Below are 71,018 nucleotides of genomic sequence, written 5' to 3'. Positions count from 1 at the left end.
AATCGAAATCATTTAAGTGCACAGCGGATCATCACTGAGTTATCAATACAACTCAGAAAACCAATTATTACAACCCAAATTTATAATTTACATTACGTAAGTTGGAATGTAATAATCCTCACAATCTCTCACAGAATAGTCACACAAAATCCTCACACAAGCTGGAGGTAAATCACTTCAAGTCCTCTGAGCGGTCCGTCAATTCCCGCTAATCTACACCTGCGGAATCATCCACTACACCATCGAATTGGTGCACCGGGATTGTAAACACAAACCCGGTAAGCTTTACAGCTCGTATGAGTAAAATCAAAATATAATTCGCATATCAAAATATACGAAAGATCACAAAAAAAACAAATATAAATGCCCTCATGAGTCAATAGTCAGCCCATCTGGTTGACCCAAAGAAATGTGAAATAAAACGTTCATGAGGAAATTAAGTAACCCTTCTGGTTACCCAATGCATTTATAATACGGGTACCAAGAACGCTGGTACACATCTGTTACCCCTCTCGTAATACACCGTTGATATTGGATAGCCACCCGCTACCCAACATCCAAAATAAAATGAGTACCCATGAGCAGATAACCACCCGTTACCTCACATGCAGTACTAAGGCAGACAGACTAGAGCTCTAACTGTATCGTAACTTTCGCCCGGCCAAAGGCTAGGTTCCGACTTGCCAAACACGTACAATAATCTCACATCATATTGTACCAATCACGTCCGAAGACAAATCAACATTTTAACAATCTCAATGTTAAAAATCACGTACAATAATCTCACATCATATTGTACCAAAAATCATGTCCGAAGACAAATCAACATTTTAACAATCTCAATGTTAAAATCACGTACAATAATCTCACATCATATTGTACAAATCAAAATCACATACTCGATATTTAAATCTCGTCATCGAAATGACATAAATCACGATAAAATCATAACAGTATATTATATAGCAAACTATATATATATATGTACATATTTACCATTTATACAATATATATATATAATCCATTATATCGTATACATGTCATATTTCATAAACACGTCCGAAGACAAAAACTCGTCCGAAGACAAAACATTTTAACAAACTCATGTTAAAACCACGTACAATAATCACACCTCATATTGTACAAAAATCACATCACATGCTCAACATTTAATTCTCGTCATTCGAAATGACCAATTCCAACGAATTCATAACAGTATATAATATAGCAAACTATATATATATGTACTTATTACCATTTATACGATATATACGTAATCCACTATATTGTATACGTGTCGTAATTCAATATTAAAAACTCTTGCAAAAATCTTGGAATCACCGCAAGGGTAGATTCGTAAATAAGTGAGATTTTACTCACCTTATCGACTCGAGCGTAAATCCTCAATTTCCGATGATAATTCCTTTCCTTGATTAATGATCACCTTAAAAGAATAAGAAAAGAATTTAGAATCATTTCGTAAACCTTTAAATGCCGTAACAGTATTAATTGGTTACTGTTCAGCAATTTTCGGTTTTACGAAATTACTGTTCACGGTTCACTATTCACGGTTACTGTGCAATACTCAATTAATACGTATTTCTGTACGTATAAGTACTATATACGTATTTCTGTACGTATAAATAATATATACGTATTTCTGTACGTATAATTATTATGTATGTATTTCTGTACGTATAAATATTAAATACGTATTTCTGTACGTATAAATAATAATACGTATTTCTGTACGTATAAATATTAATACGTATTTCTGCACGTATAAATATTAATACGTATTTCTGTACGTATACGTACGATTTAAATGTAAATACAAACTCAGTAAATAAAATTTACTAAATTACCCTTTTACAAATTACTTTTTACATTTACTGAAAGTAATTTATAATTACATTTACCGAAGGTAAAATTTAATTACATTTACCGTAGTAAATAAAAATTACATTTACATTTACCGTACATATTAAATTACCAAAATACCCTTCTGTCAAAACTGTTCCCACCGCCGCACGTGGCGGCGCGTGTGGCACACGCGCCATCTCCGGCGGGCCGCGCGTGGGGCCCACGCGCCGAGGCTAACCACGGCGCGTATCACGCCACCGCCGCGTCCAATCCCTTCTCCTCCTTCTCCTCTTCCTTCCTACAACTTCAGATCCCCCCTACGCCACCCTATTCACTCCCACGCGCCGCCTCTAGGCGGCGGCAACTCCTCCTCCTCCCACACCTCCAAACTCCTCAATTCGATCCCAAAACTGTCTAACAATCACAATCAACCATCAATTACTACAAACCATACCTTAAATCGAAGCTATAACCTCCGATTGACGTTGGAAAGCTCGGATTTGTCGGCGGTGCTTCGATTCCTCGGGAAGGATTTGAATCGTGATATTTGGCCCCAAATCCGATTGAAGGGGCGTGAAGGGCGAGAATCGACGTCAAGCTACCCTCCTCCTAGTCCTTGCGTTGCCGGAGCCGAGCGGCGACGAGTTGCAGGGTCTTGGTGACGTCGTGTAGGCCTCACGGTGGCAAGGGAGGCGATGTCGTGCTCGGGGTTTGGAGAGGAGAGCCGTGCGGTGCTCCTAGGCTAGGCGGTGTGACCCACGGTGGCCTGGTCGACGAGATCGCCGGCGTTGAAATGAGGGGGAGAGAGAGCTCGGGGAGAGAGAATGTCGAGAGAGAGAGAGTTCGAGGGGGAGAGCGGCGGGAGTGAAAGGGTTTCCTGTTATGGAAACCCTAGTTAACAAAATTCCTTTTTATACTAGTTTCCAAATCGGAAACTAACTTCCGACGCGAATAACTTTCACGTACGATGTCCGTTTCGAACGCGTCACATATCCACGAACTCGTATCAACGAGCTCTACAACTTCCGTGAAGAAAGTTTTCGAAACCGAGCAACGGATTAAAAGTCGATATAAACGTTCGGAAACGTAACGTTTTTCGAATTAAACGTTCCGATAACGTATCCGTTACTCGTTTCATAACGTCGTAACCAATCACATCCATTCTAATTAAATTTCACAATTTTTAAAGAATTCAAATCCACTCAAATGTTGTTTGAAATTTAGGGTTATTACATGTACGTACGTGAGAATATAGATGTAGGGCGGCTTATGATCAGTTATTCTAGATTGTATTAAGTTCGATACACACACATATGTACGTGAGGATTGTGGGCTAATTAATGAGTTTGCAATTTACAATGACAAGTTAAAATATATATACATGTTTTAAGTCTCTGGCTGTTTACCCACTCGATTCTTACGTCGGGAGTGAGATAGAGAGATTATAATTTATAATCTGTTGTGAAACACTACTAGGTAGGTAGCCAGCTGAAGAAATTAAATATCCCGTAAGATACGATGCCCGGATCAACGACAAGCACATTCATTACCTGATCGACAGAATTGCAGTATTCTCTGATATGAGATTGATGATCCTACAAACGTTTCTTCAAATGTATAGTACCGTACTAATGCTGTGAACCTAATATTTGGCCAACGTACGGCTTCATGGTTTTGATAACTTATTGCCTAGCCTCTTCAAGGCCATATATGGACGTATCCCTCTTTAATTCTAACACCAGAATGAACCTAATTAACGGTGAAGGAACTAGGAAGACGTGGTCTTTTCTTCGACAAGTAAAACTGTATATGACAAATAGGGGAACGCCTGGAATGACCCGTGCCTCAGCTGCCCTCCTATTTTGTCATATTACGTGGTAGTGTCTCATTGGCGGAGGGAGCATCTGGAGGGCTGGCCCAGCTTTCTTCCGCTTATTTGGGTTTTGGCGCGTGTAGCCCATCAGAATCAGTCTCTCGGTTCACTTAAGCTGTACTGAGCCGAATGGAGCCGGTAACAAATGGAGTAAAATTTCCATACAGAAATTTCCGATCTTCGCACGCTTTTTGAAACACAGGAGAAACAATTATGAGATCTTGAATTCGGCAAGGGGGACAGCAAAAGAAGCTGAAGTCGTGGTCATATCCATCGTCGGATTCCCAACAAGGGCCCAGTGTAATCACCATCTTCCTCGCCGCCTTCAGTACCTTCACCTGGGGCATGTACCAGGTCGGCAAGGGCAACAAGATCCGAAGATGAGCTCACTCCATCATTTTTTTTCGTGGTTTGTATCTTCTGGTCTGTTGGTCTGTGGTCAAATCGTTAGTGTTTGTTCGAAATGAGCTGTAGAAATGTCGATTGTCGTCGTGTGTGTTTTCGATTTGATTGAAATTCTTGCAATTGATTCTGCTTTTGATGAATTTTTGTTAGTTCATGGAGTGTTTGGCGAAATGTGATTGGCATGATGATAATGATAATGGTGTGAGTTCTGGTTTCGGTGAGTGAGGAGCAAGTGAACTGAGCACATTGTGTAAAGGGAGGAAGATAGGAAGACAAAGTAATTTTGGGGAATTTGAATGAGTATTGGAGAGTTCTCGGGATACTATTTAGGTAATTTGTTTAGAAGGGAGACTATCAGAATTTTGAGGATCATAGGAGAGCCATGCAATTTTGATTATCGTTGAAAGCCGATGTTTATTGGTTTCTTTTCAGGCTTCTGTTATTGTATCCTACTCTTGCAAGTCTTTCTCTCAATTTGTGGATTTTGAAAGCAGCCGTTAGTTATTCATCTTTCAAATTGCCTGCTCTGCAGTCTTTTTCTTCATGTAAACTTGTGTGGTTCACAGCTTGTTCAATGAAGTATCAGAAAAGAAAAATAATAATCAGTATTATAAATCTTTCTTTCTCTAAGGTAGACCTCTTCAAATCATTTACATTTTCATGAATCACCAACTCCCATGAGCTTGCAATAGGACCATCTGGAAAGCGAGACTATCTGTATCGTATGGAGAAGTTCATAGTGCTGATATGATAGTTTTGATTGTGTGATACAGATGCCAAAACCTTGTCTTCATTGTCGAGTTCGGTTTCGTATGCTGGTGTGAGTATTGGTAAGCTGGAGAGACTATTAACTATCTTCAGGCTCAATCCCAAGATTCAAGTTACTCAACTAGGGAGGTGGATATCATGTGAACTCTGGAGCAAATCTCAGAACAAGAGCATTTCATTCGTTAACTTCTTGCTGAGGTAATGATCTGCATTGTTTTTTGGGACTATCATCCTCTTTTCACGATTTTTTCACAGTTATGGGTGTGATAGGCTCTCCATCTGAAGTTTTGATCCATCTTAATTAAGATGTAGGAGAATATATTGGTCATTGGCTGTTAAAAGGCTGGACATTTGCAATAGAAAGTTGTGGTTGTAAGTATTTCAATAATCAATTGTAATCGAAGCAAGATTGGTTATCCCATCACCTGTATGATTTACCAAATAGTGTTATAGAATGATACATTTACACCCTAAATATTTTGATGAGATGATTTTCGGTAAGCTTTTAACCATGAGAATGAGAAAATGAGATGATTTTAGGTAAGCTTTTAACCATGAGAATGAGAAAATAATACAGTGAACATATTATGCTTGACAGTTGCCTACGACTTGGTACTTAATTAAGGTTTTTGATCGATTACTGAGCACTGTCCCCTATGAAACATAGTATTCAGCTCACAGTTAATTTTGTCAGGAGATAGAAAGATCAGATCTACATTTACTTTGTGGTCCATGTGAATAATTTGCATTATAATACTGGTATGTTTTGAAGAGATCGGGAAATAAGTTCTTATTGCCTCACTTACCTATTATTGCACACATTAAAGAATTATTGGCATTTCAATTCGCATCTTGATACATCTCTTCATCATCTTATTTTACTTTTCTATTTATGCAGGTTCACCGTCAAATTTTTCTAGAAATTTTTTGTGTAACGTGAAGTATATGGTGTAGTTAGGGATGGCGGTGGGTACATTTAGCATGACTCTTATGTAAATATGCTGTGATAGAATGTTTTATTTTGTATTTCTTCTGAAGCAAAATACTATATGGCAAAAACAATACAAGCAAATATTCTTCTTTTTTGCTCTTAAAAGTTAGCCATACCGTAAATACCATATAGCAGCAAAACTCGAAAATATAAGGGATAACAAAAGACTACCACAATGGCTTCCAATGTAAGGTGTTAACTTGAGTTACCATACTTGCATATCAATCCTGGAACTATATATGTACGGTAATGTACACATCAGTCTCTGAGGTACTTTAATCTTCCCAAATTCCCTAGTTTACAGTTACAAGGAAAGAATAAAATAGTCATCAATTTACAAGGACATATGAACATGCAATTTTTAATATTTACATATGTCCCCTTATCTCACACTTCCCTTGGCAAATTCCTCCTGTTTCTGGCACTCTATATCAGCTCTTGAAGATTTACTTGTAATTTTCTATAACGAATGTCTTCTTAAGTGGAGCCAATCCCTTTATCCTTTGAAAATCCTTCAATGCAATCAAACTATTGAGCATGTCATTGGTGATTCTACATGCAGCAATAAAGTCACCAAATGCATGATTTGGACCTACAAAAAATTGTATAAGTATCAAAGTAAGGATGTGTTTTACTCAATTTATTCCAGGAAACTTGGCACACAAGTAAAACGGCATATTCACAATCCAAATTTAGCTAATAGACAACATACAACCTCATGCACGAGGTTGCAGTGATACTGCACACAACCCAAGAAAGTAAAAACCTACTGGTATACCAAAAGTCAAATATTACAACACTAGCTTCTGATCCTAACTCATTTCCCATTGCCCAAGAACTCGTTGTTCTTGAAATTGAAAACACAACTTAAAAGGAACCTATACAATAAAAATTGATTTATGATTTGTAAGTAGCATCAATCAAGTCTCCTCAACAAGAGCTCACAACCTAAAAACACAACTTTCTCAATGCATCCCATATAAATCTAATACTACGGGTAAACTAGTTTGTCTATAAATCTATACACTTCATAACCCACTGTATATATGTTATCATACTTATGCATTTTACCTCTGGCTACATCCCATTTGACATCTAGTAAGCTCAGAAGTAACACCCTCCAACAACATGCCATATCATTGAACCCAATAACTTTATATACAGTCAGAAGGATGTTTTCATTTTGAAAACTACTAACTAATTAAAGACCACTACTACTAATGAAAGAACAAAACTAGTAGATGCAGAAGCTTGTGAATTACCTTTGTTTTAGTGCAACATATGATATTGGCACTGAATGACTAGAACCCAAATTTGTCAAGTAGCAACTGTTAATGTATGCTAGATCAGTTCGGTAATGTTTTAAATCAAGATACCGATGAACCAAGGAAATGCAGCTTTAGTCTATAGGCATCCATACACAAACCCTCATCATGAAGATATATATTACAGATTCTAGAACTTATCTATTATATATGTATACAAGCATAGCCGATCATGGTCAGTTCTTTTGCCTTTGAGCAGACTACTACATAAATGATTTTGGTTCAAACATAAATCCAATAGCAAATAAATGGTTCCATTTTGTGTAGCTACATATTTCCATTTTGTGGACTTTTAATCTCATATATTATCAAGCACAGACCCAATATCCCAATAGTTTTGTAATATTGAAGTTTTTATAAATGGCTGGGAAGGTTCTAGTGTTTTATGAGCAAGACTTAATGTTATTAGGAAGCTGAACTTCTAATCACATGGTTGAGAGGTAAGTTCTAACCACACTCTGATCATTATTTCAGGGATGTTGGACTTCCATATGTGATTTTCATAATACCAGTATCTAAAGTACTATTCAATATTATGTTTTGAACATTCATTTACCACAATATCGATGTAAAAAGAAAATCATATGATGCGTATCAACAATTTGACATTTACATATATTTGCCTTTCCTACCTACCTTCCTCCTCAACCTTCGATTCAAATCTAGTCAATATACACAGACAGTTACAGTAAGCCTCCAAAGCCTATTTAGTGTAAAAAGGTTTAGTAACAAAAAAAATGTCACAGTACACTGTCACTTTATAGCTTTGGCAATCAGGTAGATGTCCATCACTACATTATCTATTACGAACAATCTTCATCACTAATCTATTCAACTTCTCATAATCAATTGTAAGAAACTAACCCAGAAAACAAAAACAAAAAACTAAATAGTTTACAGAAGGAACAATCTTGTAATCTTTTGGAAACAATGTTCAATGGTGTACAGACTTCAATCACATCTACAGACTTAGTATTGGACAATAACACATACATGCATAAGCTTCAAAATTTAAAACCTTTCAACCATTAATCACTTAAGAAAAAGTTAAGAGTGATCAGTTAATTAATTCCAATGTTCCTTGTTCCTTGAGGAAATTGCAATTGTATGAGCAAAACAGAAGCATGCGGAGTGCAACAGAAGCATGGAAATTATATGGAGAAATCATCAGTTCAAAACTAAAGCATTCAAACAGAAAAGGAATAAAGTCAGATCGAGTAGAGGAATTAATCATATCAAATACCAACAACATGCTATACAGATAAAATGATTTCCAACACCACTTAGCACCTGAACCCGGTCAAGCAATTTATCTTAGAGATTCAGTATCAAGCTTATGGACAAGCTAAACAAAAATCCATACCACAAGTCCTATTCCCTCAGCAGTTTTATGCTCCCCGCTCTGATATGACCAAGTTGGGTAATCGGTTTCATTGAGACGGAGACCGGACACGGAGTGGCCATTGAGAATTTCAAACCTGGATCTTGAAAATGATAGATAAATTGCTAGAGTTTGAATCGACAAGGAGATCTACAACAAAGAGAACGAAAGTGGTACCTGGTAAGCTGTAGATGAAGGTTTTGCTCGATAAACTGAAGAGAGATTGGGGATTTAGTTGGTAATTACAAATCTGAGTAAATTAGGGTTTAGATGTAGGAACAAATGCAAATGCAAATTCATCTTCAAACCCAAACCCCGGACCCCATTTCATCCCTCTTTACCGTAAAATCAATTTGTTACCGGCTCGAATGGATCAATACAACTCCACTGAGTCGAGAGAGAATGAGACGCGGCTGCCCACCGCGCGTTGGTGACAAGTAATAAATAATGAAGAAAGTGGTGGGACCAGGGTTCTGGACCAATCACGGACTGCCACGTAATAAGTTAGAATAGAAGGGCAACTGGGTAACGGTGCATTATAGACAACGCCGACAAATAGGGCTATGGCCTTAAGTACGTTCTGACTTCTGACGGTGGATGAGCTAAGATCATATGGTACAAATATCATTTCTCTTTCTTAGTCCACTAAGATGCAAATGGAAACTACGTCATCGATCGATTACAATCACTACAACATTATACATTTGGACCGAAGGACAGCATCTTCAGGTTCCATTGGGAATCAAATGACTCCACAACTCCAGTTTCCCCTGATCTCTCAGGATTAACATCGCAACAGTAAGAATTGCCGGAGGAAATTAAAGCTCTACCAACACTAGAAATGACAAGACAAGCAGCTGAGGTGCGATCATGTCTGCTCCGATCCTACTCGTAACTACGTACACTGCATTGCCCTGTGAATCTACTAATTAGATATCTGCTTAATTATTAGCCTCTTTTTAACGCAATTTGATGGCAGCTTGACTAGATTCACTTCCAGCTTGAGGGTAAAAACATGGGGTATTTTAATGTATACCCAATTTTTAGAAGCTCTTTTTAAAAGAAACCCACTTATATTTTTCTTCATTATGCACTGAATTATAACCATTCGTTTAAATCTAAATTACAAAATGCTACTATTAAAATCTGATAAAAATTAGTGATTAGTCAATCAATAAATTGTGCTTTTATTAACTGCCTTAATTATAGATTTTCTTTTACTCATCACAAATTTAGAAATAATGAAGCATTTCCTTTTTAACATATCTAGAATTCCTACATTTTTTAAATTTAAATCAATTCAAAATCGAAATCACTTTATGGTGATTTGAACTTTCATTTTTTCTTTTTGTTGAATAATTTAAAATTTAAAATTTCATAGGTAATTTAGTTAATTTCAACTATTTATTTACAACCTTAGTTTGAGGTAGAGATAAGTTTTTTTAATTCCTATTTAGTAGGTTTTTATTTTTAATTACAACCTAAAAATTAGGTATTTATCTTTAAAGCTAACATCTCTTATATGAATTTTTACATCAACCTGTTTGTTAGGTATTTTATCATTCCAAATATCTCTTTCGTAGGTTGAATTTGAAATTTATACTAATATGCATATATCTATCTATTAGGTAATTTTTACATCAACCTGTTTGTTAGAAATTCTCTAATTTTAAAGATTTCTTCGATGGATATTTATATTAATGTGCATGTTTCTATCTATTAGGTAACAACATAGAGTGAAAAACTATGAAGGTTGAAACCTAGAACAAAAGATTTACCACACGAAAAATATTCATGGTACAATGATACGAAAAGAAAAGATTTGAGAAAACATATATATATATATATATAATGGATAACATACGTACCTTATTGATAGATTCAAAAGATTGAAAAAAATGACGAATGATACAAGTACAAAACAACCTTTGTGTTCTCTCGTACGATCTATAAAAGCTGGAGTAGTGTTTGTATTCTGAAACTCTCATATGAGCTATATAAAGATTTTTTCTCAACAAAAAAATTGAAATCAAATCTTTCAGCAATTTAAAGTAGTGAAAAATCAATGGTAGGATTGAATTAAACATGTACAATAAATAGATGCTACGATTAAAGAAACTAAAATGATGAAAAGGGCAAAATAGGGTTGTAGAAAAAGAATTTGGGTTTAGATTGAAAAAATATTTGAGTGTAGGTTTGATTTTAAAAAAGGGCTCCAATATTGGGTATATCTTTAATTTTCTCTAAAAACATAGCCAGTTAATTTGTCCTTAACTAAAGAGCATTATTGCCACGACAAAATAAGTTTTTTTTTGTCTTTATTATTTACGTGTTGCTAATAGTCTAATACAATCACTGATTCTAATTTGCTGATTACCAACAGAATCTCCAAAAAAAAAAACCCTAGCCGCTCTCTCCTCTCTCCCTTCGACAGAGAGCCTCTTTCATGTCTCCACCTATGTTGTGTTGCTACCAGATGAGATCTATTGCGTTGGCTCTTGGCGAGTGTTTTTGAGATTAACTATAGTTGGTTGGTTGGAGATTGAGCTTGTTGTTTATGCTCAGTCCATGAATTCCCAGCAGCAAAGTTAGTTTTTGGAGGTGTTGGTGGCTTGTGTGCATCGGTGGCATACTCTCTTTGGGTTTTCGGCTGATGTCCAGGTTTTTGCTAGTGGCTCTTCGGGTGGCTTTGCAGTGGTGATGTTGTGGTCCTTGCAACGGGGGCAATTTCTTCTTCGAGATGGAGAGGACGAGTTCTAGGCTAGTTGGATTACATCTGGTCTTGGGCTCTTGCTCTTTAGGTGTGCAGTCGGGTTTGTCTTGATAGTAAGTTGGGTTTATCCTAACCGTATGTCAGGCTGGTCATGACTTCTATTTTTTCAAGTTTTTTTTGTATGGACTTTAATTTGTTTTTTGTTTTTGGTTACTTTGCTTTGTTACTGAAACCATGCTTGTCATTGTATATGTCTTCTTTTTCTTGCATTGTGTGGAAGTGTTTAGATAGTTGGTATATCTTATGTATCAATGTAGTATCTGTACTAAAAAGCTCTGTTTATCTTGAAATATGTGATAGTGGATGAATATGTAATGACCTTCTTAGCTTGTGTTTTGACTTATTGAATGAATTCTCAATTCAAAAAAAAAAAATACAATCACCTATTCATATTAAGGCCTTTCAATCCCTACAAAAGGAGGCGAAACCTTGTCATTTCTTTTACAAGTAATTAGACTATTATCCCATTCCATAAGGAGTTTGCCGAATATTCAGTTTAACTTTAAGCTTATATTGATTTAAATATGCAAGACATTATCTTCTGGATGTATGCACGCACTAATGACATTTTCAAACAACGTAAAACTTAACTTATGTCGAATTTTATAATTATATGCTAATAGTTCGTAAACCGTTAGGAGGGTATATAATTGTATAAATTCGTTCTCATTCCTTTGTATCCGAGCCACCCGACGATCTATAAATATATATAGAAGAATATACATTTCAATAATTAAGATTTAAACCTTCAATGTTTGGTTCTTGTCTATCTCTGATTAAACACTTCCAATGCCATACTTTGTTTTTTGTTTACAATATTCTTGACAATTAATGAAAACACAAGTTGGCCCATTACCTCTGAAACATTGGGCTAAGCAAATGGAAATTTTTGCTTATCAACTACTTTGGCTTAACACTCTTAATACCGGAATTGAATTAATTAACGACGAAATTAAGACCTAATTAGAGTTTAGGGAATCGAAATACGACTTGTCCTTGTGTATGGGCATCTGTCTCTTCACAAACATAGGAGGAGATTGCTGGCAGACGCCAACAGCATAGCAGCCTTTCGGAGATCTCAAGGGGCCTCACACAACTCCACAACTACAACTTCTTCGACCCCCCGATGTTTCCAAAGCCCCTCCTTATTTACATCTCCTCTTCTTCTTCTTCTTCTTCTTCTCCGAACTCAACTTAACCAAGTTTGGTCTCTGAATTTCTCAATCAACATACACATAGAAACCCAGAAATGGCGACCCTTCCATCCACTCGTTGCTGCCGCACTTACTCATCATCGTCGTCGTCCGTGTCGTATTCGTCCCTACACAGAAGTGTGCAGAGGGTGGCGGTTTCTCCGAGCCCCAAACGCTTCATCTCCACCAAGGTCTCTCAATCCGTTCCGCAGCAAAATGGTGTCAGCATGCAAGATGGTTAGCTCGATCACTCTTTTCAATGCACTAGTTTTTCTGGGTTTGTGTTGTTTATATATTCTGTGTTGAGTTGAATGCAAAGTTTGAGTCTTTAATATGTTGATCTTTTAGTCTTTGGTCAGTTTGATATGAAAGCATTTGGGAATTTAGTGAAACTAGATGTTGTTCCATTTTGGACTTGGAAAGTTTGAGGCTTTGGAGTTTAGTGTGTCTAAATTTTGGATTTTGTATTGGTTGTGTGGGCAGTGGCGCCAGTAGTCAAGCCTGTTGAGAATGATAGTGCTTTCAAGAAATTGAAAGAGGGGTTGCTTTCAGCTGCGTCTGGTTCTGTGGAGGAGAGTAAAGACGGGAGTGGGTTTACTTTCGAAGAAACTGAGTCCACTGTGAGTATTACTGTGGTTGGAGCATCTGGGGACCTTGCAAAAAAGAAGATATTTCCGGCTCTTTTTGCGCTTTATTATGAGGGTTGCCTCCCTAAGGTGTGTACATTGTTACACCCTCTGCTGTTTGTCATTGATTTCGAGGTTTAGATCAATTGGTTTGATAATGAATGTGTGATCTTTCTTGCAGCACTTCACTATTTTTGGTTATGCTCGGAGTAAGATGACTGATGCGGAGCTCAGAACCATGGTTAGCAAGACACTTACTTGTAGAATTGACCAGAGGTGAGTTCTGCTTCATTCTTGCTTTTGTGGAATGGGGTTGCTTGCTTGTTATGTAGGGTGCAATATATCTAACAATTCGGTTACTTTTTTCTTTGTCTTGTTGGTTATGGAATGCATTGAGGTTAGTTGGTATATGACTTTGTTTTGGGGAATTTCAGGGAGAACTGTGGCGAAAAGATGGACCAATTTCTTGAAAGATGTTTCTACCACTCTGGTCAGTATGATTCACAGGATCACTTTGCACAGCTGGACAAGAAACTTAAAGAACATGAGGTAATGTTGGTGTGTCTGAGCTTAAAGGTTGACCGTTATGATGTGCTTAGTGATAGAATGTTGGCTAGAATATAATACTTTGCAAGCACATTCATTAATTGGGATCAGAGTGTCATAATTACATTTTGTTATTTTTTCATTTCAACGGCATTCAAGTAATGATTTCTACACCTCAACTCTACTCCTGTTTAGACTGACAGTGAACTGCATGTCTGCATGTGTAGGGTGGACGAATTCCTAACCGCCTGTTCTATCTATCTATTCCTCCGAACATATTCATAGATGCTGTTCGCTGTGCAAGCTTGTCTGCTTCATCTGGCAATGGCTGGACTAGAGTTATTGTTGAGAAACCCTTTGGCCGAGATTCAGAATCATCTGCCTCTTTGACCAAAGCCCTCAAGCAGTACCTTCAAGAAGATCAAATATTCAGGTAACCTTCTTACCAAACTTGGTTGGTTTTGATCATGTAATTAGTGTCGGGTCATATTTTAATGATTGTCTCTTGTTTCGATCAACAGGATAGACCACTATCTTGGGAAGGAGCTAGTGGAAAACCTTTCAGTACTTCGCTTTTCCAATCTTATTTTTGAACCCTTGTGGTCAAGGCAGTACATCAGGAATGTGCAGTTAATATTCTCTGAAGATTTTGGCACTGAAGGGCGTGGAGGGTACTTTGATAATTACGGTATAATAAGAGACATAATGCAGAACCACTTGCTTCAGATACTGGCCCTCTTTGCAATGGAAACCCCTGTCAGTTTGGATGCAGAAGATATCAGAAATGAGAAGGTAATGAGGTTGATTTAATGCCACTTATGATATGATTTTCCTGGTTTTTTTTTTGAAATTGCTTGCTTTATGCCAGGTCAAAGTTTTGCGCTCTATGAGGCCATTGCAACTTGAAAATGTGGTAACAGGGCAATACAAAAGCCATGTCAGAGGAGGTGTTACTTACCCAGCTTACACTGATGACAAAACTGTACCCAAAGGCAGCTTGACTCCAACATTTGCAGCAGCTGCACTCTTCATAGACAACGCAAGATGGGATGGGGTGCCTTTCCTGATGAAAGCTGGAAAAGCATTACATAATAAGAGGTTTGTTCAATTAGATTGCCTGGTTTGTTGTTTTTTTTTTTGGGTGGTTTGATCTGCATAGAGAAATTTATATACTTTCTCCTTTTTTTTTCAGGGCTGAGATAAGGGTACAGTTTCGGCATGTGCCTGGAAATTTGTATAATCGAAACATTGGAACAGATCTTGATCGTGCTACAAATGAACTTGTAATCCGAGTACAGCCTGATGAAGCTATTTTTTTGAAAATCAACAACAAAGTCCCTGGTTTGGGGATGCGGTTGGACAGGAGTAATTTGAATCTTCACTATGCAGCCAGGTAATTGAAACTTAAAAGATATCCTTTAAAAGATCTGAGTCAAAATCATAAACTGAATGTATGCTGATAAGTGCTTTTGTCATTCTTAATGATTTTTCTACAATAGAATGCTTACACGTATTAACCATTATATATACTTTCTAGATATTCAATGGAGATTCCAGATGCTTACGAGAGGCTTCTGCTGGATGCTATAGAAGGTGAACGGAGACTTTTTATCCGGAGCGATGAATTAGACGCAGCTTGGTCACTCTTCACACCTTTGTTGAAAGAAATAGAAGAGAAGAAGATTATTCCAGAGTACTATCCTTACGGAAGTAGGGGTCCTGTCGGGGCACACTATCTTGCAGCAAGATACAAAGTCCGGTGGGGGGATGTTGGTGTGGATCAGTAACTTGGAATCAAATTATTTAAAATTTTCGGCTGGTTGTCCATGGAACATAAGAGTTTGGTGCTACTTAATCGCAACTGTTAGTCACAGGTAGGATTTTTCCAGTTTTCCTTGATTCTGCTCTTTGTCAACAACTTAACATCTATTAATACACAAAGTTCAATCATGGTGCACATGTTTTTGTTGTTGTTTGCTGAAATAGGTATTGTTTACTTTCTTTTTGCCTTGTATGTGAAGTTGTGAACGAATATGGTTTTCAATGTTTTAACTAGCTGCAAGTACAGTCAGTGTAATATACTGGCCTAATGAAAATGTTTAAAACAAATTATTATTCCACTGGCACACATAACAGAAGGGATTACTGGGTCTGGTAGCTAAACTTCATAGCAAGATTGCTTTGGTTTTCAGCTTTTTGACAATTGTGAGCAGAAACATTCACCAAGTGTTAGAATTTCTGAACGTGCTTCATATTTCTGAGCAAGGTTGAATTAGATGGTCGCTTGTGTTTCTTTCACACTGTTAGCAACAAATGTCTTGCTCTTGTAAGACACTCATTAGAACATGTATACAAGTTACCAAAAGAATTGATTGAAAGCCATGATTTACGGATTGCGATTCTGGTAGAACAATCATTGTACTTGAGCCCTCTCTGTATCACAAACTCAAATTAAGAAGCCTATAGTTCCAGTTGTTATGTAGTCTGCTGATAATGTTTCCTCAAGTTTGATCTCCTCTGCCTCACAACTCCTTCAAGATTGAACTGTGATGCCTCTTGGCACAAAGGCCTTGTTTGCGGTTGGCAGCATTGGTCGCAGGTGATTCTCGGGGTTTCCAATAACCAAAGTTTATTCTTTCTCGGAGTGGATACTAAAGCTAGCTTAACAGATTCATCACAAAAAGTACATAAACAAACCAGTGGAATTTCTCAAGCTATACAGTTATTGAACTCATCTGGCCGAGTGCTTGGTCGAGCAGTTGTGCTAGAGATTAGTCATTTCATGATTTCAAGAAGTCTTTGCTGAGCTGCTTTTCCAACTTTGGAGTTGTGGAACGAGAGAAATAACAAGGTTTGGGATCAGGTCATTACCATGTAGGTGCCTCTACAAACATGTAACTTGTTAGAGCCATGTTTTTGATTGACGGTAAATGCAATATGGTGGTATAGGTAAACATATTCAGTCACAACTTATTCATAGTTACAAACTCACTCATTCATTATTAAACACTTGCACTACTAATATGATGTGGGGCACCAACATTGTAAGGGTTTCTTTTCCAATTGAGTACGTGAACACATGACCTGCAGAGAACACCCTTTGTCAACCTGCGCGCTTAAGAAAAGGAAGCGGGTTGAATCTTTACATTTCGCACAAAGCAAGTAAACATAGACACATCGAAAAGAATGAGCTGCTTCTTTTGCCACTAATTATGAGAAAAGACTTGCTGCCCGCTTGCGTATCCCACCAAGAAAAAAACCGGTCATTTCTCTCTTTATACACACTCCAAACTAGCTTGTGATGTTTTTCCGGGCAGTACATGAAGCTCATGGAGTTCTGGTACCATAATACCAAGCTGCTAGAGAACCTTGTGCCACGATCTAGCTAGAGCTGTTGTCAAATGGTGAGCACCAAATATGGAATTACTTAAGAATCACAAAAGTGAGTTCTAGTAAATTCTAGAGTCCATTAAAAGCTATTACACATAGTCATTGAATATGTAAAGAATAATGAAGTTCACAAAATAACCACGAAGTTTCATATTATAACTCATGAAGAAAGTACATATTGGCTCAAAAACTCATAGGTTGTTATAGATTTTAAACTAACCAAACATGTATGTCATGTTGTGTACGAGAGTCTTCCGATGACGCCCCAAACCAGTCTACAAGCTCGGGGCACATCCAAAGTCCTGATCCCCTCTACCATTTGCATTGCTTGTTTTTCCGCCATGATTATCAGCTAATGTTCTACTAGTTCTGTCTGCCTCATGATCTTGCTTCTCCTCATAAAAATCCAACAAATCAGTCTTACAAAGCAGTAAGTCTGCTTAACCTCTTCCTTCATCGTGCTAAACTGCTAATAGACAACTCGGAACCCACACTTATCCACACGGCCACACCATATGCTCCAAGATCACTCCCAATTGAGGGCAACCAACTTATTCAACTTAGATCAGATGGGAAGAAGGTGTATCTAGAGCTGCATGTTTTCAAAGTTATCGAAAAATAAAAAACTAAACCAGGTTTGCTAACCTGGGATTACGAACCTAACTTATATGTAAAAGATTTTCACACCGTGACCATTACTTAAGCATGTATAATAGCACAATTCTATCCCATCAATTTTTCTACAAATTTCTTATTGAGATTAATAATTCCCCAAATTCTACAGTCTTCCCCTTGGACTACCAATACTTGGACCAACAAGAAAAAAGATAATTGTTTTACGTTATACAGTTGAACCAACTATAAGTCTATAACTATGGTTACATCAAATTGTGGCCAATAATTCTAATACAATTTGAGCACCATATTTGTCCATATATATGATATTAAAGAGCAGATGTCGAATTAATGGTTTGAAAGTACGGTACAGGCCTACATTTATACAGTAGCAATATGATATCTAAAGTAAGTACTAATGTGTGATTTATAGAATCAAATACCATATCAATCTAATTGCTAACAATCTTGAAGATTAATTGGAGATGACTTGCTAACATTGTGGAATCACTTGATTCTTGGAGAAAGTGATGGTTTGATGAAGCTGGACTCTCTCCTGTTGTTATCATATCTATGGTCATAAGCACGAAATTCTTACATGAATTATCAAATAACTCTGTAGTATACACATCACTTTCTAATTATCGATCCCACCCATTCTAAAGTTTGATTTGATGAGAACTAGTACATTTGAGTTTGCAACTATTATTTTGATTTCCAATGTTTTCATAATTAGGTATATCACTTTCTAATTACCGATCTCACCCATTCTAAAGTTTGATTTGATGAGAACTAATAAATTTGACTTTGCAACTATTATTTTGATTTCCAATGTTTTCATAATTAGGTATGGTATATGAGATAGTGAGATGCCAAGCTAGACACAAAGCATCGGCATTCTTTTTCTACGATTACACTCGCTATAAAATTGATGTCTTCAAACTCCTAAGGAAGTACTTTCTCCCTCGTCATAATTTGCAATGAAGTTTCTATGAATCATATGATGGCAGCGTACGCATCCACAGCCTTGAAACAAATTTGAGTTGAAAATGAAAGGCACGTGAGAACACTGAACACACCTACATAGCACGGAAGCTTGGTTGGACGACCGATTCCCGCTTCAGAAGCGGAAGCGGGAGCGGAAGCGCTCGGAAGCGCGGGGAAGCGCGACGGAAGCGTTAGCTTCCAAATTGGAAGCGCGGCAGAAGCGTTGACTTCCAAATTGGAAGCGTGATTCCTTCTCTACTTCTATTTCATCAATCAATGTCTTGAGACTCTTCTTGTCGTCTCATCTTCTTATTTATTTCGTTAAGTGGTTAAAGATAATCATCATCAATCAATCTAATATGTGTCAGAAATAAGGGGGAGAAATATTAGGAAAATCTAGATGAGAGAGATATAGAGAGAAGACAGAGAGTTGTGGAGAGATATGAAAAAAATTCATATGAGAGAGAGACAGAGAGAAGACGAATCTTTTTTTTATCAATTTAATCTAGTGATGTTTCTTTGATTTTCACGTGCCCAACACTTTCACACTATGTTGTACATTCTTTTGTTTGAATTTTGAAATGAAACTTTAATAATGCTATAATTAAAGATAATCATGGGTTAAAAAATAAGTTATTAATAGTTATCCAGTTATTTTAATACTAGATAAAATAATTAAAAATAAAATATAAAAATATAATATATATATATATTATGACGCTTCCAAAACGCACCCGCTTCCTTAATTTTTGAAAAAAAAACGCTTCCGCGTTTCTAAACGTTTCGCTTCCACGTACCCACACCCGATTCCATGCAACTTAAGAACACACACACCAATAATGCAGCACCACCCACAAGTGTCATGCTCTAGCTGAATCAACCACCCACCAAAAGCTAGGGTAAAGTGGTAAACGGCGTAAACCAACAACCCCATTTCCATTTTCAAACCCCCACAGAAAGAAAGAAAAATATCAAAATCCCACACACCATAGCAGGCAGCATAGATAGGTCTTATTATAGCTCTTCATCATGTGTTGGAAAATTAAAGCCCCCTGCAGGCACATGGAGCTGTTTGCCTTGCTTGCTCAGTCTTACCCATCTTTTCACTTCCAGGTACAGTCCTGTTGCTCCCTCTTCTGATTTGATTTTCTGGTGCTTGGATTTCAATTATAACTGATAACTAACAAAAATTTATATTCAAAGGCCACCTAGAACAAGATCAGAGATACTTGGCCTCAATAATTATTGATGTTTTTGCAGAGAGGGGAGACCCACTGGAACTGGGTATATTAAAAGCCACTGTTCTTGTGCTGGGTGCAGCTAGGTGTTGTGATTGCTCTTTTATTTCTGTGAGGTTACATGTGTGTATCATGTGCTGGATAAGTTAGTTATGGCAAGTGGAGATGTTTCAGTATGGCCCTGACTACTCTCTCATTTATTATGCGGTTCCTCATAATTGTATATATTCAAATCCCCATCTCCTGTCTCTCTTGATATGGAGATCTTTGAGACTTTGACTCCCATACCAAACACTTCTGCATTTCCATATCAACAACATGATTCTGTTTTTTCTTTTTCTTTTTTCTTCCTTAGACATATGTTTAGCTCCTCACTCTCTTGTAAAGAGTCAGGTTTGATCGTATTTATAAACTTAATAATAATTTACCATAGTAGTGAGTGACTTAATGTTCTTGATCAATATTGTGTATCATTGAAACACAAGTCAATTAATTTGTCTTGTCTATGTAAAGCGCGAGTTAATGTGCTTCTTGATGACCAATACAATAAGAAAGAACGAAAGAAATTGGCTTGATTCATATCATAAACTTAAAGTGGGAGTAAATTAAAACCGATGCCATAAATTAAACGGTGAGTGATGAGAGGAAACTATGGCATGGTATTCCCTCTTATCCCATAGACTGTTAATGATTTCCGAGCATGAGTTATCTTCTACAAAGCTATAGGCAATAGACCTCGCTCCTTATCAGATACATTATACAATAGATATACAATAATATAGGGGTGGGTATAAATTACTTGAATCCTGATCCCGTTCTGAAATTTGCCGGGATGGGACATGACGGAAGTTTAAAAACATTAGTTCCGTCCCGATCTAGTCTCATTTTACTACGGTGGGATGAAATGTGAGACGAATTCTATCACACTCAATCCTGTCATGTCCCGTTTAAATTTCATTTGAATTTTAACCATCAAATATTTCATCATCACCATACATTTATAATTTATGAGAACACCTTAAATGCATTTGATAAGGAAATGACTAGCTTCAAAGAATAAATCTTGGATCTTGATTCATTTCCTAAAGATAAACAAGTCTCGGTTAATTTTCTGATTAATATATGGTTCGAGTTATGTGATATAAATAAAGAAGATTCGTATATTGCAAATTTCTATGAAATTAGCAATCGGAACATATATAATCTTATATATAATATATAATTATATATGTTTCTCTTGTATGATAACAATATAATTTTCATGTACAATATCTATAACGCTATAATTCGAATGATTAATTTAATTTTATAATAATTAAACTCATGGTATCAAAGCAGATGGTGAATGATATTTAGAAGTTTGGAACAATCCATATGTTTCTTTTTTTATAATAATTCATACTAAAAATTTATTTGTGGTAAATTAAGTATTTATTATTTAAAGTCCGGGAAGGTGAGATAAACTCAATCTCATCCTGATCCCGTCCCGATCTCGATAGGATTGATCCCAAGTGGGACGAACTTTTAAGAACACAAATCTCATCCCAATCCTGTTCCGAATTTAATGAGTGAGATGAAACGTGAGATTAACCTCATCTCGTTTCGTGCCCACCCTTAAAATAATAGGCTTAATAGCCCACACTTTTAATTAGTTTACTTCATATGTCAAAGGTAAGCACTCAACTAGAAATAAATTAGATCAATGGAAACAAGTTTCATAAAAAAAGAAATTTTATTGTTCTTGAATGCATAATGCGTTTTCCAAACCGTTCACGCATCCGGTTTAAAACTTTGTAATCTAAAGTAACATTTATGAAATTATGAGCATACACTGAATCTACCATTCTATTGTTCTCCGTTTGAATAATGTGAAAGAAAAACTATATGTATTATTTCCAAAGCAATAGACCTCAAAAATGTGATCTTATGGTTTCCCATTGCTTTCACCCTGCCTAGTCGAAAATGGAAAGCACAAAAAACTAAAGGTCATTATGAGCAGCAGATTGGGTGGTGACACTGCATTTGGAAGTAGCCAAGCAAATCATATCCAGAGATTTGAAAACGGAATGGAGGGCAGATTCTTGGTAACAAAATAAAAGAGACAAAAGGGTTTCCCTCCCAGCTTAAGGATACCACCCTACATTTGGAAACCTCTTTATTTCTCTTCCAAATGACCAGGATTCATTTCTCTTCTTTTGTCAATCAAAATACAAAGAAAAATGACAGAGAGAGAGAGAGAGAGATCAGTCGAGTTGAAGCTTTCTTAAATCAAAAGGGTGCACCAAGAATCCTCCTACATTTAAAATGAGAATCCTAGAGGAAGGTACCCTCAAAGTCCACCATAATCCTCCTAGATTTCTATTGCATTATTGAGATAAGAGAAGCTCAAGTAGTAGGAGAATCCCCCCTTATTATAAAGCACAGCATCTACAAAATCCTCACTAGATTTTCACACGCATGTGTTGTGTGCTGTGACTGTGTTAGCCCTTTATTTCTAGGGTACCTTAATATGTGTTGTGAGAAAGACCAGGTGTTCTTTTCTTCTTTTTTGAAACGAAGACCAGTGTTCTAAGGGAGGGAAGTTTGGGGGCCCAGATGATAGTAGCATGCCTCTCCTCTTTTTTTGTTTAATGAATTTGTTGTTGGTGTTGTTGTTATGTCCCTCCAAAAACTCTTCGTCCAGCTCAAGAGGCACCACCACCCAACCAAACACAAGAGCCACGACAATTAGGAGGCCACCACCCTCTTCCTCTCTTTCTCTCACTTTCTCCATTTCCAAACCTTAAAAAGAAGCTACCAGAGACTACTGGGGAGAACAAGAACAACACCCTTCTTGTGATTTTACCACAAAGCTCAAATTTTGACTCCTTTTTTGTTTTGTTTTTGTTCTGTTTCTGAACCCCCACGAATGGATTGTTGGTCTCCTTCTCTTGCTGTTGACGACGAGTTTCAGAAGCTGGCTTTGAGAGTGAACCCTCCAAGGTGATTGAGTTCACTCTTGTGCTTGATTCTTGTTTTGTTTCTGTGGGGTTGTGCAGTTCTTGGTTTTTGTCCAGCACAATTGGGTTTTGTTGGTTTTCTTGAAAGTTTGATCCTTTTGGAGATGAAATTGTGACTCTTTTGAGTGTTCTGGTCTAATTTGGTTTCTTGTGGATGTTGGATTTGTAGGGTTACAGTTGATAACAGCACAAGCAGGAAAGCCACTCTGATTAAGGTGAATTGAGTTTCTTGAATTGTATTTGCAAGCATTTCAAAAAGGGTCTCTCTCTGAACATTTGGTTCTTTGTCTTTTGCTCTTTGGGAAATTCTTGCAGGTAGACAGTGCAAATAAGCGTGGGAGTTTGCTGGAGGTGGTTCAGGTTCTGAATGATTTGAATCTAATTATAAGGAGGGCTTACATTTCATCAGATGGAGAGTGGTTTATGGATGGTAAGTTTTTTTTGTATCAATTGCTGTATTTGTGCTCTTAAATTTTGTTTCTTTGAGGCTGATGTTCTTGTTTTATATCTTGTTTGCAGTGTTTCATGTCACTGATCAACAGGGGAATAAGCTCTGTGATGATGGAATAGCTGAGCGCATTCAGCAGGTGCTCGAAATTAATCCCCTCTTTCATTTAGTTTATGAAATATTAAATCTGATTAACATTAAAGAGACATATTTTCTTAGAATCTCACTACAGTAGCAAAATGAATGAGTGGCTTAGATGACTTCAGGTGAACTTATTCATTCATTATCTTTTCCTTGCTGTATTGTGGATACACTTGCTTTAGTATATCTGCATTTAGGACGCTTGCTTGATTCAGTTTTGTATTGATGGTTTAGTCTTCCAAACTTGCTAATCCATTTGTATATGTTCATCTTTAAAATGAGGTCTAAATTGATAAATAGAGTGCCTTGCATGGTACTCTAGGCCTGGTGTTGAATCTTATCAAAGTACATAAATGAAAGCAAAGAGCTTTCTGCTGCTACTACACTTGTGTCTTCTTGAAATGTCCCACTGAAAAATGGTAGGAGTTTACTCTGGAACCTTGCGAATTCTAACTGATTTTGATGATTTGAAATCAAATTTTGCAGTCTCTGGGACCAAGAGTGCGGAGCTTCCGTGCCTTGAGAAGTTCTGTGGGTGTCCAAGCTGCCTCAGAACACACTACGATCGAATTGACTGGAAGGGACAGAGCAGGCTTGCTTTCTGAGGTTTTTGCTGTTCTTGCTGAACTCAAATGTAACGTAGTTGCGGGAGAAGTATGGACCCATAATTCAAGAATGGCATCAGTTGTTTACATCACAGATGAGGAAACTGGGAAGCCTATTGATGATCCTTTGCGTCTTTCTGAAATCAAAGAGTTTCTCCTTAATGTGCTCAAGGCAGACAAAGATATGCGCAGTGCCAATACTGCTGTTTCTGTAGGTTCTACACATAAGGAGAGGAGGCTTCACCAGATGATGTATGCAGATCGCGATTATGATCTGCACAGCGCAGATTCCGGATCAGCCAGTGATCGAAGCAAACCCTTTGTAACTGTTGAGAGCTGTGCAGATAAAGGATATACTGTTGTCAACTTAAGGTGTCCGGATCGTCCTAAGTTGCTCTTTGATACAGTATGCACCTTAACAGATATGCAATATGTGGTATACCATGCAACTGTGATTGCTGAAGGACCAGAGGCTTATCAGGTTTGTCCTTCTTTGCCTTAACCTAGTTGTTTTTGTCTGGTCTCATTTAGTAATGTCAGTTTCTCTATAGCAAATCTTTGTAAGCCAAATGTAGCATTTCTAATTCTTTTTACATTTCGGCATTTGTGTAACAGGAATATTATATAAGACATACAGATGGCTGTCCTATTAGTTCTGAAGGAGAGAGGCAGAGAGTAATTCATTGCTTGGAGGCTGCTATTCGAAGGCGAACTTCTGAGGTACAAATATAATTGAAACCTGGTTACATTTAAATTAATATGCTTTTCCCTACCTCATTTAGCATTTTAAGTCTAATGCATCATTTCTGATGCAGGGCATAAGACTAGAACTCTGTGGTGATGACAGAGCCGGTCTTCTTTCTGACGTGACTCGCATATTCCGAGAAAACAGCCTTTCAGTCACCCGAGCTGAGGTTATGACCAGGGGTTCCCAAGCCGTGAATGTGTTCTACGTGACTGGTACATCTGGAAATCCAGTGACAAGTGAGACTATTGAGGCAGTTCGGCAAGAGATTGGGTTGACGATACTGCGTGTCGAAGAAGACATGTACTCAAAATCTCCACCGCAGGAGAGTGGAAGATTTTCTCTGGGACATCTCTTTCGGACAAGATCAGAAAAGTTCCTTTACAACTTGGGTTTGATTAAGTCGTGTTCTTGAGTGCATCCCCATTAGGTTAAGTAGGCATTATTAGGAGTCTTTCTTGTTAGCTGTAAATTGTGCTCTCTGAAACTGTCAATGCAGTAGCGTCAGGTCAATCTCCTAGTTGATCTAGGTCTAGTACTTAAACTTGGGATTTCCCCTTGTACATGTATTTCCTCAGCTTTCTATATCAGTCTCTCAAGGTATCGTATAAACTACGTATTGTGAAGTTTCAATGTCCCTGAATTAGGGATTGTGATCCACCAAGATTGATGGCGTTGAAGAAATATGCTTTATGACTAGTTGGCAACTCAAGGTGATTAGACCTAATTGCAGAAGCAACAAGATTCCATATTCCATGTATCAAAGTTGCTTTCATCCAGGTCATTTTTATTCCGAGTGTGCCACACATTACATTACTAGCTAGTGCTGTGAGTAGGTAATGTCACTGTGTGGAACATTTTTCTTCAAACAAATTCGGAGGACGAATATCTTACTTGGGACAACCTTGCCACATAACGCTTTCGTCCATCCAACTAAAAGTCTAAGATTTTGTACTCATATTGACCACATAATACTTTTGATCTCCGAAAACTTATACATAGCTGAGGATCACCGAGTGATCGGAGAAATCTAATATTCCGACGGATGTGCCGATGATGTGACACATTTGTTCTTCAAATATGAGGTAAGCGATCATCATGATTAAGCAATAAATACGAAGATTAATTAGTGGATGATGACCCTAATGATTTAGTCGACGGTGACCGGGAAAAAGTCCACCGACAGAATCTCCAACGGGGGCAGAGGTCGTCACGCGTCCCCACGCGCACATGATCAGTTGCTTTCCTCCTTTTCCCGTCTATCTCTGAGCTGCGTCGTACGACGTGGCATCGCCTCATCCCCCATAAAACCGAGCCGGCGGGTACTCCGTGGGCCCTCATCGGTGACAGGGGCGAGTGGGCCCCACAATCAGAAGGAGGGAAAGAGGCAAGTTGGGTATGGTCCTCCCACCGGTGACGGTCACGTGGTCGGGGAGATCGTATAGAATCGACCTCGAGGCGCGTGCGGCGACTGGAGGACTGTGTCTGTAACGCTCTCACGGAGCACCAAGCAGTAAAAAGGCAGTGACTTTTTATTTTTTTTCATTTTGTTACTTTTTGGTTGGAGGAGAATGTTAACTTTTTTCTGGGTTTCACGTGGTGTTGACTCACCATACTATTTTACTATTCAAGAAACCCTGTAAGGCTGTAAAATGAGATTTTGTAACAACCGTTGCTCTGGCCTTTTGTGATGGCTACTCTTTCTTTGGATGCTTCTTTGTGTCACAAGCTTAAAGATGAGATATTGGTTTTGTAATGTAGAAGAAAATATCTAACTTATGAAATGTGAAGGTAGACACAAATAAAGTGACACCACGCCAAGTAGCCAAGTAGGAATGTAGAGATGTATAGATTGACAGAAATCTTGGTTACAAAAAGTTAGACATAAAAACATTTGTAACTCTTAATGATAGGACCCGTATTTATGAAAGTGAGGTGTTTGAAAGTACTGATATTAGGGAGTAGAGGTGGCAAATTGGCCCAAAAACCTGAGCCCGGTCTAGACCTGGCACATTAAAAATTAGCCCAACACGTCTCGAGCCCGTTAGCGGCCCGGCCCGAATCAGTTATTGTAATGGGTCGGGCCGAGATATTTTGGTCATGGGCCCGATATGGCTCGTGACCGTTTTTAGCCCGGCACGGCTCGAGCACGATAAATTTATAGGCCGGCCCGTTAAACACATAATTTTATATTATTTATATCAATATTTAAACAATTATCATTGTTAAAATTAAATATTATACTTTTAACTTAAAATCTCTTGATTATTTCATTATTTTAACTATAATATTTCACAAATATTATCAAAGTAATGAAGAAAATATCATTGTTTTAACATACGTAACGTTTGAAAAATAAGATTATGAAATGTGTTGTAGTAGTTTATTTATTTTACTATTATAAATATATATAAAACAAATATTCAAAATACATAATATTTTTTATTTTAATTGTGTCATATAATGCTAATGGGTCGGGCCGACCCACTTCTTAGCCCGGCACGGACCTGAACCTGGCCCGACATGAGCTTGGGTCGTGGGCCGGGCCGGGCTTAATACTTAAGCAAATAGGCCGGCCCGAGGACAACACGAGCACGGTTTTGGTCCGTTTAAAATGGACCGAACCAGCCCGGCCCAGCTCGTTTGCCACCTCTATCAGGTAGGATATATACAATTACTAATCATAACTGTAAGTTGATTCAAAGATGTTCGCGCTTTCTATGAGTTTAAATAATCGAACGTTCCCAATTTGAGCGTAGTGTGTGCGTAAGCGTGCCAGTATTTGCGTACAAGAGTCTGATGAATGTGATTGTGTTGTCTTAACTTCTAATACTGGCAAATGTGACGAGGGTGAGAATTGTAACCTTGCTTGGTTCGATGTGTAGGTCGCATGATATGTCCAAGCCTTCTTTTGCGTCTCAATATGAGTTGCTATCGATACTTAATCATTGCGGTGCGAGTAAGCAAAGCTTTAATAGGTAAATCCGGGTTACTAAGGATGTGAGGTCTTTAGTGGTTTGCTAGTTGTTCGCTGGTTTCCCTTGAGGAGGACTTCAATAGGGTTTGCCTGAAGGGTCTTGTTTAGCAGATGTGTTGATTTATAGTTGAGAATTGTGTATCCTTCTGTGTTCTTCACCCTTTTATATAGTGGTCAGATTAGGGTTTCAGCGATTCATTTGTCGTCAAGGATTATATATTTCCTTCCGTAGAGAGTTTGATTATGATTACAACAATGATTCTCAATTCCTTTTCAACTTTGATAGCTCATAATGTGGCGAACAACTTCCTTATGAAAATAGGATTCTCATTGTCCATATTTATATTCAAATATATATATTGAAAGTATCTTAAATCAATATCATTCATTATTCATTGCCTCTTTGGAAAGATAGAAATTGTTAGCAACTACTTGTGTATCTCTGGTACTGATATGAAGACTAAAAGAGGATATCATATATGTTTTCCTATGTTGTTCATTATGGATAGGAATATGATCAATGCAAGTTTGTAAACTTTCTAAATATATGGCTATATCCCTCTCATATATTAGCAGTATAATTCATGATATTAAATTATTAACAAATAGTTAAGGCGCTCATAAAAACAAGTAAATCTTTTAGTATTAATCTCTAAACTCTTGTGACAGTGTCAAAGTAGTAACCAGACTTTTGGTGATTGTAGTACACAACTGATTATTTATATAGTTACATGATCAAAACCAAGTTGTAAGCCCCTAATGTTGAGAATATATTTAATCAACAAATTTTTAAAACCATCCATCAAATTAACTTGAAATTTTCTTACATGTCTAAAATTGGTTATTTAACAAATTTAAAACAAAAGCCAGTTTGAGTTTACCAAACGCTTTGTCACTGCTTCTGTCACCTAGCAACTGCTTACAAAAACTATTTTACTAAATACTCAGCTACTTTACTTATCAGCCACTTATTTTCAGAAATAAACATAAACAAATTTTTTAAATAAGTTCACCCGTACCAAATACAACCAAACTCTTCCAATATCTTCCACTTTACCAGTGACAACTCTTCCACTCGTTCAGCTCCAAATCTCGACTAGCAAGTTTTATCCAACTCGTTTTGGACAATATTAGAATAGTGATCATGAATCAATTGATATCTAATTATATTACTAATCATTATGATTGCATAGACAATAATAATGAGATACTCCCCGACCTGTAATAATATATCCGCCGGCTTAATCATTAGTGAGCATACCAGTCAGTTTTTTCGTTACCGACATACCTACCATACTGCACAAACCGTTTCATATGAATGCGTACGGACATTGCGTACATCTGGTTTCACTTGTCACCTTTTGTTAAATTGTTATAATAACTGAGCAAAACAATTAATTAAAATTTTTTTATAATAGAGAATTGTAATTGTTGGAAATTAATTGGCTTAGATTTTTTTTATGACAAACAAATCACTTGATTATAAAAACAAATGTTTGAATAGTCATTACATACTCCTCCGTTGTTGTCGAGTTGTCATGCAGCAGACAAGAGATTTATAGCCGAAACCATAATTTAGTACATAACATATATATTTTTTTAAATATCACCGAATTAGAGCAGAAAAAAAAATCTATTCTACGACTTATAAAAACATAGTAATAGGCTAGAAAAAAAAACTAAATTATCCTAGGCTCGAGGGCAAGTTTCCTTGGGCCCAGCAGCCCCAGATCACCAAACCGCCTAGGCCCAACCATTTATAGCCTAGGAGCCCAGCTGATGTTCTTACATTGCCGGTACAACTCCAGCCAACTCGCGGTCCACCGTACCGCTCAAGAGATCTGCAACCAGATTCAAACCACCCGTGCTACCAACACTGGTAGCCCTAAGATTGTTTGATCCCTGACACACTGAACCTAGGGCTGTAAGTAGGCTCGAGCCGCTCGTGCTCAACTCATGTTCAGCTCGTTTTTAGCCCGTTTGGCTCGAACTCGTAAAGTTAAATGAGCCGAATTTGAGCTCAATATTAGGCCCGACCTTGAAAATGAGTCGAGCTTAAACAACAAATATTCGGCTCGTTCGACTCGTTTAGCTCGCAAACTAGCTTGGACTTGTTAAAAATCCGGCTTGTTTATTAATTAAGTTTGACTTATTAACTTTTATAGTATATATAAAGTGTAATTTTTATATGAGAAATAATATTAAAAATATTATATTAGTTCAAAAGAGCTAAAATACTTATTTCTAGATTAATTAGTTAAAGACCTTAAATTCAATAACGAGTTTTATTTGTTATTTTTAGTTTATTACAAATAGAAGAGTTTTTGTGTGATACTATGACATTAGATTTTTAATTTCCTTTTTAATTTCTTAATTTTAAAATTTAAATTCATATGATTCAAGCCGACACAATTCGAGTTCGACCTCGTCTAATAAAATGAGCCGACCCGAGCCCAGCTTGAGTTTTTTTAAGCCGAGCCGAGCTTGAACATAAAATACAAAAATTAAATTTTAGCTTGCCTCGAGTTCGATCGAATGAAAACGAGTCAAACATGAACAATCTAGTATTCGGCTAGGCTCAACTCATTTACACCCCTAATTGAGCCCTATTAGCAGCCAACGAACCCATGATTGCAAAAAACCCGATCCAATCTCCAACAATGTCGCTCGAGAGCCACATCGTTGTCCTCCCACCATTGCCTGATCTAGAGAGCACAAGGCCTGCCACCAGCTTACTGTCACTACCATGTCGAATCAACAAGAGTGAAAACCACGACTTCACAATCAATGCCGAGAGTCCTCTGTGCTGCCGCCATAACACCAAGATGATCACTACCCTTGAAAGGAGAGCGGAGCCGCCGTAGAACCCTAGGGTTCCCATCTTGGTTGCTCCCTAAAACCCGGAGTCCTAACTATCTCTTTTCACTCCTTGTGTATACTTTTGCAAAGTTCTTTATTCTGATTGGCTTAGATTTGAGCCATTGGAAAAGGTGAAGAGTCATCCTTGGATTATAAGGATTGCTACCACACACACTAATGTCGGGGTTTTTTGTGGAAAACCTTATACCTAAACTCCACCGGGTGGCTAAAGTGGGGAGAGTATCGGCATTATTGGACCCGTTTGTGTGTGATTGTTAGTCGCTTCCGCACAACAGTAATTGTTGTTGAGTTTATGGGAGAGGTTTTTTCCCAGTTGATGTACTATTTGATAGTTCAATAAATTCCATTCAGTGAACAAGAACAAGAACAAGAAAAAGAAGAATTTTCTGGCTCTGGGATGGGTTACTATTCCATATAGTGGGTGCATATGTGAGAAGTTACTAGCTTTTCCTCGTTCTTTTTCTGTTTTGATTTGCTATTCCTCATAGGATAGGAAATGTTAACTAACAATATAATGGAAGAATCAATATGTAATCTCACCACGACTGTAGCTAACACTCTAACGCCACTATCAACTATCAAACATATAGTATTAGACGTAGCATGACTAAAAACCCGTACGTTTTTAAACAAAGTTGTCGGAGGCTGCAAAATCCAGGTTCTTTGCTAGGTAGATTGTACAAAACTATTTACTTTCTGAATGATGAGCATCTCATAGCTAACCTAGGAGGCTAGGAGACACACCTTCATTCTCTTGGAGGACTGGAGAGTCTGGAGGAGTACTCGGGAAGCCTCATTTTATAATGGATATCATTTGAGACGCTTGTAATCTTTGATTGGTTTCAATGAACTTCCGGAAAAGAAAAGGATCAATGCCGACCCCAATAATTATCGATCTTGCTTGATATTCGGATGCTGCTCATCTGAGCTTACATATGAAACAGTATCTATAAGATGTAAGGACGACAAGAACAAAGCACAACAGATCTTTATAGCTAAAGATGGATTCACATTTGACAGCGCCGTTATTCGTACACGAAGTTTTAGTCCATCGCTACTTCATTTGTCTCTCAATTCAAGAACAGCAATCCCTCATCATTCATACCGTAAACAAGTTTTTCTATTCAGCTACAACTCCCAGGTCTCAAAACTCTTATCAGGAATACAGTACAGATAAAAAGAAAAAGTTGGCGTCCCAAAACAAAAGCCTCTAACTGGGTAGATACTGGATAGTACATAAGACCAAAAAGATGCAGAAAAGGGAAGAACAATTATCTAAAACTGGTCATTACCACATCAGGCTACTGGAAGCTCTCCGCATTCAGCAATAACTACCTTCTTTGTAGGACGGTCACCTCTATCTGTGTCCAGTGACTCAATCAGCCTAACTATTTCCATGCCTTCCAAAACTTGTCCAAACACAACATGCCTCCCATTCAGCCACGGCGTCTGAAACCAACCATTTTCAGATTAAGTATATCAGGCCATAGATAAGCTATAACCAAATTCTGAGAGAAAACTTAGAATTGATGTGTAGCTTGCATATTAGAAAATCACAGTTTTCGTTCTTTAGACTGCAGTAATTATGCAATATTTTTTCTACCCAAATCTTTATGTTGATACAGAGAAGCAATAGGTTGTACCTGCACCGTGCATATGAAGAACTGACTTCCATTGGTATTGGGGCCTGCATTGGCCATGCTAAGAACTCCTGGTCCAGTATGGAGCACTGCAAAATGATATACATTGCAAAATTATGACTTATGAGTACAGCAACACGGTCATGGCACAACTCACATGCAATATCTAAAATAGGCACAATCATATTCAACATCCTCATATAACAGGTGAAAGAAACTATGATGTCAATAATACTATAAAAGTACAGTCCATGGAATTGCTGTTGCTGAATGCTAACTTCCAGGACTACATGAAAGGTCACTAAATCCTGGTCAAGTCATTATGGTTTCATCTTTTCTTTCTAAATATTTCTTAGAGAGTCATTTATCTAGCACATTATTCCTACATGAGATGAAAGGACTGCAGAACAACTTACAGTTAAAGTTTTCATCTTTAAATGTTCGTCCATAAATGCTTTTGCCTCCAGTACCCTGAAATTCATGTCCAGCTCCTATATATTAGCTCAACAAGTTCATTCTAATTTCAATCTTTTCCAAATGAAAAATCCTCAAACTCTATGGATTCATTTAGCAGAAATAAGTATTAAATTTACAAGTTCACAAGGATAAAAAAAAACAAATAATGAAAAACACAAATTGCCTGGAACACAAGTGATGTAATACAGAACAGAAGGGGTACTTCTAAACTCCCTCGACTGATTATTTTCCTACAATAGTATAGCATTCCAAATGGCCAGTTCTGTTAAGTTCAACCACCTTTCTAGTCAGTACTAGCTGACAAAGATGCAACTCTCGTTAGTATACATTCAGAACACTCTACAGAACTCTGTGAACACTCAACATAACTCTGTGAACAAGAGTTCAGATCACATAGACAAATATGCTTTACCTATACCTTATGCTAAATATAACCATGATCTTAATTTCCAAATGCATCGATGTCTTGGTAAACAGAATGATCATGGGGACCAATTAAAAAAACAACATGTAACCTAGGACACTAAGGTGAAAGAAACATATTGAGGCTACCATTTTAATCAAAATTAGAACCGAATACCAAGTGCTTTCATGTTTATTATTGATACCAAATGAAACCAAACTATTTAGCATAACAAAAAAATCACATCCATTCTTCCATTTAATATATTAAAATGTTAAGCTAAATCCTAAGTAGAAATCTAGTTACTGCTAAAACAATTATAATTCCAAAAACCATGCATCTCAGTAAAAACAATGATAATACTAAAAAGCAATGAATCTCAAATGATGGAAGAGCACCCACATTGCCTTTATCAAAGTCCCCTCCTTGAATCATGAAATCCTTGATCACACGGTGGAACGCAGAACCCTTGTAACCAAAGCCTTTCTCACCTAACAAAAACACACAGAGTTCACCCACATCAAAACACATCCAAATAAAATTATGAAGGGCCAGTCAAATCACTTAAATCAAGCTATACAACCAACAAACAGATCAAAGCCTAACCTGTGCAAAGGGAACGGAAATTCTCCACAGTTTGGGGCACATCATCACCAAACAACCCAATCACAATTCTCCCGGCGAGCTTCCCCACCGGATTCCCAATACTAATATCAAAATACACCTTGTTGGTCACTTTCCCTTGCAATGCCGGTTCCTACCCAAATAATCAAACTACAAAAATTAAAAAAAATTAAAAAAAAGCCTTCGCAAACACAAAGTAAGCAATCAATTAAAAATCCTTTTCCTCACCTCAGCGCTGGCCCGGACCGAGTTGATAGTCCTTCTCTGCGAGCCGGGGCTCAATGTCAGAGGAGACAACCTTAGCGACCAGGACAAGAAGCTGGAAGAAGAAGACAACGACGCAGTTTTGGTGGGAGAACCACCCGGAAATGCTGCAACTGCGGTGGAGTTGCAAGGAGGAGCCAAAGCTCTGATGTTAGATAAGCTCACACATCCTGCAACCGATGCAACATTTGACTATCGACCAACAGAACAAACAAACACAGAAACTAGTTCAGTTAATCATGGGGGAACACAGAACACGTATTTGGTGTCGGAGATAAAAGAAATAGAAGAGGGCGCTTACCAAAGAAGCTGCCATTGTAGAAGACTAAGCTCTCTCTCTCTCTCTCTCTCTCTCTCTCTCTCTCTCTCTCTGTTGTGAACTTGTGATAAGCTACAAAACTCTTTATGGATAAAAATATTAAGTCTCTTGGTTGCACGAAGCGATGAATACGAGAGCGGCCAGAAGGTCACCAAGACACCAAACCCAAGGAGAGAGAAATTACGTATATGTTGCTGAGGTTATCAGAAATGGCAACTGAGTCCTTCTTTTTTGAGTGGGCCGGGTGGGTTTTATCCGGTTTTGAATGCGGGTATGTGACGCAATGTCTAGTGTTTGTTTAATCCAAATGGCAATGGCAGTGAAGCTAACACCCGTTCTGGTTCCAGCTTCAGTTCAGTTTAAACACTTTGCCTTGGTTTCAAGGAAAACACAGTTCAGGGTCTCCGCTGCAACAATGGCTACAGGTGGACCACAGAGCACAAGTAAAGTCATTGACTCACATCTCCATGTTTGGGCTTCTCCCCAGGAGGTAACCCATCTCTGATTTCAACTCTTTTGTAGTCAGGAATGGTTTTTTTTGTTTTGGTTTTGGTTTTGGTTAAGCTAATGTGGGATTGGATTTTTGGGTGTTTAGGCTGCTGATAAATACCCGTACTTTCCTGGGCAAGAACCCACTTTGCCTGGAGATGTTGATTTATTGCTCAAGGTATGAACTTTCATAAAGCTCACTGTGTGTTCCATGCTTAAATTAATCTACTTGAAGTTGTGCAAGTTGTGTATGGTTTTTGTAATGCACAGAAATTGGTGATTCTAGTCATTGTTTTTGTGATATCCTACTTTGATGGTATAAGCGACCTTAGATTTTGTAATTTTGTATGTGACAACCACGGCATTGCTTTGTTTCTCTATTTTGCAGTCTATGGAAGAAGCAGGTGTTGATGGTGCACTTATTGTGCAGCCCATCAATCACAAATTTGATCATTCTTTGGTTACGAGGTGTGTGTATATAGGATCATGTCTCAGTGTCAATGTCAAATTTACTATCTCCATTTTGTTGGTACGGTTTAACACAAAAAATAAGCATACATGTTAAACTACAAAGATTACATGAAAATGAAATGGGTAAAAATCTGTGGTAATTCAATTATGCTTTGATGTTGGTATTTGAACCTAGACTGCTGGACTACTACTTCACTGAATCACTGCATTTAGAAGATTTCCGTCAATAGTCTTGGCATCATAAGTTCATTATCTGATGATAGCAACTGAAACTGTGTAGGCAATAGGGTATAGAACTGCTTGATATATATGATAGGAACTTAAAATGTACTTCCACATTGATTTTCTTCTTCAAATTATGTGTAAGGGCCTTATGCTTCCATATCTTTGGGCAGTGTGTTGAAGAAGTATCCTTCGAAATTCGTTGGCTGTTGCCTTGCAAATCCAGCTGAAGATGGAACTGGAGTTAAGCAGCTTGAAGATCTCATTTTAAAGGTCTTTGAAACTCTTAACATGATGTTAATCAGCTTCTTCTTTGGTGCCTTCATGGTTACATTGACAAAATTTTCTTTTATGCTAGGATAACTATCGTGCTGTTCGCTTCAATCCATATTTATGGCCTTCAGGTCAAAAGGTGAATTCGATATTTTTATATTTCTGAAGGTGTGTTAAGATAAATGCAAAGTATGGCTACCAAGTGAAATTACTTTTGCCTTATCCAAGTACGCTTTTAGTTAAGAATTGCGATCCCTCCTATTTCCCAAACAATATACCCAGGGAATATCAATAGATGGCTACCTTCCAAAGTTGTGAAGGCATAATATCATCTATATCATAGTAAAACACCTTGCTGAGTAAGTTTCCTGCATCCATAAAATCTTTTGAAGATACATCTATGGTTTCTGCAGATGACCAATAAAGTAGGAAAGGCAATGTTTTCTAAGGCAGGAGAACTAGGAGCACCAGTTGGCTTTATGTGTATGAAGGTCCGGCTTCCATATTTAACATCTTAAAGCTAATGTTCAGCTAGGAGCAATATATTCCAAATGATTTATATGAATGGCAGTCATCTATTTGAAATGAGATAATTCCAGGGACTCAGTCTGCATATATCCGAAATTGAGGAGCTGTGCACCGAGTTTCCATCAACTGTTGTATTACTTGATCATTTGGCCTTCTGCAAACCACCATTGTGAGCTTTATCGCTTAATTAGGTAAGTATAAGAGACCTTTTATTACAAGATAGGCCATTTGCACTCTCTGACAATATTATCCTGCAGAAATGACGAGGAAAATCAGGCTTTCTCTGCACTCTTAAACCTATCCAGATTTCCACAGGTAAAAGTCACCTGAGTCTTGATTTCCTTATGTTAACTGGTTGAGACCTGGTTGCTTACTTTCTTCTTCCATATTGTAAAATATATTTAATTGGCCTACACCCTTCAGCTTATATCTGCTATAACTGTTGAGTCTGGTGAAATTTACCTGAATTCCTTCTAATAACTACTTGAGCAGTTGAGACCTGGTTGCTTACTTTCTTCTCCCTTGTATATTGTTTCCATCATAAGAAATGAAAGGCTGCTATATATCCATTGGCCTACACCCTTAAGCTTATATTTCCATTTGCTCTGCTGAGTCTGCTTAGCGGCTTTAGTTTTCTTTAGGCTGACAGAGGGATTCCATCAGAAATTAGAATTATGAAACTTTCTCTGGTATCTCTTTCTGTCAGTGGTCTTTACATTTGTTCCCCAATATATTGTTAACTCAACTCGTGTGATTATTAACATGTAATCTGAATATTGGGTGGTCAGGTCTATGTAAAACTAAGTGCTCTATTCAGGGTGTCAAGAAAGCCATTTCCCTATGGCGATGTATCTCATACATTGTCCCAAGTTGTGTTGAGTTTTGGAGCCAACCATGTCATGTGGGGAAGGTAGCTCTCTTCTCAATCAAAACCAATTGTGCTTATTTTTTACCAAGCATGGCGAGCATACTAAGTAGGCCAACTTTGTGCTCATTGCAGTGATTTTCCTTTTGTTGTTGCTGAGTGTGGTTACAAAGGAGCCAAAGATGCCATTTCTCTGATTGCCGGTGAAATATCTGTATCATCTTCAGATTTGGAGTGGATCATGGGAAGAACAGTCTCGCAACTCTTTCAGAATCAGTGGCTTTCATAAGCAAAGTAGATACCCCCCGGCAGTGTATACTTTCGTAAACTGAGGTTGTAAGTTATGGTGATACAAAAAAGTGAGATTTAAAGTCATGGTTACCAGTTCATATTTTTCTACCCCTTCAAGGGTTAGAAAACCATAAATCCCTGACTAGCAATTCAATCATAAGCTGCCATCAGGTGAGCAGCAGCATTAGCACTACGTTTGCCGTGGGCAACCTTCACAGCCCTTTCAAAAGCCAAAAGCCACTTTAGACCCTCATGGATTCTTCCAAAAACAGATAAGTTGGGTTCTGCTGTGGAGGTTAATTGGCTTTGTAACATCAAGGTCTCAGCTTCCACAATCACTAGATGGCGAGAGGTTTCATCAATCATAGACCATCTCACATACCAGTACTTCATATGTTTCGGAGACAATAAATTATCAAGTCTTGCCTTCAAAATAACGAATTACAAAACCAATTCAACCCATCTTAAAAGCTTGGATTAGAGGAGCCATCGAAGTTGGCTTCTTAAATCATTCCACTTCTGGACTCTTGCATTCAGATTACTGCCAGATTTGGTATTCCGAAAATTCGACAAACTTGACATAGACATAAATATTGCATCACCTGCCAGACGTTTATTCTCCCAAACTCGACAATTTCACCCTTTCCACACACCCGAAAGTAGAACCGGTAACCCAACAACTAAGAATATCAAGGGATACTGCAGCAGGTGAGTACTAAACTAGTTTATAAGAATCATTAGGCTGCACCACTTGCTTTGTTAAAAGAGCATTCCCTGCACAGATGCACGTTTCTTTTCATCTCTTCACAAAGAACACCAAACCAAAGTACCTGCTCGACTCGTTTATAAGCTCAAAGTTCCAATGATGGCAGTATATTGGAACAGATTTTCCAAATACGTACATTAGTAAAATTTGGAACCAAAGTTTCCTGCTAAATTCAGAACCAGTAGAAACTATTACAGGTTTTTTTTTAAATAAAAAAAAACTATTATACGTACACATGAAGAAGGATGACAATAGGCTAAACGGTATGCACCCTGTACAGAAAATTTATCATTCCTTTCTAACCTCCAGGCAATCTATCAGCCAATGCAACCACACTTAATGGTATAGGCAAAATTGCCTCGGCTTTTTCATTAAGAAAAGTGCTTCGAACTTCAAGTTCACTCCGAACAACACGACAAACTAGAAGTGCTAACCCCTTCAAATTTGCATCCACTGAAGTACTAGGAAGTAGGTACAATCACTCCACCATAGAAACACTGCTCCTTCCTCCAATTTGCCAATAAGAACCTTGACCGATTAGAGAACATGCTCTTCCAACTCGGAGACCAATCTCCATATCCTGAGCTTGGGTTCGTAAGAGGTCCTCTATTGACCAGATTCTTAGAGCTTGTTGCGGATACAACATTTCCTTTTTCTTCATGTTTTCATAATCTTGAAGCTAATTCAAACAGTTGAAACGGCTCAGTACATGTTACTGTAAGATCAACTAGCATATTCAAATAAACGTAAACAGCTTTATTTTCAACAATGTACAGATATATTACCAGATCACTTCCCTTGTAAACCAAACCCTATTGATCCTACAAAACTTCTCTACCATCCTGTTGCTACACACTCACATTCGCAAGTGAAGCCACATCTTTACCAGATCACCTGCAGATGCTTTGAATCAAGGTGTTCTAAACCTATACAACACTAGCAAATTCATATGATATACACAGAAACTACACTAATGGCCTAATCATCGAGTCGCTGAATTTCACCCATCATTATACGAGTGCTGGTGACTTTAAAACCAAGGAGGGAAGGATCAATTTGCCTCCCTTTCTTTCCTTTCTTTTTGCCACTCCGGCCACCTTCTGATGATTCTGCAAATCCAGCTGTCGTTTGGGCATCCATCGGAGGAATCTTCTTGGCATTGCTCTTAAGCATATCAATAAATGAAGCCTCTGATACATCAGCATCACTGGCAGATGATGTACGGCGAAAATGCATTTCTTTTTTTGAAGATGCCATAACATCAGAACTTTGGTTTACTGGACTAACCACTGTGTCTCGCCTTGCCCCTGAAATTCCAGAGACATGCTTACTCATCCATAAGTATTGTTTGATAATTTGATTGAAACATCAGTCACCACTGCCTCTCCAATAAATTGCAACCATACAAGATAACTAGTAGAGTTAGAAATTAAATACCATCTGAAGCAGCAATTGAAGTTTTTCCTCTAAGAACTGGATCGGAAGTAGGTTCTGGTAAACCTTCTTGTGATGCTGAAGCACTTGGGACAGGAGGCCGTCTGAGCAGAATATTTTCTTGCACTTTGGGTGGAATTGGAACCCTGTGGGATATGGGAACAGAAAATTATTACTTCTACACACGCTTGAAAGAGAGCATATAAGGACTTTGAGTTATTGAGACAAGGTAATTAAGGGTTAAAATATGTATACCGATCCTTGGCAGTTTCTTCAACAAATGAATTACTTCGGCCAATTTTGTCAATATAAAAACTAGCATTCCCACCTGAGAGCGATCATTTTTAGATCAGCCACAACTCTCACACACAAACACTCTCAAACATAATGTAAGGCACCAAATAAAACAACAAAGGGATACCTGAAACACCTGAGGAAGCATTCATGCTATGCAAGTTTTTTGACCTCTCCTTAAAATTATTTGTTGTCAACAACCCTGATTGTTCAATCATTCGTTCTTGATTCTCAAAAGATCGAGCCATATTTATCCCCTCACTTTTGGAACCCCACTTCCTGCCGTCCAACTCAGAAGGTTCTTTACCTATAGAAGACTTAGGTATCATGTTAGATTGTGTGTAAAGTGACTGGCACGTTGCATTAATTCCTGCCAGAAATGACTCTCTATCAGCCAATGCTCCAGAATTAGATCTATACATCAATTTCTCATTGCTTTCCACACTGCTGGCCAGCTCCTCCTGTGGGAGTTCACCCGGATTGGAACCAAATGACCCTACACGAAATGAGTTATTTAGACCTGCTTCTTGGTCTGCATGAAGATTGAACAGGTGGTTTGAGGAGCTTGATCCAGAGTACTGGCCAGATGGCAGACTTTTATCAGGCAACATCCCATTGCTCATCACATTCAACGACTCGCTACGTTGATTGCCAGATTTTTTATGGAGTAGCTCCATCAATAGTCTCTTCGAGTTCTCCTCATTGATTCCATCTGACATCCATAAGTTTTGATCCTGAGAAGAATTCTTGATCTCTGAATCCCTTTTCTGCCTCTCAGCATTAATATGCAGCTGCTGAAACCGAGCGTCCATCCAGTCACTCTCAAGCTGATCATTCTTCTCGGGCCAGTGTCCCTCTATTGCATCCAAATGTGAAACATGAAATTGGTTAGGAACATGAGGATGATGAGCATTGTGGGAAGGGATTCCAGAAGAAATTTGACCCGACGGTATACGCCCAATGGAATCCTGCATGTCTAAACCTTGGGCACGAATCATAGCATTTACCACATCCAAGTTCATCCCTGGTGCACCAGCAGGTAATGACATTGACCGCTCAAAGGGCAGTGAACCAGGCTCATAGAACCCTTGCTGAAGTCGGTCCTGTAATGAAAGATTCCGCTCCAGGTTATTCAACTGCTCCTCATGAGATGCCCTCTGCTGCCTCTGATGAAAATCCAAAGGATTAAAGCCAGAAGAGTGCCCTCTGTGATCATGATTACTAGCATGGGTTCTGAAGATCTGATTTGATTCCTCGGCTGGCCATATAGAACCGATATGCCTCTCTTCTTCCATCCGCTGCCTCAATCCCATAGGTAATTGCCTTGCATGCATCTGTTGTTCCAGTGACTGTTGTTCATGCTGTGCACGAGACAGCAGCTCAAACAAATCTGTTTGATGTCCTTGAGGTGTATGACCAAATTTTGCTTGAATCAACTGCGCCATAGTAGGATCAACATGTCTCGGAAGATGGTGAGACCGTTGCTGGAGTTCATGTAGGAGCTGCTGCTCTAATAAAACCTGATCAATAACATTGTTCGCTCTTACAGGATCAACATGTGGCTGCCTAAGTGTAGGATCATGCATTTGACCACGCAGCAACTGTTCAAAAAGCACCTGTTGTACTTGAGATTGCTGTTGCTCCTGTAAGAGCTTCTGCTGATGGAACTGCTGCTGCTGTTGCAGTTGATGTTGTTCAAGCTGGGCCTGCCTCTGTAGTGCCAAAAGGTGTTCCAGATCTGCTGAAGAATGGTTGGCTAATTGTTGATGGTGAATAATATTCTGACTTTGCATAGGATCTAATACACTATCATTCATGTGTGCAAAACTAGACAACATATTTCGCTGTTGGAGCTGCTGTTGCTGCTGCTGTCGAATTTGCTGCGACATAAGCTGCTCTGCTAAATCGTGATGACTGGGTTCCTGTTCCATGTGCGACAATTGGCGAGGAGTTAACATTTCCTGATACAAGTTTGGATCAGAGACTGAATTTTTTCTATGATGATCAGACCACATCTCAGTAGTTGCTGGATCAGGATTTGCACTAAATGGAACTCCCCTCCCCCCCTTACTAGATGGCATATTGGCCAACTTGGATTGCTTTGATTGGCCACTTTCTAGCTCAGACCATAGCAACCCAAAGGGATGCAACCTATCATTCTGAATAGGCACACCAGATTCTGTCAATTCATTTGTGGGAGGAAGGTGATTCATAGAGTTTGCCATAGGATCATGAATGCTCCCAGAAGAACGTGCAGTAGAATAGGCAGTGGTTCCATTAATTCCAGGAAACACAATATCTGGATAAGTACAGATGAACTAGAATGAGATAATGGCAAAAAAAAAAAATGCATGCACAATTAGCAGAGCAAAAGGTATCTATAGAATGGCAAACCTTCATCTTGTTCAACAAAATCATTAAAGCTTTGACCCCTTGAATGTAGTTGTAATGGAGCTTCAGGCTCAGAAATTCTTGGCTGAATATGCTCAGCTGAATAGCTGTCTAATTCCCACAAGGGCCGCTGATGGTCATTTCCCAAAAATGTATAATTACTGTCTGAAACTGCTGCAGTAAAGGGTAAACTGCCTCCTCCTAAGCCACCAGATTCTTCTATATTAGAACTTGAATTTATGATGCTACCATTTCCATCCCAAGATTTAAGATGTGGCATAAAGTCTCCCAACTCTATGAAAGGTGTTCCTTCAGGAGCATCCTCCAAACGAACAAGCAAGTCTGTCCCAAAGAAACCTTGTTCAAACCATGAAATGATGTCTAAACCCTGATATGGCCCCTGGGTCACCCCTTGAGGATCAAGGTAGAAGTACGACAAACCCTCAGGATGAACATCCATTTCTAACTCTTTTGCTCTAAGGTCATTCTGCTCAGAAGAGGCCAAACCATAGAGAGTATTTGAAACATCGGGAAGCTTGGATCTTACATCAGAATAATTGGCAAACTCAATGTCCTCAGATACAGGATGATTGGGAGAGGAAGAATCTTTGACTTTCATACTGCCACAAGCAGGAAGCTGATTTGCACTATCATAAGAACCACCAGTCCCCACATCACCAAAGATACCATTACTTTTTGGAATTGATAGGGGCATTCCATCAAAATCCTTTCCTTCAGTACCTATGTTATCACTTTCTTTATGACTAACATCTTTTTCTGCAGCAAATAGGATCAATCAGATGTTAAATTCGGTTTCCAGATCGTAGCATACAAATATATATAGTGCATAACATGAGACAACTAAAACAAATTGCAACTCACCATTTTTCATATTCCTGTGTGAACCATAATTCCACAAAGTCCCATAGTCATCAGCATTTGCAGCCTCTTGATAGGTGTTAGTCTCTTGAGCGACAGTTGGGGGCAAATTGCCCAGAACTCCATCAGCAGCTTCTGAGTCTCCCACACCTGGAGAATGAGTGTTTTAGAAAGTACACTAGGATTGATAGTGAACAGAGCTCGGAAATCAATCAAACCATTTAGCTGAAATATACCTGTAACATTTTCAGTTGATCTTCCCTTTCTAAATGAATTGTATACTACCCCACTACTTGTTATCTTTCCCTTCCATATATCGCTAAGGATGGCCTGTTAGCATCAATATAAATCAGTAAGAAAATTGATGGCATCAGTCAACCAAAGAGGACTTTGTAAGATGACGCCCAAAAAAAAACCTGATTTCTTACCACCTCATCAGCATCAGGGGCATGAAAAGCCAATGGTTTAACAAACCCAACTTGAGTTAGTGGAGGCGACTCCTCCATCGCCTCTGGCATGGTATCAAAAGATAGTTCAGGCTTTCGCTGCCGATAAATGTCAAGAAGCTTTCCCCTTGGGTAGCGAAAATCATCAACAGAGCGCCTTGGTTTCCCAGGGACACTATCACTTTTTCCTGAAAGAGCAGACAAAATGGTACCTGCGGATCTCCCAATACCACTTGACCTTCCTCGCCCAAGGGCAAATCCCAAATTTGAACCCTCCACTCGTCCTTTTTCTATTCCAAATCCAGGTGCAGCACGGTAAGTAGCCAACCCCCCAGTTTGAACCTCCATTCTATGGCGTGGCCTCCATTTATCCCGAGAATCTGACTCACGCTCAGCAGCTGAACGATTATTAGCTCCAAGAGACTGACTCTCAATGTTACTGTGAACATCATCCTTCTCCACATCGGTTCTCTTCTCAGTTCGGGACTCCTTTTCTTTCTCTTCAGGACCCCACCTTGACGACCATTTGCTATCACGCCGTACTTCATTGCGGCCATCACTCCACCTATCAGTTGTAGGCAATGTCCTACTATCAGTTGCCTCTCTCAATGGAATGTTGTCAGCACGGCGTTCCGTTTTCCTACGATCTCTTCTACCACCAAGCAAGCTAGTTTCTCTTTCCTCTTCCCGCCAACGACGGCTATTTTCACTCTCAGTAGCAGGCCGCCTCCAATCTTTTTTGTCCTCAGAACCATCTGACCGCCATACTTCCTTCTGGTTGCTATCAGTGGAGTTTCCGAGAGAAGTTGGACCACGCATTTCCTGCCATATATTAACAATTTAGTCACCAAAGAGCTCGGCACTAGCTTATAAGAAATTACAGGGTCAATAGCACTAACTTATAACTCCACAAGCAATACGTTTATTATTAAGTTATTGCAGCGAATGATTTCTGAGTTAGAAATATCACAAATAATGCCTTAAGTAGAATTTGTTACTAATACTAACAAACTCAAATCTTTTCAGCACATACCAACTTAGAGTCAATTGGCTTGGCATAAAGCCACTGCGGTGATAAAGGTATGCCGCTATCCAAGGCAGCTGGATCTACAAAAAAAAAACAGCATTATAAAATCAGATAAGACAAAAGACCAAAGAAAAAGAAAGAATGTACACTACTTCATTGATCCTCCAGTTGAAAAAACAATAACAATACTAAAAAAACAGAACTAAGCTTACCTTTCAACTCATCAGCTGACCCCATATGCACCTTTTCCTCATCATTGGCTTTAGAAACTTGAACTGCCATAGCATAACAAAAGTCAGAAGACGAGATTATGAAATTACAAATGAATGCCAGAAAGTACCCATGTATTAAAGTTTCTAAGACATTGTACACTACTTAAATGGTTCACATGTCTAAGTTAACACAACCACAGGAATCCAACTACTGTTCAGAAACGAGGATAAAACTGAAAAAAAAATTGATAATTTTCAATAAAACAATCAGATTCTTAATAGAAAAATAACAATGACGACACGGGCTGCTTCGGTAACTAGTTTCCTAAGAAAGTTTCACACCATAATAACTCCCAAGCTTATGAGCACATCAGCTTCACTGTTTTTACCAGAACACTACAAGTCCTCTCATCCATACATCAAGTCAACCAATACCAAACCTAAACCAAAATCGTCATGACAATCCAAAACTAAAGAAAATACATACACCTGCCTACCTATGGACTGCAAATACGCAAACACCTTTCATTCTATTTTCGACTAAGAGAATAAATTATCACAAGTAAATTGCACAGTGATTTAAATTCAATTCAAACGATTATAATAAAAATCGAAACACAACACTAGCAATACAAATGCAACACTGATCTGAGAAACATCCAATGCTTCAAATGAAGAAAAAAAACGTCGAGCTAATCAAACAAGTCGAAGCTGAAAAAAATCGAAAATGAACTGCTCTATTGTATACTTAAGCGCTTCAGATCAGTAATCACAAGCTCTACACCGATCAAATCCATGGAATACACAAATCAGATTTAACTGAGAAAAACAAAACAAATGCGAAGAAAAGAAGGAAAGCGCGGGAGCACCTTTGGAGGTCCAGGACTGATCGGAGGGCTTGGAGGAGAGGAGATCGTTGGGGAGATCGAGCTTGCCGTCCGCCATAGAAAGAGGTTCGAGAAGTGAGGAGAGGAAGCCGGAGATCGGAGAAAGGTGAGGATTGAAGCAGCGGTGGTGGAGAGGCAATAAAGAGAGAGAGAGAGAGCTTAGGGTTTGGATTGGGTTCTGAAATTTCAGAGAATCTAGGGTTTCGGTTTGTACAACAACACTGAGCAGAGAGAGAGAGAGAGAGAGAGAGAGAGAGAGGGCTCTGGTAAAAGAAAAGGGTGAGGGTTTGGGTGGTGGTCAGAACAGCCAAATCAACTAAAATCAAGTATAAGATTTCAGGTAGCTTGGTTAGTAAAAAACTAAAAATAAACAAGTAAAATCAAGTATAAGATTTCAGGTAGCTTGGTTAGTAAAAAACTAAAAATAAATAAGTATACGTATCTATTTATAATCTTATAATTCAAACACACTTCATCAACCAAAATCCTTATAAAAATAAGTTAATAACTAAATTATAGACTAATTAAATTCAATTTTTAATATAGAAAAGATATAGCCGTAAAAATTAAATTAATAAATAATAAATAAATTTAAAAAAATAGATAAAAAAGTCATTTTACAAATTTAACTTCGACAATAATTAAGCTCTACATTTAATTTTCCAAAAAACAGTTTTTAGTATATTGACAAAAAAAACTCCTTGCTTTTTCTTTGTTTTGTGTTTACTGGCGATCAACTGGACCGACCCGCAATACTGTCCATGGGTCGGGTTTGTCGGTCCAAAAATCCAAACTTGCCAAGCCTAGGCGGGAGCTTAGTGCAAGCAGGCACTAACGTCACTAAATCTGTACTAGGCGGACTAGGTGGTTGCGAAAGCGTGCTAAGTGGTCGTTAAAAGAGTGCTAGGCGGGAGCTTAAATGTTTCTAAATGGACGGGCTAGGCGATTGTGAAAGTGTGTTAGGCGAGTTTTTAAAGGTGGGAATGGGATCAAGTTTCATTTGCTTTTACTTCTTCCGAAACAAGGAGAGTCCAATCAAATGAAAATATGACTTTGCCAAGAGTGTAAGCAAAAGCCGCACCAGCAACTAATTGTGTCATCCGTACACTTCTCCTCCCCCCAATTATGGTGGAAAAATGCCGTTTGAACCCAACTATACTTCTCTCTCATGGAACCAGAACATAAACTGACGACTTTGTTTTGAAAAATTAATCATCATGGAACTCATTTCACCCCTGTACTGATAATGAGTACTGTGATTTTGCAAATGAGTAAATGTTAAACGTGATACTTATATTACAGATGTAGATAATTCTCCGCTTGATATGAATCAAGCAAAAGCATAAAATTCATTAATGTTGTGTTTGGATGGAGTAATTTTATTTTGAAGGAGCTTCTATTCATACCTCTTAAAATGGCAATTGGACCTCAATCTTTTTCCTAGATAGTTTTGACTTAGTCAATACATTTGAAATTACTAAAAAACATATAACAATAAAAATACAAGGAAAATAATTTTTTACTTATCTATTATAAGATACAAATGTAGATACTTATCATTTATATTTATTGCTAGACAATCCAAAATGGGATATCAAATTGCATTAAATGATTTAATTGATTACCTTCTTTTTTGCTAAACATCATTAGTCAAAAATTTAATGTAGTTGATAAACATCAAATTGAATGTGAACGATTTAATGTATAAACTATATAACTATATAGAATTTCTCATAAATTTCGATTTAAGCAACAATAAAAACTCGTTCATTAGAGGTTAGAATATTTCATATACGTTGATAAGAAAAACTCATTAATTAGAGGTTAATATATTTCATATACGTTGATGTTACTATCAATGAATGAAAAATATAGTTTATCAATTTATTATGAATTTAAAAAACGAGTGGAAGGGTAATCGAATTAATTCGAGAAGATAATTTGTGTGATATTATATATTTTTCGATTTGTATATAATAAATAAATTTGAAATAGAGAAAGAAAGAAATTAATAAATAATAGTATGATTTGATATATCATATTAGATAATAGGCATTTTAGGAAAACTTTAGATGTTTAAATAGTATTTTATGTATCTATAAAAGCAAAATATAAGTCTACTGAGTAAAGATGTCTAAATACTGTTTTTGGAGGTATGAATAGAAGCTCCTTATTTTGATGGAGATTTTATTTTTATGGGAAGTCTATTTTCAATGGTATATAATTCTAAGAATTGATAATTCTTTTGTTTATGTAACGACTCCAAAATTTCGAGCGTAAAAACTCAAAATTTCAAAGTCTTGAAACAACAAAACAATCTCAATAAACCGAAATCATTTTAAATGCCACAGCGGATCGTCTCTGAGTTTAAAATACAACTCAGTCAAACCGATTATTACAAACCAAATTATAATTCGACATTATAACAAATGGAATGAATAATCCTCACAAAAACCTCACAAGAAAGTCACACAAAATCTTCACACAAGCTGGAATTAAATATCTTCAAGTCCTCTGAGCGGTCCGTCAATTCCCGCTAATCCACACATGCGGAGTTATCCACTACACCATCGAATTGGTGCACCGGGATTGTAAACACAAACCCGGTAAGCTTTACAGCTCGTATGAGTAAAAACAACAATAAAACTCGCATATCAATATATACGGAAAATCCACAAAAACATCAAATATAAATGCACTCATGAGTCAATGGACGGCCCGTCTGGTTGTCCAAAATATGAAAATGAAAGTGCTCATGAGAAATTGGGCAACCCTTCTGGTTACCCAAATGCATTTATAATACGGGTACTAATGAACGCTGGTACACATCTGTTACCCCTCACGTAGTACACCGCCGATATTGGGCAACCTTCTGCTACCCAACATCCAAAAACATGAGTACTCATGAGCTGATAACCCATCTGATACCTCTCATGCAATACTCCGGCAGACAGACTAGAGCTCTAACTGTATCGTAACTTTCGCTCGGCCAAAGGCTAGGTTCCGACATGCCAAACACGTCCGAAGACTGGTCCGAAGACATAAACACGTCCGAAGACAAATCAACAGTTTAACAATCTCCATGTTAAAATCACATACAATAATCATCACCTCATATTGTACAAAAAATCAAGTCCGAAGACAAATCAACATTTTAACAATCTCCATGTTAAAATCACGTACAATAATCATCACCTCATATTGTACAAAAAATAAAGTCTGAAGACAAATCAACATTTTAACAATCTCCATGTTAAAATCACATACAATAATCATCACCTCATATTATACAAATCAAAATCACATCCTCGATATATAAATCTTAGGATTAAATACTTGTGACACCCTATACTTTAGGTGTAAAAACAGTTTTGTCCTTCTACTTTCAAATTTAATATGTATATCCTATAACTCTTATTTTTAACAGTTTTGTCATTCTTTTTTTAACAGCTTAGTCAATTCTGTTAGTTGACCGTCAAAAAATTCCGTTAAGCCGTTAAAATACCTAGAATACCCCCAATTCAAATAAGATTTTTTTTATTTCTTTTCTCATGCCTTTTTTATTTTCTCTTTTGGTTTTTCTTGGTTTTAAATTTAATTCATCATATGTGCTATCCAATATATATAATTGTAATCAACACAAATTATCAAATTAATTGTAAACAAGAGGAGAATTAATGACAATTGCTTAACATCAAGTTGGAAATAAATAATTTGAAACTATTTTTGCATCAAAGTATGGATATGATAGTAGAAGTCTTTTATGTCTTAGCATTATAGAAATTAATCAAAATATGTTTGTAGAGCATCATAATATAAAGGAAGTTTATAACTGGATTTGAGTACTGGCACTCACATATCATTTTAGGCATTATCCAATTGATTATAAGATGTTTACAATTAATTTGATAATTTGTGTTGATTACAATTATATATATTTGATAGCACATATGATGAATGAAATTTAAAAATAAGAAAAACAAAAAGAAAGACCAAAAGAGAAAATAAAAAAGACATAAGAAAAAAAGAAACAAAATATGATTTGAATTTGGGGTATTCTAGACATTTTAACGGCTTAACAGAATTTTTTAACGGTCAACTAACGGAATGGACAAAACTGTTAAAAAATAAAAGCTAAAGGATATACAGATTAAATTTGAAAGTAGAAAGACAAAACTGTTTTTACACCTAAAGTATAGGGTGTCACAAGTATTTAACCCTAAATCTTATCATCAAAATGACATAATCACGATAAAATCATAACAGTATATTATATAGCAAACTATATATTTGTACCTATTTACTATTTATATTATATATATATATATATAATCCACTATATCATATACATGTCATATTTCATAAACACGTTCGAAGACAAAAACTCGTCCGAAGACAAAACGTTTTAACAAACTCCATGTTAAAGCCATGTACAATAATCATCACCTCTTATTGTACAAATCAAATCACATTCTCGATATATAAATCTCGTCATCAAAATGACATAATCACTATAAAATCATAACAGTATATTATATAGCAAACTATATATATATATGTACCTATTTACCATTTATACAATATATATATAATCCACTATAACATATACATGTCACATTTCATTCTTAAAATTTCTGCAAAATCTTGAATCTCTGCAAGGGTAGATTCGTAAATATGTGAGATTTTACTCACATTCTTTCCTGCGTGCAACTTCCACGACACTGAAAGTAATTTCCTCACTCGTTTCGTCAGTCACCTAATAGCATGATAAATGCTTAGAAAATGATACTTAAAATATCAGGTGACGATTTCAGTACAGCTAAATGTTGTTCATAAAACATTGTTCACAGAATACTATTCATGAGTATCATTGTTTTACTAAAACACTGTTCATAGCTACCGGTGTTACCAAAACATTGTTCACAATACTGTTTACCATTTCACTGTTTTACTGTTACTGTTTTACCGAAACACTGTTCACTAAAAACACTATCCACATTAACTGTTACAGAACACTATTCATAGAACTATTCATGCGGCGTCACTGTTCACCGACCGCCACCAGTGATCACCAAATTTCACCACCACAATCTAAATGACATTCCTAACAACTTCCTAGTTCACCATACAGTCTAATTTTGAGGCTAAACACTTCAATTTAACAAGAATCGAAAATCCCCAATTTAAAAACCTAGAATTTCTTTTCTTCGATTCTCCTAGCACACAACGATTGGGGTTAAATCTTTTGGAGGGTTTGTAGTATGGACGGAGACCTTCAAAATGAAACAAGAATCGTACCGATTGGTTGCCAGAGGAGGGAGATCCGACGAGTTGAAATTCGGCGAAATATGCTTTTTTTGAGAGAATTTCCAGGCTTCACCGCTCCTAAATGGCGGCGAGATGGCGGGTGACGCTACCACTAATCGACAGGGGATTCAACAACCTTTCAAACGTGACCGGTGCTCCGCTCTATGGTGGCCGGACGGTGGAGATCCGACGGCCCAAAGTCGGCTGCTCGGGAGAGAAATTTCCGGATTTTTTTTCAGGGTGAACAGTATATGTGAACAGTCCCGATTCGAATTTCTGATTTTTCTCCCATTTTTCTCTTTAATTCCCCTATTTATACTATTTTCCAAAAGTGTCCAAATATATTTTGATTCGTAACTTCTTCATACGAACTTCGATTTAGGCGTGCCACGTGTCCACTAATTCGTATCGACGAGCTCTACGACTTTCATGTAAAAAGTTTCCTAAGAATCCCAATGAGTCAAAAGTCAACTCTTAGACTCGTCAAATTGAACGTTTCCGAACAATTAATATTTCGAACCATTTCGTTTTCATTTTCGGCTAATAAAATTGGACAATGACCAACTTAATAATATCCGTAAACTCATTGAAAATTAGATATAAATTTTTCGGGTTATTACAGTTTATATATTATTCCCTATAAAATTAGGTGTGGCTATTACCACCCCACAGTTTACTTTGTTCACCCCACAATCTATTGATTTATTGAAATACTATAATACCTTGATGTAAGATTACTATAATATACAATAAATTATTTAAATTTGTAATTCATTTTTGTTTATTTCAAAAAACACACATCTATTAATATATATATATTAAATAATTAAAATTAAAACTAATAAAAAATCGAAATCCTTATATCTATGCAATATTGTTATATTAAAAAACGCGTTCTTTTTTATTGGCACTTCAATGTGATTGAATTTGTTTTCTTAGCTAATATTTGTAATTTTAACTAAATTATGTTATTGATATACATACAAAAGAGAAAACTACAGTATGTGACCCTATATTACATTTATAAAATGTTACATGATGTAGTAATTTTAAACTTTTATTTTAATAGAGATTGTCAAAATAATTCTGATATAAAATATGAAGAACATAAGTTTATAATTAAAAAAAATTGTGTAATATAAGAAGAGAATGTAAGGTGAACAAAACAAGCTTAAAATTGAAGAAATTATATTGAGTTATTGAAAAATTAGCAACTTAGGTATTATGTTTGGGTGAACAAAGTAATTTGAAAATAGAAAAAATATACATGGTCTGAAAAGAGAATGTGGGGTGAACAAAGTAGATTGTGGGGTGACAATAGCAGCACCTTTTAAAAATTTGTTAGAATTACATGGAAAAAATTGGAAATTGAAGAATAACATCTCTTTTTTCATGAAAATAAATAGGAAAAATAACCTTCAAATTCTCATTATATTTTTCTATAAAATTTGCACTTTTCTATAAATTTCACTCCAAATGGGATAAAAAATATCAGATTTTTGGAATTTAATTAAAGTCCTCCTTATTTTCCTCTATCCAAATAGAGTATAAATGAACATGATTTTTCATGTATAAACTAGTTATGTACAACTCATAAATGATAAACTCAAAGCTCAAAGCTTTCTTTTGGAATACGATTTATATTTTGAAATCATATTAGAACATAAAATTATGGGTAAGAAATAGATATATGGTGAAATTACCACAAAAACCAAAGATAACGTGTTGGTCATACAATTGTGATAGGGAATATACAATAGCTAAGAGAGAAAAGTATTCATGATATGGTGAATTGGATAGAGAGGTTACAGTCGTGACGCCAAGATGGAAATGGGTTATTTCTGTTAGCGTGAATGATTGAGTGGATTACTGGCGTGATTTAAGGAGCAAATCAAGGAGTAATTTGTAGTTGTTAGATTATATATAGAACAATTATGTGTATGAATATATAGAGCAATATACATTTCAACTTGGTATCAGAGCCTATTTTTTCTCTTTCTTTCTTGCTCTATTTTTTCTGGGTTTTTTTTTTCTTCACAGCCGGTCACCGCTGCCCTCCGCCTCCTCCCGTCCGGCTCCGGTTCTGCGCGTCTACGTTGCCGCTGCCCTCCGACGGTCTTCGTGTCGCCGACACTCCTTCGACGTCGCCGTAGAACATTTATGTCCAAAGTCGACGTCGCCGCTGCCCTCCGCTTTCCAGTTTTGCGCGTCGACGTCGCCGCTGCCCTCCGCCGGTCTTCGTGCGACCTCGACGTCACCACTGCCCTCCGAAGTCGCCGTCACTCCTCCGCATTGCCGCTACCCTCCGACGTCGCCATCATTCTCGAGATGTTGCCCTCCGACCCATTTTTCGACTCTTTCGGCTACTCTCTGCACTGCCTGACTCGTCCCCAATTCGACTCGACCCGGCCCGGCCTAAATTCTGCAGCCTTGGTTGTCAGTGCAAGTTCACCGACAGTGCAAGTTCACCGACAGTGCAAGTTCACCCAAGACAGATTCTTATCAGTTTGCTACATAATCCCTGATTTTTTAATTTTTTTTTCAATGGGTGTTGGACACGAAGCAGAGATGTCAGATCACTGATGTTCTGAAATACACACCTGAGCAAAATGAGATTTCTGAAAGGAAAAATCGTCATTTACTTGATATGGCTCGGTGTATTCTTTTTAGTGCCCATATGCCTAAATACCTTTGGGGTGATGCTGTCATAACTTCCGCCCACCTCATTAATCGTCTTCCATCTCGTGTCCTTCAGGGAAAAGTTCCATATAAGGTGCTTGCATCTCATGTCTCATTACCCTCTTTTCATAATCTTCATGCTCGTGTTTTCGGTTGTGTTGCTTTTGTCCATCTTCCACAACATCAGAGGTCTAAGTTGGATGCCCGGACAGTTAAATGTGTGTTTGTTAGGTACAGAGGACATCGGAAAAGGGTACCGATGCTATCATCCACCTATCAGGATGTATTATGTCACTATGGATATTACATTTTTTGAGGACATGAGCTATTTTACCTTTTCTAATACTGTTCTTCATGGGGAAAATTCATATTTTGAAGAGCTGTATCATGGAGAGGGGGAGACAAGTGAGCTAGTAGATATGGTGACAGGTTCCGTTGAGATTGCCAATGTGTCAGCTACACAGGCACCATCGGATGATTTCTGTGTAGTCACTCCGGAGATTTAGGTACCAGAAGATGACAACACAATTGCCCCTCATGTCTCCCGTACTGTTGTTTATACACCTGACCAGTGCTCTCCTGGTACAAAAGATCACTCATATGAGGTTAGTCATTATATTAGGGCTAATACTAGTGAGGCTAATGGTAAACAATATGTCTTGCCAAATAGGTCTACTCGGGGTCAGCCAACAAAAAAATAGAAACCTACCCTTCAGGCTAAAGCTAAGTATCATGTGACAAATTTTATATCTACCAAAAGATTGTCTAAGTCATATGAGTCATTTGTGAATCAAATATCTACTGTATCAGTACCTAACAAAGTGTGAGATGCATTGGGAGATCCAAAATAGAGGAAAGCAATGGAGGAAGAGATTAAAGCATTACAAAAGAACAATACTTGGGAGCTTGTATCTCCACCATATGGCAAGAAAGTTGTGGGATGTCGTTAGGTGTTTACAGTAAAGCATAATCCATATGGGTCAGTGAGCCGGTATAAAGCACGCCTAGTAGGAAAGGATTTCACCCAGACATATGGCATAGACTATGATGAGATATTTGCACTTCTTGCAAAGATAAACACTATTCGGGTATTGCTCTCTTTTGCTGCTAACTTAAACTGGTCACTTAGACAGTTTGATGTTAAGAATGCATTCCTTCATGGAGAACTAACAGAGGAAGTGTACATGGATCTTCCGCCTAGATATGTGGCCGCTTCTCCAAATAACTTTGTATGCAAATTGAGAAAGTCTTTGTATGGTCTTAAACAGTCACCTCGTGCTTGGTTAGGAAGATTCTCACAATTCATGAAAAATTGGATACAGACAAAGTAATTCAAACCACACGTTATTTCTCAAACATCAACAAGGGAAGATAATAGCTCTAATTATATATGTTGATGATATGGTAGTTACTAGGAATGATATTGTTGAGGTAGATAGATTACAAAAGCAATTAGCCACATAGTTTGAGATGAAGGACCTAGGTACACTCAAGTACTTCTTGGGCATTGAGGTAGCCCGGGAAAGTGATGGTATCTATCTGTGTAAGAGGAAGTACATCATTGATCTACTAACAGAGACATGTCTGTTGGATTGCACTCCCATTGATACTCCTATTGAGCAGAACCATCGGTTAGTAGAGTATCCAGATTAAGTGCCTACTGAAAAACCTCGTTATCAGAGGCTAGTTGGACGCCTAATTTATTTATCACATACCAGACCAGATGTTGCGTATGTAGTAAGTGTAGTGAGTCAGTTCATGCATAATCTCAGTGTGGACCACATGGATGTTGTTGTAAGGATTTTAAGGTACTTGAAGTCAGCTCCAAGGAAAGGAGTAATGTTCTCTAATCACAATAATATCCTTGAGGTTTGTGGCTTCACAGATGCAGACTGGGCTGGAAATATTACAGATCGAAGATCCACATCAGGGCATTTTACCTTTGTTGGGGGTAATCTTGTTACATGGAAGAGTAAGAAACAAAAAGTGGTAGCTCGATCTAGTGGTGAAGCAGAATACAGAGGTATGGCACAGGGAGTGTGCGAATTGTTATGGCTTAGAAATTTACTACAAGATTTGGGTATTAATCCTAAGTGTACTATGCAGCTGTACTGTAACAACAAAGCAGCTATTGATATTTCACATAATCATGTGCAACATGATCGTACAAAACATGTGGAGGTTGATCGTCACTTTATAAAAGAGAAGGTAGACGCGAAGATCATTAATTTTCCTTTTGTTCCTACATAAGAGCAACTTGCCGATATGCTCACAAAATGAGTGTCTAGAAAGGTCTTTTATGACTCATTTAGCAAGTTAGGCATGATTGATGTGTATGCACCAACTTGAGGAGGAGTGTTAGCGTGAATGACGGAGTGAATCACATGCGTGAATCAAGGAGCAAATCAAGGAGTAATTTGTGGTTGTTAGATTATATATAGAATAATTCTTTGTATGAATATATAGAGCAATATACATTTCAACTATTTCCATGCTTAATAAAAAGACGTAAATGCATTTATCAATTTCGAACAATTAGGTGAATTGGATACAACTTGAGGCACTGCCCACAAATCCTAGCAAAGGTATGCTAACGAGAATATACTTTGCCCTTCAATGTACTAGCAGGAAACTACATATTTGATGTTTGAATTCAGTTACCATCACACACCATGCCGTCAGATTTTGCATTGAATAACTTCCCGTTGCATTTCAGAAGTTTTCTTAGTCCCATGCATAAATTAAGATTGAACACATTGTTAATTATCACCACTTCAACCATTCCCTGCATTATATCTTGATTTATGATTTCATATCCTTAGTTTTGGCATATTTTCCGGACTTCCATGGATAGCAACTAGCGAGCTGAGAGCTGCAGTATCTATATATATATAATTCGATCTGTATCATGCAACTTCATCCAGGCACGCATCTCTGGAATACTGTTGGATGAGCTCCCTTTGAGATCCGATTTTTTCCTGCCCTAAACCCTTCTAGGATCCATAGAAAAGCATAGAGCTGCAATACCAGTGACCCGTTTTCATTAGTTCTTAACAAGTTGAATGAAGAGATTCACAGGAATAGGCAGTATATTATCCCCTATAATGAGAACGTACCCTTGTGAGAGCCTGCTGTTTTGCGGTGAGCGCCCTTGCCTCGCTCGCTTTACCATTTACCAAGTTAACTATTCGTATTGATTTTAGTATTTCACCTTGAACATTGAAATACGATTACGTACACCAGTTAAGTTGGTACGTGTACAAGTTGAGAATTTGCAGGTGCGTAGACTTCTTACAATACCCTTACTTGGTTAAGTCTTCTGAACAAGCCATAACCAATAGGTCTTTCGAACTATGTCATAACAAAGAGCTAACTGTTTCCTGCATGGGTGTACTTTAATGTTATCCCAACTCAGTAATTACTCGCTCTGTTTATTGCATAGAAATATAAGCAGCTTTCACATAATCTACGTCTGCTCCAATTAATTACCTAAGTTACAGTACTACGAAGGACTAACCAACTTCAGTATTCTAAATGTCAACCGTATTCTCATCCAAACATTTAAATGGTATTTTGGCATCTTTAATCTATTCCAATTACCCGAGTTACAGTCAATGTTCTAAATATCCTAATATATCCTCAATATATCCTCGATATATCTCTGATATTATGAAAACGATACGATAAGTTGCTTATTGGTCTATTATATCGGTCAATCCAAAATAATCAAGTCAAATGGCGATATATCGGGTCAAACCGAGTTTGACCCAATATATCGGTGCTTTAAAAATATATATAACCACGTCATTTTGAAAAATTAATTTTAAAGAAAATGAAATATTTGTTGATATCATTCGATGACGAGAGAGTTTAATGATGAATGATTACCTCTATTTTTATTAATTAATACTATTTATGTATTTTAATTGTCAAAACAATCAAATATTTTTTGTTTATGAAATTTATTTAGTACATTTTGAAATATAAGTTTTAATTTCTCAAATTTATTTGGTATATTTTGAAGTATATGTTTATAAATATATTAAATTTAATTAAAAATGAGTAAAAATGATAAATCTGATATATTTTTATATATCTCTGTTATATCATTATTTTACAAAACCGATACGATGCCGATAACCGCTATTTAAACAATTAGCTACAGTACTACAAATGACTAACCAACATCAGTATCCTAAACATATATGAACTATCGATTGTATTCTCATCCAAACATTTAAGATGGTTTTTGCCATCTTTAATTTGATAGTGGTGTATTTGCAAACTTCCATGAGCATCGAAAAAAAGCATTATATGGTGTCGGATATATCTCAAGCCGATCTACTTCAGCAAATTTCACGTACTCTCAAGTGTCAAGGAACCAGTACTATATTAATCTTTATCTTATCCCTTCAAATATTTGTCTATCCAAATTCAGCCATGGAGTTTCTAAAGTAAGAAGCTTTCTCTTGTGGTAAATATCTTATGGTGAGTGAGGAAATCTTCTAATTTTCATTCGTGAACAAAAATTAACTACACATGTTGCAAAAGAAGACCCGCCGAGAAACCCCAATAATATTTCAATTCAAAATAAACCACAATTATTACAAAAATCCATAGAGATTTCCAGTATCTAGAAGAACTCTTCCCTGCATTCTTGAGAACGCCTCGCCCTCTTCCTGCCAACTCTCTCATTTATGAGAGTCTCCTCCAGCATCTCCACCCTCTTTGATAGCGACCCCAGCAGCTGGGTTTGCTTCTCATTTCGGTGAACCAGCTCCATCACTATCCCCACCAATCTCTGATTCTCGTCCACCATCTTCTGTAGTATCTCCTCACTATTCTTCTTGTTGCTTTCGCATGAGCTGCAACATGGCTTTCTCTCAGTCAAAGGTGGTTGGTGACTTGCTGCATAGGCCTCCATCCGATCCTGCAGAGCAATCGTCTTCTTGATCACCGCCCTTCTCAAATCCCTGACCCCAGAGTCGACTCCCTTGACGGCATCCAGCTTCAGAAGCAAGCTCATCAGCGTCTCTACCACCTTCAGCCGCTCCTTGGCATCAATTCTCAAAAAATCCGCCATCTCCTTAGAAACTAGCTTGGATATCTCATCCACCTCACGCTTGATCCCAGCGATTTTGCTCACGCTTTTCCTCACCAAAAACCCTCTGAAGACCTTCTCGATCTTCAGCGCCGATTGGACTGGGATCGTCTCGATCTTGGCGGGCTGGATTGGGACGTTTATGTTTGGGAAACAATAATAGGAGTGTTGCATAGGGATTTCTCTCTTGCTTTGGGAGTGATAGTGTGAAATGGGAACTTTGTCGTGACAGAGATTATGGAAGACAGATGCCATGGTAAATTAGATGTATAAGAATCAAGAAACGGAAGTCTTCAATTGGGGGTTTTGTTGAGAAAAGCTTGAATCTGCAAAGCAATTCAAAGTTGGCATATACTTGTACACAATCCTAAATCACAAGGGAATACACAGTAAGTAAAGGAAATCTTGGATGATTATGCCTTGATTTCCTAAGGGGTCGATGAAAACAGTTTTTGACTTGATTTGAGGAGTGAAGGGGGTATTTATACTAGTGAGGGCGTCCGGGAGAGCGAAGACTTCAGAGTTTCCTTTTCCTTGTGGGAGTGGGAGTCGAACTAAAATGGAAGTCATGTACGTGTCTATGTGGGATTGCTCGTGGGTCACGTGGATAGTCAACAGTCGAAGTGAACGTACTTTTTATTTCACCAAACAAAATATACTTTGGTCTCTGTTTGATGACTTGATCTAGATCTAAATTCTCTGTTTTACAAGTCGTGAAGTAAATTTTTTGAAAAACGAACACAGAACTCTCTAAATTCTTATAGACGGAGCTCGTGTCATTCAACCAACATGGTTTGAGGTCTTCAAGATGTAAATAAACAGTTCTTGCCTTCAATTCTCACATTCTTGTGACCTGACAAAGCAAAGCTCCAGAAAAAGCAATCAAAAGCAAAACGAAGAAATAGCTGGAGTCTGGAGAATAGCTTTAGGCCTTTCAAGGACAGCTTGAACATTTGTGACTTGATATTCTGAATCCATCTGTACAAAAAGATCTACGTTGTCTGACTTGTCACAGAAAAGCATACTTCGCAACTTAAAAATGCATATAGCTTTCACTTCAATGATACACAGGTGACTAATTTACATCAAAACCATAAGAACGAAGGTAAATCACAAACGATCACCAGGTTTTAATGGCTAATATCACCAAAGACTGCAACTGTACATTATACATCTTGTTCACTCTCTTTTAAAGTAACGATAGTTTTTTCTCTTTTTGAGAAGAAACGAGAGACTAAATAAATTAGCTGTAATGAAGAACACCAATCAGGCTGCTAGCGGACGTCAGTAAGTAGACCCTCAGAGAAAGTTCATCCTGTTTGGTATTTTGATGCCTGCCCTCTTTACAATTTCTGCAGAAGCTTGCTTGGCCATTGAAAGAACTGGTCCCTGTCCAGGCAAAATTGGGATTAGTAAGTGAACCGTGAAGACACTAGTTGTAATTAATATAAGCCATGGGGTAAAAGGTCTTGCAGATCAAATCATGGAAAGTGAACACTAAAACTGATCTCACCCACGGCAATCAACATTCTACAGTTTGAGAAACCTATAAGAGAATACCTCATCCACATTCAAAATCTTCTTATCCTGCATAATCCATTTGCCATTGCACATTACAGAGACAACATTTTCACTCCGCATGGAATACACAAGGCTGGAAATGCTGCATATGCAGTAAAGCAAAACAGTAATCTAGAACTTGTCTTGAAAGAGAGCCAACATACAAAATTAACACCTCTATATTAGATTGGAAAGTCCACAAAAGTAATTGCCAGTGAAGTTTAATCTGGAGTTCTGGATTAATGAAAGTTCAAATGTCTGTAATTCTTCAAATTTGAATTCTGAGGCTAAATGTTTTGAAATAGTACCGCATATAATCCTGACGGGGAGGTCTCTTACCAATCGTGGAGAGGAATCATGGTCCAAGCGGAAGGATTGATAACAACCAGGTCAGCCTACCAAATCATGGAAGAAACAAGCAAATGAGCACCACACAATATCTTTTTCAACAAAAGCCTGGAGAAAGCAGAAGTCTTAACTCTTAACAACAAAAGAGAGGAAGCAGACAGATGAAAGGAAAAAATCCTAAGAAATAGTTGAAAACCTTTTTCCCAACTTCAAGGGACCCTATTTCATTATCCCAGAGTACAGATTTTGCACCATTTATAGTCGCCATCTTGAGAACTGTTTCAGAAGAAAGGGCAGTGGGATCAGTTGTTCCATTCGTGTAAACTTCCCGTCCTTTGTTAATCAGAGAGGCCAGGTACATCTCATCAACTGAAAGGAAGTAAATAGATCCATAAATTTCCAATCCTCAAACCAAAATACTAAAGATGGTATGCAATGGAGAACCCGAAATTTAAACCTAAGCTCATTCTATTATTTGATGGGGCCCCATCTGTTCCCAAGGAGACACAGATGCCAGAAGAAATCATCTCTCTAATAGGCGCAAATCCAAGCATTCGCATTGCAGCAGCAGGACAGTGAGATACTTTTACCTCAGCCCTTGAAAGACAATCAATCTGAAGATACAGAATGACCATTAAAACAGACACGCACACAAAGGAATGCAGCTATATTGAACAAGTAATGAAATAAAAATACGAAATATTTATGAGATTGTATTGTCATGAACACACAGCCGTCCCATAACTTTTACATTTTTATAATAACAGTACAGGAAAGAACAGCCCTATGAGATTTACATATATTTAGTGACTGAAAAAATGAAATAGAATAAGAAGTTCACCTCAGAATCGTTGACCCAAACTGTATGAGCCGCTAGCAAATTGTTTTGAAGAAACTTTATCTGCTCCAAGTGTGTGACTGTTCCATGGTCAACTTTTCTAGTATCTGTCACAAACTGGTTCTCATATGCTATCTCTGCAACATGCTAAAGATTGAAAAGCCACCAAGTTTCTACTCAAGTCCATAAAAATGATAACATATGGCAGAAAAGTTGATATACAGATATATGAGTACCATGTGGATTCCAATTTTCAGTTCTTTTGCCATATCTCTTGTTGCAAGTAGCAAACTATCTGTTGCATTCATGATCTGCCTAATTCCTAACCACACTCTGATGCGCCCATCACCTGTATTATGGTGCTTCTTGTAAAGCTCTTTCTGAGACTGCCCTTAAAAAGTATGAGCAAATCAAAACATTTAAGTCGTGCCACACAAACAAGCCAAAACCAGTACATTAGCTCAATCATATGCTCAACCTGAATACAATCATCAGTACTCCGAGAAGCCCAAGTTGTGGGCAGGCCCTCGCCAGAGTCCATAACGGACTCGGCTAAACACGCGCGTAACCCCAGCAACTCAACCGCCCTCGCCATTCCTGACACATGTTGCCCTCCTGCTTCAGCAAAGCAAGTTACCTAGTTCAATCACAGCAATCAACAACAGGCTTTATCATACAACATTGTAGTCTGTACTAGTCAGCTAGCTAGTCACCAAATTTGCTTCACTAAAACTACACATTGTATTTATGTGCGTCTAAGCTACCCTAATTAAATAAATGAGACATTGTTACGTAAATTGTATTAACCTTCATGGTAGAAATTAACTCCAAGTTTGAGGAAACAGAGATCTTACACCAGAGTGAATGAGCTCAATTCCACAAAGCAGAGTAGAAATGTATGAATCTTCCTCAGTCATGTTTGATTCGTAAGGCCAAATCCTCTCGTGCAGCCACGTCATCAAATCGACGTCATCGGCTATTCCCCGCGCTAGTTGCTGAGACGTGTGTACATGTGTGTTTATGAATCCTACATTTTCCACATTTTTACGTCATATTTATTATTTTCCGAAAATTGAAAACTAAAAAATCGAATTTGGGAAACAAAGAGAATACCAGGAAGTACGATGTGGCCGTTGAGATCGAGAATCTGATGAGCTTGAGCAGAGAACTGGCGAAGAATCTCGGAAGACTGACCAACGGCTGTGATGGAGTCGTGCTCGATGACGACGGCGCCGTTGCGGAAGACCCGGCAGTCGGGGTCCACGGTGACGATGACGGCGTTGTGAAGTATAGTCGTCGTTGAGTTGGTCTGACGATCTGCCATCGCTGTCAGAATCCTTATCCTTCTTCAACTCGTCGATTGTTTTGGGGTGGGACTTCAGTCTAGAATTGTGTTGCAGAAGTAAAAGTAAACTTAGACTGAAAACAACCTAAAACTCGAGCTGTTTGTCGCGGCTTTCCACTTGTTGAAGATCGATAGGGACATTGGATAAGATGTGTGCCCGATATGATTAAACAAGGCGGATCCAAATTGTATACCGCTCCGGACTCCGGATTATCCAAATTTTGATTTTACAGCTAGCAATGGTGTCACAAAAGATAAAGACTAGTATATTTTGATTGGAAGTCTTTTTTATGCTGTCACGGTTGCATGCAAGTGGGTTCTCCTTTCCGAATTTGAATTTTTGTATTTTTTATTCATGAAAATGGTATCCAATTTGTATACAACTCTTTCATACTAGAAAGAGAGCCCACGCCGGGCGCGGTTTTTATATGTAATCAGTAAATATTTATGAGTGTAGTTAGCAATTAGATGATAGTATCAACATGACTCTACATAATAGGGTGATATTTATATTCCGTTAGTATGTTATATTAGTTGTTTTTCCTTACATCTTCATTTGAGATTGCTCACACAAAACAACAACACACTATAATACATTAGTACATACTATAATATATGAGCTCTCTAATGGAACAAAGTCAGCAGCTGCATCTTGGAGTTTCCACAAAAAAGACTCCATGGTGTAGTTATCAAAATTGGAACCAAAAGTTAGTTGCAGCTGCAATGTCTATCATTCAAAATTTCATCAGTTAAGGGATGACGATGAGGCTCCTTGGTTTTCTTTCCTGTTAGTATGAAAACAAAAGTGAAATGAATGTAGTTATGTGGAAAATTATATTATATTAGGAAAATAAATATGTTCAATGATATATTCTATTGTGTGGTTACTCTACCTGTTTTCGGACATTGTTCCAATTGTTTCTTCTATTTGCCTTCTTGTAGAATGAAAGCGTTCTAGAGTTGTACTGGTTGGGGGGAACTGATGATATGGGGATTGTGTGGATTGAGCTTCTGGGAGCACATCTTTCACTATCAATTCATTGTTGAAGTTGACTTTTAGTTGGAACATGTAGTTATGCCCTATTGTATTAGTGATCTCCTCTGGTATCCATTTCAGTTGTGTAGTTTCTCTTTCTAAGAAGATTTGGGCAACTGATATCGAAAAACTGCTCGGATGGCTTCCCCATTAAAATCAAAATTGATTCATTAGTGTCATCCTCAATAGTCATGGACAACCTATAACTGTTAAAATAAACCGTGGATCATTTGAACATGATGTTGGAAAAATTATGTTCAACATCACGGTCCATATACTACTTACTGGGTTATGTATTCTTCTCTGTGTGGAATAGTTGGGTCTAGGATGATGCATGTATGGGTGGTATTTGCTACTGATACATAGTATGTGCAGGGAATCAATAAGTTGTCAGTAGTTTTACTTAATGAACGTGTGACGGTGTGAGGGTTAAATTCTTTATAGAAAAGTACTTACGTTTGAATGCAGATAACTTTAAGCTTGTGAATATAGCAAGCGTCGTGGGCTCCGAGTTTTGAACAGTTTGGAGATCAAATTTTATGTTAGGGTCTCCCCAAAGTGTGATCCTTATTTGGTGTCTCATGTAAAAGAGATTTTATGAGAAAATAGTTATATGTATGGCATGTGACGTCACGAATGCATGAGTTTAGTTAATACCTCATGTTCTCAATTGTTATCTCGCATTTTGATTCAAATAGTTTTTCATTCTTCACAAGTGCCATGTGTTATGGTACCACTTCTTTAATGCGCCTATAAAGATCTAGTATGAACCAAAACAATAACACAATGTCAATATTTGTAATTCATTATTAATCAACAATAGAGTAATTTTGTATTCAGATTTACCAGTAAGGAGCTATTGTTTCTCCACTTCCGCCTGTAAATCATTGAATTCAAGAGGGTGGAATGCATATCGCAGGATTTGCGTCGCAGATTCTGCAACTAAAACAAACTATGTTTTGGCATTGAAACGGGAGATAATAAGGTTGTCAGTATGAAATCAAGATGGACAATGAAAACAAACAGTAGAGCAGATCAAATAATTGGAAAAGAATACGAAACACCCAAATTGGTGAGAACCCAGATTTAACCAAATTTCAATCGAACAATACCCCTAACCACATGAAATTGAGTTAACCTTATTAGAAAGATTGGCAACTGCAAACTCCAATGAAACCCAAAAAACTCATACCCAACCGAATTAATTGAAAGGAAATTAGAGGTTGATCGTAACCCCGAAGAATCTTCTTGAAGACCTGATGCTCGACGATAGGAAGTTGCAAGTGTTAAACAGCGACAAGCGTGGCCCGTGGACCAACTGTACCGATATTGTCCCAACTTAGTCACGTCACAGGTGTTGGGTTTTAATCACAAAAGGCCTCGGTACAATTGGTTATTATCCACCCACTTATAAGCTTTATTTTCTTTGTCACTTCTTAGATGTGGGATCTCTCCTCTCCAACACACCCCCTCACGTGCAACCTAATTTTTAGGTATGCACGTGACAGATTAACATCCCACATACTAGGATGAATGAAACTAAGGTCCAGTAACCAACGACACTTAGTGGCCATCCAATCGGAAAATCCTCCGATGACATGACAAAGTGGCACCCAACTCGGGCCCACGAAAGATTGGAGACGCGACTGGAGAGGGACCCGCTATGATACCATGTTAAACAGCAACAAGCGTGGCCCGTGGACCAACTGTACCGATATTGTCCCAACTTAGTCACCTCACAGGTGTTGGGTTTTAATCACAAAAGGCCTCGGTACAATTGGTTATTATCTACCCACTTATAAGCTTTATTTTCTTTGTCACTTCTTAGATATGTGATATCTCCTCTCCAACGGCAAGAAGGGAGGCAACAAAGTGGGAGAGGACATAGAAGAAATCTTTTATCACTTCAACCAAGCCAAGCTGAAGCCTAGTTGCAGCAAATATGAGAGACATAAGAGCAACAACAACCGAATTGATGTAAATACTAAATAGGTCAATAATGAGCTGAGCTCGGCTAAGCAAGCCGACATTGTAGATAAGCCGAGACTCATCCTTGTATATAGTAAATAGCTTGTAGTTTTGTACCTCCTCTGCTGCCCGCGACAATAAACTTCTAAGGTAAACTCTAAATTGAGTAAATTCTAACACTAAACCCCAAATTCAAATTTTATATCTCGAAACTTTGTAACTATGAAATCCTAAATTTCTATTAGAGATTACAAACGTTCGTCCACTTGATGACGTGAGTCAATTCGATCATTACAAGAAATATTCTAATGGGGTCAGAATAAATTTTGCATCATGTACTCATGATCATTTCATATAATCGAATTCAATAAATTTCAAAATTTGTAAAGCTATAGTTTGCCTATTGTACTGTATAAGGTAACAACTTACCTTCTTATTTAACTCTAAGATCGATTAGATTGCTCATTATCTACATTTACCAGAAGTCTAGATCGATCACGCTCAATCAAGTGAAAACCACCCCAAAACAACTATTTCATGTATGCAAAAGTTCTCTCTTCAACCTTAAAATATTTGCACCGTTCAGCTAATCTCTTACGAGTGATTTTGAAATATAATCTACCCCCTCTTATACACTAATTAGTGATTACACATAACAATTCTTCTATCGAGTGCACCAGCTCGTATCTTTGATTTAGTGCAACATTAATTACGTATATATGTAATATTTCATACATAATGAATTATATATGCTTTCTTTGATTGCGAGCAAGAGACGAGCAGATACTCAAACGACAATATTATATATTGAGGCGAAGATGGCGTATTATCGGAAACACTACGTGCGTACGTACGTATCGTCAGTCCGCCATGGACATGAGTCACATGACTGAATTGAAGGGAGTAAAGGCTAGCTCGCATGCACCGGCCTGTACGCACGACGTGAGTGATCGAGCAGGGAGAACTGGCATGGAGAAGGACTGAAGGAGAAAGAAACAAAAATTAAAGTTTCAGACGCTAAGAACGTATATGATGCAGCGACAATATGTCAATATGCCAACCCGTTAGTATCATATATAAATAAGCAGGTAACAGATACACCAGCCTGGCTGCCTCCCATGGTGATGGCCTGATGGGGCTCCGTCGTCAGGTGCCCCCTTGGACGGAGGAGTGACAGCTGCGCTGAATATATGAAACCAGAAATGAGAAGTAGTCCGCTAGGGTTTGTTAAACTAGCTAGGTCGAAGCTCATACATTGATGATCTCATGATGCTGTCATTCACCAACTCTTTCTCCCGGTTTTCTGTATTTGGTAAAGCCGTAAAGACGTAAGTAATGGTTTCGTCAATCAGTATCACAATGCAACACACTCACTATCACATTAAATGGGTAGAAAACTGTGTGTTTATCTAACCCTTTGTTCTGTCATTATACTGCCAGAAAATTATTCGCATCCTTTTTGCTTCGTTAGTCAAGTAGGAAAAATTCTATTATGATGTTTTGCGTGTATGTACAAAAAAAAGTCAATTAAAAAATTGACCTTAAGATGTCATGAGAACCGCAAGATTTTAAAGTTGAATTTAAATGGTAATGATTATGTGTTGCATGGTGTGCAACGCTGCACCATAAACAAATCCATTGAAGTAGTCGATTTTTCAGAATTATAGTTCCACTATAAGTCGGCGATTCATTCTATAGAAAAACGAACCTAAATGGTGAAACATATAGATCGAGCTAATTATAAGGAGATGTACAGCCATCAAAAATGTCAATAATGATCTGGAATTCTAGATGCAAAACGAATGCAAACCGGAACTAGTGTAATTTCTTTATTTGGGTAGTCAGTATTTGAAATCTACGGCAACAAGTTACATATAATATTCCTACTAAAACCAATGGCATTATTGAAATGAAAGAAATTTACTTTCAGTCCACAAACTCTTGTGGCAAGGTCGTTCAATGTAGTACAAAGACTCAGAAAACTATCAATGTGATAACTAAACTCACAATTCACTATCAACGTGATGCCTCGAATCATTTTCCATCACATTACTATTAGTTTCATCACGTGTCGAGCACATGCCTTTTAAAAAACTTCATCATTAGTCCTCGAACTCTTGTAGCAAGGCCAAAGTGATACTTAAATTTAGAAAACTATCAATTTGATACTCAAACTAAGAATTCCCAATCAACTTGATGCTAGACTAATTTCCGGCACGTCACGGTTTGATTTGTCACGTGTCGCGCATGTGCCTCTTAAAAAAGGTCAACATGACAGCTGATGGAGAAGTATGCGACCCCACTCGCCGCCTGCTCGCCCCTCTGTTGTAAAACCTTATCTACCGTCATCAACCCATTCTAGCCTGTTAACTTCAACGCCAAGATCTGTACCACCCCTTCTACAATCAATGCAGCCACTTCCCTCCTCACTACTCTCTCATCTTTGAGATCAACCATCTTGGCAATCTCTACCCACAATACACCACCATCCAGTACTCCCTCCTCGTCGACTAATCATGCCTCCACCTGTTGTCGGTGGTCTTCTTATTCTTCCTCAAGACCAGTCGACGATGCTGGTGGCGAGTGAGATCATGCACTTCCTTATCAAATGTCATATTTACCCTTTTTTTAAGGGGTACGTGACGAGAAGTGACACAACAGACGGTGAGATACCAAAAAATGGTTATTGACATTATGTTGATAGGGAATTCTTAGTTTGGATATCACATTGATAGTTTTCTAAGTTTAGGTATCACTTTGGCATTTGCCACGAGAGTTTAGAGACTAATGATGATTTTTTTATGTTAAAATATAAATTTCATTAAATAATCTAGTACCAACTCTAAGACTTGAACACTCCAAGTATATTCTATCGCAACCAAACAAAACTAGAAGAAGATGATGAGAAATGAAATAAAGAATTTAGTAATGTCAACTTCGATGAATGGCATGCTTGGTAGTGACATAAGAAAAACTACATTGTAGTTTACACGAATATATGCCTTCAAGATTGGTGAGGATCAGTCGGTTGCTATATATAATTGCTGACTACAAATTAATCAAAGAAGTTTATGTCAAGTTTATAAACTATATAGAGCAACAGCAAGCATGTTAAACACCTTTTAATTTGTGGATTGGATCGCCCTAAACTCGTATATATAATCGAAATCTGTTGAAAGATCCTTTGGTATAAATTTAATAATAATTCAATGGCACGCCATCCTCTCTCATGCATTTACCGTTTCCTTCACGTACGTGCCCTAGAAAAAATACGAGCATGCCATCATCGATAATCATTTGAATAAAAGAATTCGAACTAATTAATCCGCCAAATGATTTGATTAAACAACTCAATTACGCTTCTATCGAGCTTACAATTAACATGGTCACCAGTGGCGGCCAACCGTCAACGTTTTCACCAACCTGCGCGTACCAGAGCATCGTATGCGGTAGCTCGATCTTCCGGTAACATTCCTAGCTCCAGCTACTAGTTAGCCAGTAACCTCCCATACTACTCATGGTTTAGACGTCTAAACTATAACTAATATAAAACTATAGATCAGATCTATCTAATAGACCTCCAAGTCTAATGATATAATATCCGGTAACTATCTGAGATTGTGGAGTATATATTTTTACTGTCAGTATCATTCATTGTTAATTTATGCATTCTGAAGATTTTTATACCGGCTTGAATTGGTATTTCAATGATCCAATGTGCACCCCTTTGGTATGGTAAGTTGGTAACCAGTATGTATAGTAGTATTTTAAATTAACATTAAGTAAACTCAGCTGGTAATTAAAAGAAATGTAAGAATGTAGTATATATAGGATGGCAGACCGGGCTTGCTTAGTTCTAACAGACCACAACCACTTAGGACTCGTCAACGGCCGAATATTTTTACAAATATAAAAATTCAAGTATGCCCACCTAAAACGGGTTTTGTGGGATTTTACGAGCCGGGTCTTACGAGCTTGTATTAGAAAAAAAAATTTAATTTAAGGGTTTGAAATAATAAAAAAATTATTAGAAAACATTCTAAAAATAAAGTCACAAATAAATTATAGTTTCAAAATATTGTTGATCGACACCAGTAGATGTGATCGATATATATATTTAGGGACCCTGTAAAAATTTCATCCATTTTGAACATGGTTTGACCGTCCGTACATACGGTCAAAAAAAAAAGCGTTTTGACATAATAAATCTCATTGCCCGGTGTTTTGCTAAATGAGTTTCCTCGTTGCAACCACTCACGATCGGTGACAAAAAATAGATGATTTTCAAATATGTAAACAGTTTTCCGCATTCGCATCTTGGTAATGGGTCACCCCTTAGGGCATATTAGTATTGTTTTTGGTTTACCGGAAATTCCGACGGTCAAGGTTCGAATTGGATGAAATTTAAAAATGGTCACTAAATATATATACCGATCACATCGGATGGTGTCGATCGATTCCAAGAAGTTTCATTCATATAGTTATTTCTGTAACGGCCCCAAAATTTCGAGCTTAAAAACTCAAAATTCTAAAGTCGTTAAACACAAATAATCTCAATAAAATCGAAATCATTAAAGTGTCACAGCGGATCAATTCTGAGTTCTCAATACAACTCAAACAAACCAAATATTACAACCCAAATTTATAATCCATACATAAAATGGAAATGTAATAATCCTCACAAATCACTCACAAATCTCACAAATAAAATCACACCAATTCTCACACACAAATCCACGCTAAAACCTCACCACAAGTAGGATACGAACGACTTCGACCCTCCGGAGTCGTCGCTCAATCTCCACTAATCAGCACCTGCAGAGTTATCCCCTACACCATCGGATTGGTGCACCGGGATTGTAAAC

At 37.6% G+C, this 71,018-nt stretch overlaps 7 protein-coding genes across 9 annotated transcripts; 3 read left to right on the top strand and 4 right to left on the bottom strand.

The window, feature by feature from the left end:
- Positions 1-12,446: 12,446 nt before the first annotated feature.
- LOC126790259 (glucose-6-phosphate 1-dehydrogenase, chloroplastic) lies at positions 12,447-15,717 on the top strand. Its single transcript, XM_050516431.1, has 9 exons — positions 12,447-12,809; positions 13,056-13,288; positions 13,380-13,474; positions 13,633-13,747; positions 13,972-14,177; positions 14,266-14,536; positions 14,613-14,842; positions 14,937-15,137; positions 15,282-15,717. The coding sequence occupies exons 1-9, from the start codon at positions 12,629-12,631 to the stop codon at positions 15,529-15,531; spliced, it is 1,782 nt and encodes a 593-aa protein (XP_050372388.1). The 5' UTR covers positions 12,447-12,628; the 3' UTR covers positions 15,532-15,717.
- A 6,998-nt stretch (positions 15,718-22,715) lies between these two features.
- Positions 22,716-25,555, top strand: LOC126789881 (ACT domain-containing protein ACR4-like). Its single transcript, XM_050515946.1, has 7 exons — positions 22,716-22,956; positions 23,143-23,188; positions 23,289-23,403; positions 23,493-23,560; positions 24,049-24,648; positions 24,783-24,887; positions 24,983-25,555. Exons 1-7 carry the CDS (start codon positions 22,883-22,885, stop codon positions 25,325-25,327), a joined length of 1,353 nt encoding a protein of 450 aa, XP_050371903.1. The 5' UTR covers positions 22,716-22,882; the 3' UTR covers positions 25,328-25,555.
- A 6,288-nt stretch (positions 25,556-31,843) lies between these two features.
- Positions 31,844-34,603, bottom strand: LOC126792858 (photosynthetic NDH subunit of lumenal location 5, chloroplastic). Its single transcript, XM_050519350.1, has 7 exons — positions 34,479-34,603; positions 34,142-34,369; positions 33,896-34,046; positions 33,692-33,780; positions 32,826-32,880; positions 32,413-32,498; positions 31,844-32,218 (listed from the first exon to the last, which is right to left on the bottom strand). The coding sequence occupies exons 1-7, from the start codon at positions 34,491-34,493 to the stop codon at positions 32,066-32,068; spliced, it is 777 nt and encodes a 258-aa protein (XP_050375307.1). The 5' UTR covers positions 34,494-34,603; the 3' UTR covers positions 31,844-32,065.
- Positions 34,604-34,803: 200 nt separating this feature from the next.
- LOC126791169 (uncharacterized) lies at positions 34,804-37,733 on the top strand. The gene is made up of 10 exons (XM_050517581.1): positions 34,804-34,986; positions 35,092-35,163; positions 35,374-35,453; positions 35,852-35,951; positions 36,037-36,090; positions 36,365-36,442; positions 36,551-36,648; positions 36,737-36,794; positions 37,268-37,389; positions 37,480-37,733. Exons 1-10 carry the CDS (start codon positions 34,804-34,806, stop codon positions 37,631-37,633), a joined length of 999 nt encoding a protein of 332 aa, XP_050373538.1. The 3' UTR covers positions 37,634-37,733.
- Positions 37,734-38,669: 936 nt separating this feature from the next.
- LOC126790503 (protein ESSENTIAL FOR POTEXVIRUS ACCUMULATION 1-like) lies at positions 38,670-46,261 on the bottom strand. 2 transcript variants are annotated; one of them, XR_007671740.1, is made up of 12 exons: positions 45,954-46,261; positions 45,085-45,147; positions 44,879-44,952; positions 43,828-44,667; positions 43,636-43,729; positions 43,403-43,549; positions 42,524-43,297; positions 40,257-42,428; positions 40,091-40,163; positions 39,839-39,981; positions 39,187-39,708; positions 38,670-39,080 (listed from the first exon to the last, which is right to left on the bottom strand). XR_007671740.1 is itself a non-coding variant. In XM_050516755.1 (11 exons), the coding sequence occupies exons 1-11, from the start codon at positions 46,027-46,029 to the stop codon at positions 39,380-39,382; spliced, it is 4,785 nt and encodes a 1,594-aa protein (XP_050372712.1). In that variant the 5' UTR covers positions 46,030-46,261; the 3' UTR covers positions 39,137-39,379. The 2 variants fall into 2 exon arrangements, 1 of the variants encoding a protein (XP_050372712.1); XM_050516755.1 differs by lacking the exon at positions 38,670-39,080 and having other exon boundaries at positions 39,137-39,708.
- Positions 46,262-58,590: 12,329 nt separating this feature from the next.
- Positions 58,591-59,313, bottom strand: LOC126792350 (BAG family molecular chaperone regulator 5, mitochondrial-like). Its single transcript, XM_050518797.1, has one exon. The coding sequence runs from the start codon at positions 59,311-59,313 to the stop codon at positions 58,591-58,593; it is 723 nt and encodes a 240-aa protein (XP_050374754.1).
- An 806-nt stretch (positions 59,314-60,119) lies between these two features.
- LOC126789852 (uncharacterized) lies at positions 60,120-63,374 on the bottom strand. 2 transcript variants are annotated; one of them, XM_050515915.1, is made up of 10 exons: positions 62,918-63,374; positions 62,659-62,831; positions 62,283-62,441; positions 62,041-62,190; positions 61,808-61,951; positions 61,424-61,580; positions 61,163-61,335; positions 60,958-61,013; positions 60,619-60,721; positions 60,120-60,447 (listed from the first exon to the last, which is right to left on the bottom strand). In XM_050515915.1, exons 1-10 carry the CDS (start codon positions 63,126-63,128, stop codon positions 60,358-60,360), a joined length of 1,416 nt encoding a protein of 471 aa, XP_050371872.1. In that variant the 5' UTR covers positions 63,129-63,374; the 3' UTR covers positions 60,120-60,357. The 2 variants fall into 2 exon arrangements, with proteins under 2 accessions (XP_050371872.1, XP_050371873.1); XM_050515916.1 differs by lacking the exons at positions 60,120-60,447; positions 60,619-60,721 and having other exon boundaries at positions 60,958-61,074.
- Positions 63,375-71,018: the final 7,644 nt, after the last annotated feature.

Source organism: Argentina anserina, chromosome 4 (genome assembly GCF_933775445.1).
Source record: "Argentina anserina chromosome 4, drPotAnse1.1, whole genome shotgun sequence".
NCBI lineage: Eukaryota > Viridiplantae > Streptophyta > Magnoliopsida > Rosales > Rosaceae > Argentina > Argentina anserina.
This window is presented reverse-complemented; position numbering and strand designations above follow the sequence as displayed.

Bases quoted from the DNA above. Each gene is read 5' to 3' on its own strand.
- LOC126790259 (XM_050516431.1), top strand. From the start codon at position 12,629: ATGGCGACCCTTCCATCCACTCGTTGCTGCCGCACTTACTCATCATCG. The intron at 13,289-13,379 runs GTGTGTACATTG...TCTTTCTTGCAG, and splicing joins ATGAGGGTTGCCTCCCTAAG to CACTTCACTATTTTTGGTTA. The intron at 14,178-14,265 runs GTAACCTTCTTA...TTCGATCAACAG, and splicing joins CAAGAAGATCAAATATTCAG to GATAGACCACTATCTTGGGA.
- LOC126789881 (XM_050515946.1), top strand. From the start codon at position 22,883: ATGGATTGTTGGTCTCCTTCTCTTGCTGTTGACGACGAGTTTCAGAAG. The intron at 23,189-23,288 runs GTGAATTGAGTT...AAATTCTTGCAG, and splicing joins GGAAAGCCACTCTGATTAAG to GTAGACAGTGCAAATAAGCG. The intron at 23,561-24,048 runs GTGCTCGAAATT...CAAATTTTGCAG, and splicing joins TAGCTGAGCGCATTCAGCAG to TCTCTGGGACCAAGAGTGCG.
- LOC126792858 (XM_050519350.1), bottom strand. The intron at 34,047-34,141 runs GTGAGGAAAAGG...TTATTTGGGTAG, and splicing joins CGGTCCGGGCCAGCGCTGAG to GAACCGGCATTGCAAGGGAA. The intron at 33,781-33,895 runs GTTAGGCTTTGA...TGTTTTTGTTAG, and splicing joins TTTCCGTTCCCTTTGCACAG to GTGAGAAAGGCTTTGGTTAC.
- LOC126791169 (XM_050517581.1), top strand. From the start codon at position 34,804: ATGGCAATGGCAGTGAAGCTAACACCCGTTCTGGTTCCAGCTTCAGTT. The intron at 35,164-35,373 runs GTATGAACTTTC...TCTATTTTGCAG, and splicing joins ATGTTGATTTATTGCTCAAG to TCTATGGAAGAAGCAGGTGT. The intron at 36,649-36,736 runs GTGAGCTTTATC...ATTATCCTGCAG, and splicing joins GCCTTCTGCAAACCACCATT to AAATGACGAGGAAAATCAGG.
- LOC126790503 (XM_050516755.1), bottom strand. From the start codon at position 46,029: ATGGCGGACGGCAAGCTCGATCTCCCCAACGATCTCCTCTCCTCCAAG. The intron at 43,298-43,402 runs GTGAGTTGCAAT...TATTTGCTGCAG, and splicing joins ACACAGGAATATGAAAAATG to AAAAAGATGTTAGTCATAAA. The intron at 42,429-42,523 runs GTTTGCCATTCT...GTACTTATCCAG, and splicing joins TTTTGTTGAACAAGATGAAG to ATATTGTGTTTCCTGGAATT.
- LOC126792350 (XM_050518797.1), bottom strand. From the start codon at position 59,313: ATGGCATCTGTCTTCCATAATCTCTGTCACGACAAAGTTCCCATTTCA.
- LOC126789852 (XM_050515915.1), bottom strand. From the start codon at position 63,128: ATGGCAGATCGTCAGACCAACTCAACGACGACTATACTTCACAACGCC. The intron at 61,952-62,040 runs GTACTCATATAT...TTCAATCTTTAG, and splicing joins TGAAAATTGGAATCCACATG to CATGTTGCAGAGATAGCATA. The intron at 61,581-61,807 runs GTGAACTTCTTA...CTGTATCTTCAG, and splicing joins TTTGGGTCAACGATTCTGAG to ATTGATTGTCTTTCAAGGGC.